This window comes from Marmota monax, unplaced genomic scaffold, assembly GCF_021218885.2.
Source record: "Marmota monax isolate L192 unplaced genomic scaffold, Marmota_monax_Labrador192_F-V1.1 WCK01_AAM20220418_F8-fsc00168, whole genome shotgun sequence".
Lineage (NCBI taxonomy): Eukaryota > Metazoa > Chordata > Mammalia > Rodentia > Sciuridae > Marmota > Marmota monax.
In genome coordinates this window covers 1,064,872-1,136,960 of record NW_026692492.1, presented here as the reverse complement: position 1 = coordinate 1,136,960, position 72,089 = coordinate 1,064,872, and the positions used below count along the sequence as shown (strand labels likewise).

The window sequence follows — 72,089 nt, the reverse complement described above, 5'->3', positions numbered from 1 at the left end:
ATTCTCAGGACCATGCACACAGTGTGACAGGGACAGCTTGTGACAGGACAGCTTCAGGTGCTGCTACGGGGCGAGGGGGGGGGGGCTTTTGCATGCACCCGGGGGGGGGGGGTGCCAGGAGCCCAGGCTGAATCCGAATGCAAAGCCCATCTGCAGGAAGAGGGGACCCAAGGACATCAGGGGTCTGTTGTAAGCTTCTCAACTTGGGATCCTTCAAATTCCTCTGGGTTCACTGTCAGGGACACGGGGTTCCCTGAGCTGATGCGGTCCCTGTGCTCGGGTTTTAGCACCCAAGAAAACAGGATTCCAGGTCAAAGACAAGGGGCTGGCGTGGTGACTCAGGGGTACAGCACTTGCCTGGCACGTGGGAGGCACCGGGTTCGATTCTCAGCACCGCATACAAATAAATGAATGAAATAAAGGTCCAGCAACATCTAAAAAAATTATAAAAAAAAATCTAAAAAATATATTCAAGGAGAATGCTCAAAGGAGAGGCAGCGTTATATATGCGTACACGTCCCTAAGCCCTCGCACTCTGTTTAGGGCTCATAATCAGTGAATGGAGATCTCACTGCTAAATCTGCTAAATGAGGACCACACCTGTCAATCATACACAACCTACGGGAGACATCTCTGAGTATCACACTTTTGGTGGATAAAGATGAAAAAATGATTAATGAAATATCCCTTTTTTTTTCCCCCCTTCTGATACACACTCAGAGTTTACCTGATGTGATGCAATGGTGGAAAAAAAATATTTCATGCAAGAAATACCTTCTAACTCTTCCACAGATGCACACAGGTGTGTAGATCAACCCGCACGTATGTCATGCCAACCTGAGCACACGCGTTGATGTCGCGTGTGCGGAGCTGACTTATTTAGGAAAGCAATGCTCAGTGACACGTCTTATTTGTGCCAAAAAATAAATAAATGAGCAGATAAATAAAGTCTGTTTTTTCTGAGTTAGCGGCTGCATTCCGAGTTCTGCCCTGTTTAAGGAGCAAAAATCTGGCATTAGCACACGCCCCGCAGTGGGAACATCAAGAAATGTGATATGCACCTTGGAACCCGGGGGACCAAGTGTTGACGGTGTTGAAATGTTAGACAAGGACCCGTTTCCTCGGGCCAGCATTGCAATACACAGAGGGCCCTGTCTGCACTTTGCAGAGCGGAACTTGGAGTCAGCCTGACTGTTCCTACCGGTGCCAATCATGGATCCCTGAATTCTGATCCCTCCTGTACACGTTCCAAAAACCCATCAAGGGGAGGCAACTCTCAACCAGCCTCATTTCTTTGCAGTCTCAAAATGACGGGCTCTGATTTCAGGCCCCAGAATGGAGCTCTGTGTTGCAAATGTGGGCCCCTCCCCCGCACCGGGACAGCAAGCACCAAACAGAGGCCAGAGAGCAGCAGGGTCCAGGGGTCCTGTAGCCACACACCCCCAAAAATGGTGCTCAGATATGGTGCCGAGTCACTATTTAAAAAAAAAAAAATGCATTTTAAATAAAGCAACCCAGAGAACATTCTGGGTCGTTGCTCCCCATTTTTAAAGAGCATTGGAACCATTTCATTAGCAAAACCCCAAAAAAGACACACTGGAGTCCTTGAATTGGAATCCTCCACCCAGGGAGATCCCAGAGATGCATTGTACAGTTTCACCTGCTGAAATTATAGAACCATCAGGAATAAATTAAAGAAAACCACAGATGGATCTATAAGCACATAGACAGACAGATCCCTACCTAGATGGATAGTAGATAGGTCTATAGAGATCAATCTTTAAATAGATAGTAGATAGATGTATAGATACATAGATAGGTAGATCCATACCTAGATAGTAGATAGATCAGTGGACAGATCGATCTATAAATAGATAGTAGTAGATCTATAGATAAATATATAGATAGATCCCTACCTAGATAAGTAGTAGATAGATCTATAAATAGATAATAGATCTATAGAGATCAATGTATAAATAGATAGCAGATAGATCTATAGACAAATATATAGGTATAGAACTATATAGAGATCTACAGGTAAGATATATAGATACCTAGAGCTGTAGATAGATGCATGGATTCATAGATAGATCCATACATAGAAATTTAGATCTATACACACATTGATCTATAGATCGATGGATCAATAGATAGATATTTTTTAAATGTTGCTGAGTCTCATTTTCTCCCCTTCATACACTATTTCTGGGAGGAAGAGTAGCCTAATATCTGCTCAGATGCAAGGAGGTCCAGTCTAGAAGCATTGGACCAATCAACACCCATGGACAGGTGTGCCTCTGCCCAGCCCAGGTGTGCGGCCCACACACCCCGACAGGTGAGCTCACCACAGAATGCCTCAACTCAGAAAAGACAGCCCCATCCATTGGTGGGTTGATTTTAGCAGAGCTGTTTGGTCCTTTAGAGAGTCATTTAATTTATTCAATGTGACCCTCTGCAAAAGGAAACCCTTCCTATCCATGGATCCAAGTATTTCTTCAAAACTGTCAGTTGCAAAAATTTAGAGGATTACTGTTAGCGTCTTCCCCGCAGCCAATTCAAGGCATGAACTAATTCTCCACTGGCCAAATCTGCCCCCACGAAAAAGAAAGGAAACAGATTCAAAAAAGAAAGGAAACAGATTCAAACTACACTGAAGGTTGTTTTTCCCACTTGGTATGATGATATATACATATTGTCCAAAGGAAAATGTGTTTCAGAAAGAAGACCCTCTGGCTTGTATACTAAAATGTCCTAATAAATAGACAGACAGACAGACAGATCTATATGCCTAATTGACACTTGAGTTTCATATACTGAAATGAACTCTCCTTGTGTTGGGCAAAAAGATTTTTTTTTTTTTCTATCTGGATAAGTTGCCTTCAGTGTAAGAGTCTTGTCATTAGAAAACAATAAATTCAGACAACAAGTTGGATGAGTGCATATTTATGTCCCCAACCATCCAAGAAGGGTTTCCAATGGAGAGGACCAATTAAAAGAGAAGGATGTGAAACTGAGGTCCTCTGCATGTTTGTTTTCCTGAGAACCTTTCTCCTCGGGGTCCAGGGATAAAAGCACAAGATTGTAAGGAGTTCTTAAAGGCACGGCTGTGTGCCAGTCCACAAGGCCCTCCCGTCATTGTGCACGGGTCATCAATGAGTTTTCTGCAGATTACTACAAAGAAAAAAGAAAAAAAAAAATGAGTAAAACCTAAACTGAGAAATAAAGAGGAAAAAAAAAAAAAACCCACATGCTGATCATCCTCTGCCCACATCTCAGATCAAAAACTAGGAGCTTGCAAACACACTCAAGTCGATTTGCTTTCACTTTTCTAAAAACACCAAGAAATCTGCCGCCTCTCCCTGAGGTAGCAATCCCAGAGTTACCACAAATCTCTGCCCTGCTGACAGGTCTGGGGAGGAAGGAGCAGGTGTCCTGGCTTCAGGGCCAACGGGGCATATGCAACAATATTCTATGAAAAATACAAAGGAGAGCCACGATTTCTCCACCCAAGAATCGTCTATCCAAGCACCTTCCAGATAGCATCTGAGCCCAGCCATTATGACCAAAATGCAATTACCTTTCAACCCATACTCAAAAAAAATCATTTCTAGCTTCCAAAAAAAAAAAAAAAAAAATCCAAGCTCTGATTTTAATCCAGTGATTTAAAACTGATGAAGTAATTTTCCACTTGCTACAATTGGCCCTGATTATATTCTTGCATGTTGGAGACGAGACTGTTACTTACACACACACACACACACACACACACACAGCCTGCATTTCTTTTGAGTGACAGAACACTGAGTAGATGCGTATTTGCAGAAGCCCCTGGGAAATTCTTAGGTCCTGAATTGCAGGAGCAAGAAAAAAAAAATCTTCTATTTTCTTTTTTTTTTAAATAAAGCATTCATGCAACCCTGTACGTGAGCACCCCCACAGCCCCACACGCCACCCCCGGTTCTATTCCATGCACCCGGGAAAAATCTACGCTCGGGATTTAGAGGATTACTGTTAGCGTCTTCCCCGCAGCCAATTCAAGGCATGAACTAATTCTCCACTGGCCAAATCTGCCCCCACGAAAATGCAGATCTGTTCGCCATCTGATGGTCGCAGCTGGCTGTGCCAATCTCCAGGAAAACGCGATCCCGTCTCGATTCAGACCATGCGGCTCGCTCCCTCTCTCTGCAAGGCCCAGGAGCTGGGCGGTGTGCGTGCGCGCAGTGTGGCCCAGGGGGGTCTGCACGACCCTCTCCCTTTCCCCCCGCAGGACGCCCACCCAAATGGCTCCTTGTGCTTCCTGAAGGTAACGAGGTCTCTCTAAACTTTTTTCTTTTCCTTTTTTTGTCTCTTGTCTCTTTGCAGTTCCCCCCGCCCCCCCCCCCAAAAAAAAGAAAGAAAAATCACAGTAATGGCTGATCGTGCGCGCCCTGCCCCGCGGTTGGACAACCCGGGGGCACCTCCTTCCCGGCCTCGGAACACGGTGAGCAGGGGGACCCTGTCCAAAGCCCAGGATGGACACCCTGACGACCCTTTCCGCACAACTGACCGAATGCACAAAAATAAGAAGAAGACTGTCACATCAAATCGTCCAAAGCAGAGTCCACACCACCACCTTGTGGAGTCTGGCGGCAAGAGCAGCACCTGCCAAGTTCTCGAGCCCCCTCCCCAGGCAGCCCTCGCCCCCCCCCCCACCCAGGTCTTAAGTTGGGTTCAGATGACAGATGGGGATCCTCTGTCCCCGCGCACCCCGGGCTCCGCGAGCGCTGGGTATCAGTCTCCCCTTGCGCGCCCGCCCGGCGCCGGCGCAGGCTGCAGAGCAGGGCGCACGGCGGGGGCCCGACCTGCCTCCGCCGCCGCCGGACCCCGAACGCGCAGCCTCCCCGGCCCCCTCCCCGGCCTTCCCGAGGACAGCAGCGCCGCGGCGGGTCCCAAAATAAATGAAAAAAGAGTCGCACACCCGCGGGGCCAGGCGTAGGAAGAGGCCGGAGGAAAAGACCGGCCTCCAAAAAAACAAAAAAAAATAGCGTTTGGGGAAGGGAAAGAGGGGAGTCAAGGACGTCCTCGGGCGCCCCTCGCCCTGCAAACGAGGCATCCGTCCCCAGGGTGGTCCCGGCCAGGCCTCGGGGCGGGGGGTTCGCAGGGAAGAAAGGGCGCAGTGTCTGGCGCCGGGATCGCGCGCCCGGGCCCAGGGCTGCGCGGGGCACTGGGCCCACGGGGCCGGGGAGGGGGCGTGCGCAAAGCCGGGGGTGGGGGGCCCGGGGACCCGAGCCTACCGGATCTCGCGGAGGCCACCGAGCTGGGACCGGCTGCGGGCGGGGAGGGAGCCGAGCCGGGCTGCGCTTCGGCGGCTGGAGTGGCCCCGGGAGCGGGGGGGGAGGCGACCGGTGTCCAACTGGAGAGGGGCGCAGCCTCCGGGTGGGGGGCGCCGCGCCGGCGGGGACCTGGGCCTCCCTTCCCACGGCGGGGCCCCCACCCCCGCATCATCTGCAGCCGAGCGACACCTCCCTCCCCCGCCTCCCGCCCCAGCCCCCGCCCGCGCTTCCGCAGGTCGGGCCCCGCGAGTGCGGGCGCAGGCTCAGCGCGCCGCGGCCTCGGCCTGGCGGGGGAAGCCTGCGGGACCCGCCTCTCCGGGTGGTCCCTCCTCGGCCCGCGCCCACCCCCGCCGCCGTGTCCACCAGGATCTTCGCCACCAGCAGCGGGGGCCCAGCTGCGCGGGAATTGGGGCTGGGGGGAGGCCTGGGGGGGGGGGGGGAGGCCGGGAGGCCAGGTGGGGGCGACATGAAGCACGGGACAGCGCGTTGCGACGGAGGGGGGGGGGGGTTGTTGGTTGTGTTGTCCGAGGCCAAGGAGGGGGTCCGCCTATGGAGACCCCCTCCCCGTCTCCGCCTTGGGGACTGGCGGATCGTGCGCCCTGCCAAGTGGTGGCGGAGCTGCTGGGTGCACACGGACGGTGGCCCCAGCTCCCTGGAGACCCCGGCGCCGACACCCTCCGCTTCCAACTTTTCTCCTCTTTCAGAGCATCTCCGCGAGGCTGCTGAGCGCGGTAGCTGCATTACCCCCACCCCCCCCCCCAAAAAAAAAAAAAAAAGAAAAAAGAAAAGAAAAGAAGAAAAAAGGGGAGGGGGATCCAGGCCAGATTCCAGGGCTCGCAAAGAAGCCACCTGCCCCCAATCCCCTCGACACCCTCCCATGACTTGCTTCTCCCCGCCACCCCCGGCGCGCGCGCACCCACACCCACTGCAAGGTTTGCCCCCCGGTTTTGCAAAAAAAAAAAAAACAAAACAAAACACAGCGCTGAGCCACCCTGGGCTCTCCAGCCGGGGTCTCCAGCGCGCCCCGGGATGGCTGCCCAGCCAGGTCCGGATCAATCACGTGCGTTACTCCGTGCACCACACCAGCCGGCATCTTAACCGAGGCCAGCAGAGGAGAGGAGAGAGGGAGGGGGGAGAGATGGCTTCATGCAAACCCAGCCAAGCCTGATTTTCCTGCTTCTGTCTAGTTAACCCCCCCCCATCCCCGAACCCCGCGCCAAAAGCACCCCAGGCGGTGGTAGCTGATAGTTTTCTTCAAGAAAGAGAAAGGCCCGATCCGTGGTGGCTCACAGTTTGCAAGAGAAGCCTCAGCCTTCTCCTCCAGTCCTGGCTTGCAGAGAACTGGCGCTGGGCTCTGGTCCTCGCTTCTGTACTGCAGACACACACACACACACACACACACACACGCACACGCGTGTGTTTATTTGTATGTCAGGCTTTTGCTACTTTGTAAACACATCACACAACACCCCCCCCCCCGCAACCAGAGCCCTTCCAAGAGCTGATGGCAGCAAAATGCATCCCAACAATCGTGGTCCAAAAAAAAAAAAAAAAAAAAAATACACATTTTCTTTTTTTTTTTCTGTCCAGTCCCCCATAAATGCCAATATTTCTATGGAGACGCTGCCTGCCTGCAGCCTTCCCATGAGAAGCTGTTCATACATGTCCACACACACCCACCCACACCTAAGGAATGGAGCGACAGAGGGGGACACACTCCTGTCCCAATTCTCCTCCCAATCCAGGAAAGGGAAGGGAACAAATAAAAATGCCCAGTTAAAGGACGCGGAGATGTCCGCAGAGAGCCTCCCCACACCACCACCACCACCACCACCACCACCTTCCTGTGGCAGGAGAAGAGACGCCAGTTGAAATGTTCCAATGCCAATCCCGACACAGAGAGAGAAAGGCTCATGACCACCGAGAGAGACATCTTAGAAGGGCGCCTACCTGGGGCTCAGGGAGCCGCATTGGCTGATAAGGGTTCTCCTTGCACATCCAGATTTTTCCAGGGAGCAAGGCGTCTGATTCAGGAGGCGGTAGGCAGCCAGGGCAGCTGCTCCACCTGCTCATCCAAAGGAATGCGAGGGCCACGGGCAGCACCCTGGGAGGAGATTCAGTCGCTTGGGTGGTCCATCGTCCTCCTCCGTGGCCAGGGAGAAGAAAGCATCCGAGTCCAGGCAGCAGGCGGGCGGAGAGCCGGGGCTGAATCCAGACTCTGTGCTGAGAGCCAGAGATGGGCAAGAGAAGCGGCTCTGCGAGAGAAAGAGAGACTGAGCTGAGAGGTCCCGCTGTCTGCAGCCCTCTCCTCCAGCCATTGGACCAGGCTGAATGAAATTTACAAACGCCCCAGCCAATAGATGCGCGCAGTTGCCTCCATCACTAGAGAGACACAGCCACCCTGCTACAACCTCACGCAAAGAGCAGCTTAATCCCAGTGCAAACCAGCTGTGACAGAGAGAGCCCCAGCCCCGGGGTGGCAGACAGGTGGGCACAGACCAGGCACACAGCAAGCCACCCAGCAAAGCGTCCAGCCAGCCCGGGGGGGCTACTGGGCAACCTCCAAATACCCTCTGCACTGGGCATCTTGAACTGTTTGAGGTCAGGGTCTCCGGCTGTCCTGGTGGTCACAGGGTCACTCACGGGTGCTTAACCACTGGGCCACATCCTCAGCCCCCTTTTTAAAATCTATTCATTCATTTATTTATTTTTTTAATTTTTGAGACAGGGTCTCACTAAGTTGCAAAGGGTCTTGCTAAATTGCGGAGGCTGGCCTCCAACTTGAGATCCTCCTGCCTCGGCCTCCCAAGCCTCGGGGAAGACAGGCAAGTCTGGCGTGCTGGTTAGTTTGAAACATGGCCCAGTTCACTTTCAAGGTCTAAAGAGTTCATCCTTTTCAGCCGATCTCCAGTTGGGAGAGAGAATAATGAATTTCAAGTCGGGACACGGGAAATTGACGATCAATGGACACTATGTGAAGTGGGTTTAGGAGCTGTTGAAGCAGACGTTATCCGATTTGGGGTAATGAACGTAGGTGCTTCAGCTGGATTGCTGGGGTCCAAGTTGCCGATAACCTTCAAGGTGTATTTAAACGATTTCCGGCTCTCTTCCTTCCTGCATCTGCAAGTAATGAAGGGGGTGACGTGAATCTCGCAGCCAGGTGGTGATAATTAGCTGAGTGTATACTTAACAGGATGTGGCAAGTCTTAATAAAGGTCAGATAGTCTTATTTTTTTTTTTTTTTTGACACTGCAGTAATTCATTTATAGAAGGAAAATATACAACTGCCTCTTCCCGGTTGCCTCTGCTGAGAACAGAGAATTGAAGCATCCAGTCTGCAGAAATGAATTGATATAATGGTATCATGTGGGGTGGGGGGGGGGGTCCCTGCAAATTCTTGCAAGAGGGACTCCTGGGTCGCAGGGCCCACCATATTGTAAGGTTCGTGTCCAGGGCTCTATCCTTGCTGGGTCAGTCTCCTTGGAAAGCTGGTCACCTTCTGTGGATCTTAGGGGAAAGATCTTTACAGAGATCCCATGTGGCTCCCCTGTGGTTTGGACCTGAAATGTCCTCAGGAGGCCCCTATGTTAACTGGTTGGTTTCCACCTCGGAGCTCTTTGGAGGTGGGGCCTGGTGGGAGGAGCTTAGGTCTTTGGGGGTGTGGCCTTTGGAGAGGACTGTAGGATCCTCTTTTTCTCTTCTGCTTCCTGGCCACAAGGGAGGTCTCCGTGGTTAGCAGCCCTGGTGGTTCTGCCCCATGACACACTTCCAGCCACGATGAGCTCCTTCCCCACAGCCTCAAAAGCAAGGGGGGCCAAGGGACTGAAACCTCAGCAATTGTGATTCATGGTCGACCTTTCTTCTTTATCAGTTGATGGTCTCAGGTAACTCATTACAGTGTCGGAAAGCTGGCTCATACAATATAAAAACCTTCTTCACCAAAAACAAGAATATAAATGTAGATACCTATCCAATAATGGAAAAACAAATAATGCACATAAATATTTATAAATATATGCCTATTACAAATGTATATGCATATATGAATACGTACAAATATCGCATATTGCTTTTCTGTATAACACAAACATATGCATATTTGACTATGTACATCTATTGCATATTGCTTTTTCTATTATTAGATATTTAAACTCATCTCTCTTCTCATATTGGATAGATAGTCAAGGTACACTGACGTGGTAATGTTACATCAATAAATAAATCCATTATAAATGTATTATTACGTAAGAAGTGCGGCTTTTCCTGCAAAGCAATGACATACACAGATAACGAATACAGACCCACAGATGTAGACACTGATGTCTAAATCCTGCAGTTGAGCAGCATAACCTCAACTCAAGCAGGACAATTTATATATAATAGGCAAGAAAGTCAGTGACTTTGCAAGAATGTATTAATTCACTGACTGACTTAGAAATTCCTTCAGTACTTTGTAAACTCTTGCACAGTCTTGAGAACTGAAAATATATCTGTGACCTAAACTTTTTTTTTATCCCCAATTGTTTTTGCATTCTGGTACCAAGGATTGCAGCCAGGGGTGTTTCACCATTGAGTCACATGCCCGGGAACCCCTTTTTATTTTTATTTTATTTTTTTTTATTTTGAGACAGGGTCTTGCTAAGTTGTGAAGGCTGGCCTCCAACTTGGGATCCTCCTGCCCCAGCCTCCTGAATGGAAACCGGGCCTCCAGAGCTGACCAATAGCATTCGTGCACAGCCACAGCAGATTAGCCTAAATCTGGACCCAGAGCAGAGACCCCGGGGCTGAATCAACCCCTAGCCTGGCGTGCTCAGGTGGGGGAAACCCGCTATGGGGTCCTCTCTTGAAACTCAAGAGCTCTGTTCCGGTGTCTTTCTTGGATAAATCCTCCTCTTGCAGGAACACCACCTGGTCAGTGGTGTTCCTTCTGCAAATTCACAAGAATCCAGTAAGAAGAAATGGACGCTGAGCCCCTCCCCCCCCAACACTTCCCGGCTGCAGAGACCCCACCTCCCAGCAGAATCAGAGCCCAGTTCCATCTCAAAACCTCAGTTTAGCTTGGGATGGGGGCGTGTGCCTCTCATTCCAGTGGCTAGAGCCTCAGGCAGGAGGATCTCAAGTTCAAGGCCAGCCTCAGCATCTCAGTGAGACCCTGTCTCTAAGTAAAATAGAAAGGGCTGGAGATGTGGCTCTGAGGTTAAGCACGACAGGGTTCAATCCCTGGTATCAAAAAGAAAAGGGGAAAGACTTAAGATTTGCAGAACAAAATGGCGGCAGGGCCTGGAGGAGGAGAGCAGCTCAGGACAGGGCACCAGGGAGCAGAGAGAGCTCTGCTCACCAGGGACAGGACAGAGACCCCAAAGGCACAGCCCAGGGACCCCCTCCTCCAGCCACACCCCACCTGCTGCAGTCACCACCAATTAATCCATTCAAGTGGATTAATCCACTTATTAGGTGGAGGCTCTCATAACCAGGTCTTTTCACCTCTGAACTTTCTTGCATTGTCTCCCACAGGAGGTTTGGGGGTCCATCTCACATCTAAACCGTAATCCCGGTTTTAAGAAAGCATACAGCAGGTGGATAATGAACCCGGCACCGTGAAAAGGTATCAGGATCTCAAGATGTTCAGGAGGTCATGGGTGATATATGGGTTCACTGTGCCCTTAAAGGTAGAAATGATTAAGGAGAATTTTCAGAGGAAGATTGCGTTTAGAAGGAAAGGGACGGAAGATAGATATTGTTCAACCTAAGATCTAGATGGGTGTTTGGAAACCGGGGGAGTTGAGCCTGGGAGAAGGGGTGAGTATTTTTACAAAGGTCGGATTATGTGGAGTATCGAAGGCTTGCTGGAGAGGTAGAATTTTTCCAGTTAGCCGTTGAGGAGCTAATAGCATATTTTATGTAGGTGGGAAAAGGAGGAAAAAATCAGATTTATATTTTAGGACGTTTGCTTTGGTGATGATATGGAGAGTGAGCTGGAGGGAGGGAGGGAATGAGAACAGAGAAAATAAATATTCCTGAGACATTGAAGGATGGATGCCCTAGAGAAATGAATTCCTGAAGGAGAGAGCGAGTGAGAGAGAGCGAGAGCGAGAGCGAGAGAGAGAGAGAGAGAAGAAGAGGAGGAGGGGGGAGAAAAAGAAAAAGAAGGAAGAACAGGAGGTGGTGGAAGAGGTGAAGGAGGAGGAAGAGATGGAGTAGGAAAGGTGAGGGAGGTGTTGGTGGAAGAGGTGAAGGAGGTGGTGGAGTAGAAAGAGGTGGAGAGGATAGTAGAGGAGAAGGAGGAGGTGCTGGAGGAGGAGGTGGAGAAGGTGGAAGAGAAGAGGGTGTTCATGGAGGAGATGGTGGAGGAGATGGCGGAGGAGGAGAAGGAGATGAAGGAGGTGGTGGTGTTAGTGCAGGAGGTGGAGGAGGTGGTGGATGTGGAGGAGGTGGAGGAGGAGATGCTGGAGGTGAAGGAGGTGTTGGTGGAAGAGGTGGAGAAGGTGGAGGAGGTGGTGGAGGTGGAGGAGGTAGAGGTTGAGGAGGAGAAGGTGGTGAATGTGGAGGTGGAGATGGTGGAGGTGGAGGAGGAGAAGGTTTTGGTGGAGAAGATGGAGGAGATGGAGGACATGGAGAAGGTAGAGGAGGTGGTGAAGGTGAAAGATGTGGAGGAGGTGGAGGTGAAAGGTGGTGGAGGTGGAGGAGGAGAGGATGGAAATGGAGGAGGAGTTGGTGGAATAGGTTGAGGAGGTGGTGAATGTGGAGGAGGAGATGGTGATGGTGGAGGAGGTGGAGGAGATGGAGGAGGTGGAGGAGGTGGTGGAGGTGAAAGATGTGGAGGTGGAGGAGAGGGTGGAGGTGGAGGAGGAGTTGGTGGAGGTGGAGAAGGAGATGGTGGGGGTGGAGGAGGAGGTGGTGGAGGAGATGGAGAAGGAGATAGTGGAGGAGCTTTAGGAGGTAATGGAAGAGATGCAGGTGGAGGAGGAGATGGTGGAGGTGGAGGAGGAGAAGGTGTTGGTGGAGGAGGTGGAGGAGGTGGAGAAGGTAGAGGAGGTGGTGAATGTGGAGGAGGAGATGGTGTTGGTGGAGGAGGTGGAGGAGGTGGAGGAGGTGGTGGAGGTGAAAGAGGTGGAGGAGGTGGAGGAGGAGTTGGTGGATGAGGTGGTGGAGGTAAAGGAGGAGATGGTGGAGGAGGAGATGGTGGAGGAGATGGAGAAGGAGATAGTGGGGGAGCTTTAGGAGGTAATGGAAGAGATGCAGGTGGAGGAGGAGATGGTGGAGGTGGAGGAGGAGAAGGTGTTGGTGGAGGAGGTGGTGGAGGTGAAAAAGGTGGAGGAGGTGGAGAAGGAGATGATGGAGGTTGAGAAGGAGATGGTGGAGGAGGAGGAGATGTTGGTGGAGGAGATTGAGAAGGAGATAGTGGAGGAGCTTGAGGAGGTAGTGGAAGAGGTGCAGGTGGAGGAGGAGATGATGGAGGAGGAGGAGGAGATGGTGGAGGAGGAGGAGGTGTTGGTGGAAGAGGTGGAGGAGGAGATCATGGAGGAGCTTGAGGAGGTAGTGGAAGAGATGCAGGTGGAGGAAGAGATGATGGAGGTGGAAGAGGAGAAGGTGTTGGTGGAGAAGGTGGAGGAGGTGGTGGAGGTGAAAGAGGTGAAGGAGGGGAGAAGGAGATGGTGGGGGTGGAGGAGGAGATGGTGGAGGAGGAGGTGTTGGTGGAGGAGATGGAGCAGGAGATGGTGGAGGAGCTTGAGGAGGTAGTGGAAGAGGTGCAGGTGGAGGAGGAGATGGTGGAGGAGGAGATGGAGGAGTAGGAGTTGGGAAGGGGAAGAAGAAGAACTAGGAAGGAGGGTCATAAAGAAGAGAAATAAAGAGAGAAACAAGAGAAGAGAGGGAGCCCGGCGTGGGCAAGGGGTCATTTCTGAGTACACTCATGGGGGCCCCTTGGGAGGGATAGTTGGATTCGTGGGTAAATCAGAGCTTGACGTGGTCGGTCGGTGGTTGGTGGCTGGTTGGGTATCAGAGACCTTTCCTGGGGCTTGTGACCTGAGAGGAGGGGACACATCATCCCATTTTTATCACTGCCTGAGTGACCCTTATGATGTAGGGTCAGGCGGAGACGAAGGTCACACAAAGACTCAAAGCACTAAGGCTCGGAGGAGGAGCTACTGATGAATGAGACGGTTTGTTGCAGGAGAAGATGAGAAACGTGATCAATCACCTGGGCTACACTCCTACCCTCCCGGGCGGTACCGTCTTACCACGTCCATCAACCAGGTTATGATTTGGACCCGGAACTGTCCCTCCAAGGCTCCTGTGTTGCAGTCTTGCTCCGCGTGCAGGGGTGAGGCTCATCGGAGGTGATGGGATCCTGAGGGGCCTCACCTCATCAGTGGACGGATCCATCGATGGCTGGATGGACGAGGGGGAGATGGGACCTTCGCTGGAACTGTGTGCCCTTGGAGCAGGACTTGTGGGAACAGTCCCGTCCTCTGTGTCCATGACGTGAGAAGTTGCCTCTGAACACCCTCCTACTATACTCTGCAGCAACAGGACCTAAGCTGTGGACTGTGAGCCCAGGTAAACCTTTTGTCTCTATAAGTTGATTATCTCAGGTATGCGTAACACAGCCACAGGAAGCAATAGATTGGGGAAGCCAGCTACAGAGATACGCAGCACGTGCTCCTACGGGATTGGCTCGTGCCCGAGTTAAAAAGGAAAAGAAATCTGATTGAGGACACAGGACTCATTCGTAGTGGTCTGTCCTTATTTTGCAATCGCTAGAAATGAGTAGAAATATAAAAATGCGTGATCTAGGGAGGCTTAAATGTAGACGTAGTCCTTGGGGGGAAAAAACAATCTCCGCCGCGTGCTGATGATAAATATCTTCGGGAGTCACCCTTACACGAGACCTGAAAGTTCTGAGCATGCAGTTTAGTAAATTTGAGAAGAAATCGGAACAGAAATAACCTTGAACGTATGATCTCTGCCTCATATTTACCCGTTTACCCATCTTCTCTGTCGACCCCATGCAGCCGACATGACCAGGGCGTATGACATTCTCAGTTTATCAGAAAATATTTAAATGGTTCTGTTCCCGCCTTGGATTTCGCAAGGAGATGAAGATATCGGATAATTAATAATAACACGGATCGAATAAGAGAAATAAACCGGAGTCTCCGCGTATTTGCTCTCTTAAGGTTGAGCAAATTTCATTCTATCTTATTTTATACCCCAAAGTGGCTAAATAAACCTTTTTTTTTTTTTTTCCCTTTCAATGATCCAAAGCAAACGTGGAACCGGTCGAGGTTGAATGATCATGAATTTCAAATGAGTGTCAATCACTTAAATGAGGTTTTTCGCAAACTCTTTTAACGGACGTCCTTTTTTTTATATGTGCAAATAGGGACTCAGAAGGGAGGTAGAAATGGTCTTCTCTGTTCCCACGAGTTTTGTAACGAGAGCATTTTGTAAAGCTATTTAAACCTTTAGGGAAATAGGTTAAAATGTATATTTTCCAATAGGGAGGCTGTGGAATCCCCTGATTCCTCTACGGTCATCCGAGAAATGGGTAAAATGGTCCCCGTCGGGGCAGGAATCCTATCTTGGAGATATCAATCGATGGGTGACAGACACAAACGTACTTATAGATTGATAAGTGATTAGGTAGAATCGATGGGTGGATTGGAATATTATACACCTGTGGCAGATGAACAGTCAGTGGAAAGATGGATAGATGGATGGACGAACGGACACAAGAGATACACAGAAATTGGTAGATGAATGATTGGCAGATACAGAAATCCATAGGCAGATGGACGATTCCCTATAGAGACGGGAATGATGGCTCTAAACCCATCGACGGAGATCTACGGGGAAAAATCTGTGATCTTCTCTCATCGTCTCCTCTTACGGGATATTTCAGGAAATGTATATTTAAAAAAAGAAAGTTTAGCAAAATAGGTTCAGCTTCAATAGATGTGCCTTGTGGGTTAAATCTCTCTTTTCCTAATGAGCCACATCAGCTCAGCTGGGAGGGACGGTTCCCCTCTGGTCAGAGGAACACCTCCTTATCCATAGTTTAGGTCAAATACCTGTGGCCAGCGTGCGTTCTGTACGGGACAGTAGAAAGTCCACATGATCTTCTTCTTTCCCTGCAACTGCACAAAAATGACTATGAAGTTTCTGGGGTTCCTTCCTCTAATCGCAGGGGTGTCATCTGAAAGCCTATTTAAAAAAAATAGTGATATACATATATAATGGAATATTACTCAGTCATGAAGAAGAATGAAATGATGGCATTTGCTAGAAAATGGGCGGAGCTGGGGAGTATCAGGCTAAGTGAAATAAGATAATCCCCAAACACCAAAGGCCAAATGTCTTCTCTGATAAGCAGATTCTAATTTACAATAAATGGGGTGGGGGCCAGGGAAGAATAGAGGTACTTTGGATTAGGCAGAGGGGACTGAAGGGAAGGGAGGGGGAATGGGGGTAGGAAGGATACTAAGATGAGTCCAAGTGCATTCTAGTGCCGTGTAGAACTCATTAGAACAAATTTTAAACTATTTTCTTAAAAAATGCAAAGTCACAGGCTGCCTCTCCGAAGGTATGCAGTCGGCGTTTAATAGTTATCTGGTGACGCCTTCCGAGTCTGTAAGTTTGGGGGGCATCCCCCGCAGGACAGTTTGGGGCAGCCTCTCCGGCATCTGGTGACGTCGCTGCCCAATGAAATTGGGAGAGGCTGCGCCCCCACGACGGGACTTTGATCCCGTGGTCATGTTGAGTGGCCCAAGGTGGAGCCCCTGTGCCAGTGTGCACTGTAGATAACCAGCCCTTGAAAACCTGGGGCATAAGGCCACTGAGGATGGCACTGAGACCCCGCTGTGCCGTGATGCGCTCCTCTCAACTTGCTTGGGTGGATCTGCAACGACCCTGTTTCCAAAGACGGCTGGATTCACAGATGCTGGGCGTCAGGACATGGCCATGTCTTTGGCGGGGAATCGTTGGACGTCTTGGGACTTTAGACAGCTTCTCCGATCCCCTGTTACCCTGTCCTTGACACCTCTTGGGTACCTCTTTATCCTGGAGCCGATCCGCCCTCGGGTTTTCTTAAACTTCAGTGGGTTCCAATTGGTTTATGAATCTTGCACAGGAAGCGCCCTGAACAATACGGAAGGGGTCCGAATTTCTCGAATGCCTCTTGCAGAATTTAAGCAGTGGTTAGGACTGAGACTTTGTCACCGGAAACTCATGCAAGAATAATAAATGGGAGAAATAGAGCGAATGACTTAGAGCCACGCGATTAGCTGATAAGTTGATCACGATGGAAATGCAGGTCTCACAGTTAGCCTTGAATTTTGCAGGAAAAAATAGAAAATGCGTACGGCTGGGGCTTTCTACTTAATTGGATACTTAATGGCAAAGGATGTTGAGCATCATCGATCTGACGCCCAGTCACCACTGAAGTAAAATCACTAACAGACCACGATCGCTTCGTTGAAGACACGACAGAATCATCGACTGTTGTTTCAAGACGGGGAGGGAATCTCGTACCCAGAAGATCATTTCACCCTGACGGTGTCAGTCAGCTTTGCGTGACTATAACGAATACCAGAGAAGATCAAGTTATAAAGTAAAAAGGTCGGTTTGGGGCTCACAGTTTCAGAGGTTCCAGTTGAGGCACTCTTGGTGCCTTTGTGTGTTATGGACTCCTACGTGGACCACATGAAGGACATTAGGTCAAAATCCAGCAAGGCAGCCGGGGTATAGGGGTGCATCCCTGTAATCTCCGCTACTTGGTGAACTGAGGCATGAGATAAGCAACTTAGCAAGACTCTTTATCAAAAAAAAATATTTTAAGAAGGACTAGAAATCAAGCTCAATATTAAAGTGCTTTTCTAACGTGTGCAAGGCCCAGGGTTCAGAATAAATGAATAAAATATAAAAACGAGGGACTCGGGTGCGGATCTTGCTTAATATCTCTAAAATGTCCACGTCGGGTGGCGGATTCTCGCGACGACACAATATTGATAGAAAGATGCTACCCATCAGCCGCCCTGAGAGATCTGTAGGCAGCCCCCGTCTCGACTATGCACACAATTTTTTTTTCTCTTTTATTCTAAAGCCGTTCTCAAGATAAAGCTTGTTAAAACAGAGAGTTTTTCAAAAGGCAAAAAATAGAATAATTGTCAAACTGACCTTTGCAAAATGATGATGGGAGGTGGCTCTTGCATACAGATTTTGAAACTAGGAAAGCCGACTTTTTATCTTTCTTCACCAACATGAAGCAAGAAATCGTGACAGAGTCCAATGTCCAGATGCGCTAAACAAACTGTCACGGTAACGGCGGGGGCTGGCTTGGTCTCTGAGCCTTCTGTGGGAGGGGGCTGCAGAAAACCCAATCTGGAAATTTGCACCTGCAAAAATATACAAAATATGCAAAATACGTTATATATTGTATATAAAGATCAGCTATAATAGGTTAGAAATCTTATTTTATTTTGTTTTTGCATGCCAGGGATTGAACTCAGGGGCACTCGACCCCTGAGCCCCGTCCCCAGCCCTATTTTGCATTTTATTTAGAGTCAGGGTCTCACTGAGTTGCTTAGGGCCTCGCTTTGGCAGAGGCTGGCTTTGAACTCACGATCCTCCTGCCTCAGCCTCCCCAGCTGCTGGGATGACAGGTGTGTGCCCCACTGCGTCCACGTTGCATATTCTTTTTTATATAATATTTTGTTTTATAATGTAAGTGTGCAAAGTTGTTATTTATGAACATGTATTGAATGTGGATTCTTCTCCAGAAGAGCTTTCAAATGAGAGGTTCCAGCCCTCGGTGGTGACTGATTGCAGCTCATGAAAATGTTTGAAGCAGAGAACCCAAATGCTATGGTTCAGGTCTTGAGTGTCCCCAACGGCCCAGGTATTAAAGGCTTAGTCCCAAGTCTGGGGTGCTATTGGGAGACAGTGGAGTCGTTAAGAAGTGGAGGCCATGGGTGGAGGTTAGCTCCCGGAGGGTGTGCCTTCCCAAGAGATAACGGCCTCCATTCCTTCCTGTTCGTCTTTACATCCCAGATACCATGAGATGAGCTATTTTTCCCCAAAGTCAACAGACCCAACCGGCCATGAGCTGAGCCTCCTGGAACCATCAGCCTCCATCAGCCTCCACCAACCTTTCCTTCTTCCAAACTGATCGACTGAGGTATTTTGTCAGAGCAACGTAAAGCTGACTCATGCACCCACTCGAGTCTCCTCCCAATCCTGAGTGAGGACTCCTGGGTGCTATTTGAAAACGCTTATGGCGGCCCAGGGCTTCAAAGCCCTGAGAAGAGCATATTTTACCTTTCAATTTTTAGGACCTCGGAAACGGCCCTCGGAAACTTTCCTTGGTGGTATCCCACTGGACATTTTGGGTTTCCTTGATAGGACCCTTCCTGAATGCCTTCCAGAATGGTCACAGCTCTCTTTTATCCACACTAGAAATGCCAGGAGGCTTCCTGCGAGACAAGTGCCCCAGGGCTCACCCCCAGGGACCCACTTCCTTCCAGCAGGTCCCACCTCACAGTCGAGAACTCATCCATGAGTGGATTAATCCACTTCTGAGATCCGAGGCCTCAGGATCCCATCACTTCCCCAAACCCAGGCAACCAACCCACCCAAGAAGCCAATCTTGATGTCACCTCCACTGAGCCCCAAGTGGCCCTCAAGAAAGGTCTCATTCCACCTCCATCTTGCTCACAAAGCACCGGAACGTTCCGACAGCTCTTCATCCATCTGCTTCCAATGGTGGAGCTGTGGGTGTGTGTGTGTGTGTGTGTGTGTGGGTGTGGGTGTGGGTGTGAGTGTGGGTGTGAGCGACTTGTGCACCAAACTACGGCGACGGCTCTTTCCCTAATAACTCGGATTTGAACGGTTGGTTTCAGATTCTCAGCAGGACGTGAAAGTGGATTGCACCATTCCCGCCCGCCATGTTGTTTTTCCCAGATCAATGGAACCAACCACCCTGGACTGAATCTTCAGAAACGGAGTCAGACCCGCCTTTCCTCCTCCTCTACTTTGTCCTTTTCTAGTATTTTCGTCACATGGATGAGACGGGGGCTGACCCCAATATGGGCGATCAGCCCAGGCAGGCTGGCCAGTACCCCCCAAATGAAGCCAACCCAAGTCTACACCAGGAATGGTGGGTATCCATCATCCTAAGTTGTCTCCTGTGGTGTAGACCTCGCTGGAATCGACCCAAAACGAGATTGAGTGACGTCCGTCCTGGTCTTCGGTCCTGGGGAATAATCGTGAAAATGGTGGGAATCAAAATGGAACCCTGGAAAGATCACACATGGGACCGGGCGGGTAGGAAGGAAGGGTTGGGTGATGATTTGGATCTCAATTTTCGCTCCAAAGATCTTGTGTTGGATGAAGGCTGGTCCCCAAAGCAGAGAGGTCCCGAGGTGGGGATTCGGGGAAGTGATTCGTTGGATCCTAAAGGTGTTGACCTCACAAGTGGATTAATCCATTGAGAGCTGAGTGGACCAATTGCTGGAAGTGAGCCATGGTAGGAGAAAACTGGTCCCTCAGGACATGTCCTTGAGGACCATGTATTGTGCCTGGTCCCTGCCTCCTTCCCTCCATCCGTCTGTCTGTCTCTGCTTCTGTCTCTCTGCCCCTTGAACAGCCCGCACCTGACGGCGTCCCCAGGACTGGAGGCAGCAGGTGCAATATTTCAGGAGAGTCTCTGTCGCAGGAATTGTTTATGGTGTGGACAGTGAACCTCCTCATGTTTGCAACCTGCCAGGCCCTGGCTGCTCCTCATGGGGACTTTAAATCAGGTACAGGCACAGTACGGCACTGCAGTGTCCCTGGGTCCCTTCCTCTGCCTGACACCTGCCTCTTACCTGGGGTGGCTCCTTCCTCACCCCCAGCCTCTCCTGGGACCCCCTCTTGTGCCCACCGGGCTCGGGAAGGGACACTCATCCTCTGTGGCTGTCCAGTCTCTTTTTAAGGACGCGGCCATCTCCTGGAAAGACATCAAGGTGCCTTCCCACGGGGGGGAAGCCAGGCTGACTCCCTGCCCCTTGCAAAGCTTCCACAAGCTCAGGATGTGCAGGGCGCAGGGGACCCGAGGGCCACTTGCTGCCCAGAATGCTGGCCGTGTCATTGCTACCAAAGGGCTGAGGCTGGGAGCGTGGACTCGGTGCTGATAGAAATTGTAAGTGGGCAAAGTGTGGCTCCTTTGGGACCGCAGCACCCAGACTGTGCCGCTAGGCTAGAGGGCAGAGATGGTTACAGAGAAAAAAAAAAACAAAAAAAAAAACGTTTGGCTCCTGCAGGCACCGTGTCCCCGGAGGATGGGCCCCTTCTGGTGGCAGTGGACGGTTCCCTTGCAGATTGGGTTGAGGAGCACTGAGGAGGGACAGAGTCATCCAAAGAATCAGTTCCCTATTTTGTCCTTTATTTAGAGACCGGGTCTCACTGAGTTGCTTACAGCCTCACTTTGGGGGGAGGCTGGCTTTGAACTCGTGATCCTCCTGCCTCAGCCTCCCCAGTCATGTGGAGTGAGGCAGTTGGTTCTGAAGCTCAGGGAGGAAAATGGAAGGGGGACTTGTCACATAGAGGGACAGAGATGCCCACCCACATGTCAATGTTTTCAACAAGAGGAAGAAAACGGCGATTGGTCTCTCCATAACAAGGACGAGACAAGCAAGACTTAGCGAGTCGGTGACGCAGGGCTTAGATTTCATCATTAGCCAAGCGATGGGCCACCTCTAAAGATCATGATTTTTCCGACCAAGGAGCAGAGAAAGCTAAAAACATAAGCCAAAGACCGAGGCTGAGTCTCACGTCTCGGAGCCAAGATAATGAGGAATGAGAAGTCGGGATGATAAACACTGAGATTAAGCTATTAGATGTGACTTGTTCATGGAGTAATGCCATCCGCAAGGGGGAGAAAAGGACTGTCACAGCCCAAAATGAATAGGCAGCCAGGCGCCGGGCGGCACACCTACAATCCCAGCAGCTCGGGAGGGAGGCTGAGGCAGGAGGATGGCAAGTTGGAGGCCAGCCTCAGCCACTTAGGAAGGCCCTGAGAAACTGAGCGAGACTCTGACTCAAAATTTAAAAAACTAAATAAATAGAAAGGGCTGGGGATGTGGCTCAGTCATTAGGCACCCCGTGGTTCAATCCCCAGGATGAAAGAAATAAATAGGAAAATAATAAAAACCAGCACAATTATACTTTTTATTTTTGTACCTTTTTATGTGCGAACAAATACATGTAGAAAACATCTGTGGTGAGAATAATCAACCAGGGAGGCCCAACCAAGAAAAAATACATTTAAGAGACTCCCTGGAGGCCGGACGGAATGAACCAAGGGACAAATTATCGAAGGTCTTTGGGATAAGATAAAATTGCATGCTAGGGTCTATGTGCACACTTAAGAATTTATTTAGATATTGTATTATACGTATCTATAGATCTATTTACCTACTGGATTTATTATATAAAATATATTTACACATCATATATTTATACAACATAAATATCATCCATTTTTATACATTTTATATATAAATAATATAAATAGAATATCATTTAAATTGATGTTATTAAATATCATAATATGACAAGTGGGAAATCGTGGTGAATTCGGTGAATTAAATATCACAATATAAATAGAATATCATCTAAAGATTCGTTATACTTAATATACAAAAAATATTTATTAGACACATTTACTAGATATAATACATATTATATGAAATAAAATATACATTACATATAACATATAGAAATATGAAAGATAAATGAATATATATTATCTGAATATATACTATGTATGATTCTAAAACTTTATATTTATATATTCACATATTATATTTATCAAGTAACTAGAGATATATTTTATTCCTATATAAAAAACACATAAATACATGTAAAAATCATATAATATGAATTATGTTATATTATATATTTACATATAATGTATTTATATTAATATAATATAAATTTTATTATATTATAGATTCATATTTATTATATAAATATTTATGAAATAAATATAAAATAAATAATAAATATAAATAAATTATAAAATAAATAAATATAAATAAATTATAAAATAAATATGATTCATATTTATTTCATAAACATTTATACAACATAAATATATGTTATATTATATAAAGATATAATATTTGTGAAATATAAGTATATGTTATATTACATAAATATGTAATATTTATGCAATATTATATATCATGTCATATTATATAAATATATAATATTTTAAAATATAAATATATTATATAAATATAGAATATTTCTAAAATATAAATACATCATGTCATATTATATAAGTATAGAATATTTCTAAAATATTTAAGAATTATATAATATATATTTATTATATAAATATGTAATATATAACACATATTTATATATATTTTAAATGTACATATTTATGTAAGTATTTATATATTTTTTTTCTAACTTGGCACTTTTGGTTATTTTCACCCCAACCCTGCGGCGGCTCAGTGAATCCCGTGTTTGGATTGTGAGGAGGTGAATCAGTTCCCACCAGCAAATGGCTTGTGTCCAGGGTGGGTCGCTCCTGAGCAGGGAGCGGGTTTTGGGGGGTCATGTGGATGACCATGACCTCACCTCCCTTTGGCCTCAGGGGGACGGCCCTTTGCCGGGCTCAGTACCGACTTGCAGCCCTGAGCTCCTTCGTGTCCAACAGGTTTCCCGGTCACGGACCTTAAGAGGAAGACGTGTCCCCATGTGCCTGGGGGTGACTTTGAGTTGTGCGCAGTTGGGTTTTTCCGTAGACCTGGGTGGGTTTTAGATTGATGGATGGATTGGTTTCTCTCTCTGGAAGCATTGACTCTTTCTGTCCATCATTGTCCAGCGTCTGAACCCCACCTGTCCCCGGGGAAAGGCAGAGAGAAGGGAACTATAGAAAAATCTGCAAACACCCCAAAAACCACAAGGCGGTGAACTTCACCTGAATGTTGGTCCATCTGCTGGGACATGAGTTCGAGGTCCCGGGCGCAGACTTTGGGACTTTCAATGCCGATTCGTGGGCAAGAATTGATTATTATTATAAGAGACATTGTCACATACCTAATGAAAAAACAGAGACAGGGGATTGCTCGATTGGTTTGTGGCTAAATCAGAGAACTCACCAGTTTGGAGTTCTGTTTTCTCTCTTGTTTTCTATTTTTATTTATTTTTTTTCCCTGCAGGTGGGTGGGTGATCCTAATGGGTCCGCGACTCCGTGACACCCTATTTGTGTCGTTAGATCTTGAAATGGAGCCAGCAATCGGGTCTCAATTTGCTGCAAGAATCAAGACCCGCTTCAACGGGTTCCATTTTTTTTTTTTCCTTTTAAACAACTTGCAAAAATCCCTGGTCTGGCATCAGGATAGAATAAGTTTTGATTTGTTGATAATAGAAGAAAAAAAAAAAGAAGAATCCTTCATGGTGTTTCCTGGGAAACTCAAGATACAAAAGACTCCGGGAAGAAGTCGATTTAAAAATGTTTATTTTTGCACATCGCCACCTGAGCTCTTCCCCCCCCCCCCGGGGACTCATGCATGCAATTCTCCCCCCTGCAGATCAGAGGAGAAGAAATGACCCATGGAGTCCTTCATTGAAATGAGTTCCATTCTGCAGGCGCAGTGGACACCGGATGAGGCTGGCCTCCAACTGACAATCCTCCTGTCTCAGCCTCCTGAGCTGAGGACAGGGGAGTCCCAAATATTTACCATGTTGCAAAAAAAGCATTTGCAAGACTCTCTCTTTAGAGGTCTGAAGTCCTGGGGGGCAGATTTTCATGGAGGAGACTGCGTAGGATCCTGTCAATCATCACCAGAGCAGGGATGGGGAAGGTCCTTCTGCAATCCCCGGTTTGGGGGGTCCCCCCACGTCCTTGCATGATCAGCTTTACCTGCACCGACTCCCTTTGCTATCCGACGTTCCCCACATCTTCCCCCAAACCATTCCCCCCAATGTGTATTTGCACCCCGGGAAGGAGGGCCGATATACATGGATGTTTTTGAAAATCGCCCCACGGATTGCAAAGATCATCTTATTTCAGTGGAAATGATCAAACCCACGTGGTTTCCTCTTTAATCGCTTCACGCAGAACCTCTAAGGGGGCTTCCGTCACTGGTTTTCAGCTTTTAATTGAATTTTCATGGTTCCTTTTATTAGGAGACGGAGTTACACGGGAAGCTGCTGATTTTAATGCAATTATCATTACATCCTGAGACGAAATGATGCTGTCGAGGAAGAGCAGCAACGGGGTCACCTTTGTAGCCTGTAAAAGCACCTTTTTTAAAATTTTTCTTTTTTTTTCCCCCTCTATGTCTTTCTTGAATCTCACCGAGCACAGCAAACGTGAGCCGGGGTCGTCCTCCAGGTCAGGAGTCAATTTGTGATTTTAAGTTGCCAACAGCGATTCCGGGAGTGGGATTGCAGGATCTTTTTAAGAACACAAAAGTCAGAAATAGACTTTATTTTACATATTCATCTGTTTAAATCGCTCGAGATTTCTTTTTTTTTCCTCCCAGTACTGGGGACTGAATGTAGGGGGGCTCTACCCCTGAGCCCCATCCCCAGCCATTCTTAATTTCTTTGTGTGTGTGTGTGTGTGTCTGTGTTGGTAAGTTGCTGAGGCTGGCCTCCATGTGATCCTCCTGCCTCAGCCTCCAAAGGGAGGCTGTTGAGAACAGATCTATCTTACTTTGTTTTGCTGACTATGTAACGTTGTTTTGCTGAACCAGAGAAGAGCATCTTTTTTATTTCCCCCTCCCCAATATTTAGTTGAGATTCCATGTCACCCCAGTCAGAATGGCACTTATGAAGAATACAAGTGACAATAAAGGCTGGTGAGGTTGTGGGGACAAGGCTCACTCCTATGTTGCTGCTGGGACTGCAAATTGGTGCAACCACTATGGAAAGCAGGATGGAGACTCCTCAGAAAAGTTGGAAGGGAACCACCATGTGACCCAGCTATCCCACTCCTGGGTCTATACCGAAAGGACTTAAATCAGCACACTACAGTGACACAGCCACATCAGTGTTTATAGCAGCTCAATTCACAACAGCCAAGCTATGGAACCAACCTAGATGTCCTTCAACAGAGGAACGGATAAAGAGACTGTGGTATATCTACACAATGGAATATTACTCAGCCATAAAGAAGAATGAAATGATGGCATTTGCAGGTAAATGGATGGAATTGGACCATATCATGCCAAATGAAGTCAGCCAATCCCCCCAAAACCAAAGGCCAAATGTTCTCTCTGATATGCAGATGCTAATTCATAATTTGGGGGGGGGCACTAGGGAAGAATCAAGGTGCTTTGGATTAGGCAGAGGGGATTGAAGGAGGGTAGGGGTGTGGGGTAGGGAGGACAGGAGAATAAATGGGACATTATGACCCTGTGTGCATATATGACCACAGGACCAGGGGGTGATTTCACACCATGTACAACCAGAAAAATGAGAAATTACATCCCATTTTTCCGTGACATATCAAGGTGCACAAATGCTGTCACACAGAACTCGTTAGAACAAATTTTTAAAAATCAAAAATAAACAGATGTTCGTTAGCTCTGCACCCGTTTATGAGGGGGACGTCCAGGATCCAGAGTCTGCAGCTGAGCTCACCGCACCCCGCTTCTCAACAGGCACGGCCCAAAGCTGCGATCCGACCCGCGAAAAGTGCACACGGTGGGTAAAAATAGGGGGATCATTCTCACGGGGCACGTGATTTGGTTACAAGGCCAAAGTGACCTGGGAAATCAGAGGATTTTGCAGGTTCCAGAAGGTGTCCCCTTCAATGACGGATTTCAAGTCAAACCTGCTTTCTAAGAATGGTAGGAAGGCAAGCAGGTGACCAGGGCATCCCATACAAGGTCCCCCAGTCCTGCCCCTGGAAGGCACTTCAGTGCACCACCCGCCCCGCGGAGCTCGGGACGGGACATTCCCTCTCCTGAATTTCCAGGTGACAGAGCGGCCGGCCAACCTCTGGCTTCATACCTGAGGTTCCTGCCCAGATCCTCCGAGGTCACCACAGATGACAGTGGCCGGCTGCTGTGCACAGGCTCTCGCTGAGTTGCTGAAGTCCTCACTCAGTCGCTGAGGCTGGCCTCCAACTTCCGATCCTCCTTCCTCAGCCTCCCCAGGGGCTGAGATCACACCCCTGCACCTGGCTGTATTTTTTTATTCCTTTTCCTTCTTAGACCCAATATGGACTTGTCTTTAAAAGGGAGAAGAGTTCTTTTAAGACCGAGGACTTTGAGTTTCTGACCTTCCCTGGGTCGTGTGACAGGATGGGATATGACATCTTTCTCTCCCCGAGATCTCCCTGATTCTACGCTCTGGACACTCACCCCCAATCCTCGGCCGGGTATTGATCTCGGAAGTGAGTACATTGATTTCTCTCTCTGTCCCTGTCATAGAACAATGCCAAAGGCTTTGAATAAATGAGCCAGGTGGCCTTTGGGTGAACTAATGGAGGTCGCCCGGCGGTGACCATATTGAGACATCACGGAGACGGACAGGAGCAGTCATTAGCACTGCCTGCTGGCCCCCAAGAGTGGACACCCGATGGACATTGGGTGAGCTCCTTGCATCTAAAGGAATCCAACTAGAAAGGGGTGCACTGGCCGCCCCCCCGGGGTAGGTGGCCCCCAGCGGTGACTTTGAGCCCTGGTTCTCTCTGGCTGACTCGCTCACGCTTGCAACCCGTTCTGCTTGGAAATCTTTTAAAAAATTAATAATGGTCCCTCTGTTTGCAGGGATCCATTATTGATACGGAACGTTGGGTGAACATTCGGTATTGATTTCCGTGGACCCGATGACAGCGGCTTTTTCTCCTGCAAAGTTTCTAGGTCTGTGGAATCCACCAACTGCAGGAAAAAAAAAATATTTTAAAAAATAAAATAGATATATATGCATATTTATAGGTATGTAGAGCTTCTATTAAATATGCACAGGGATTTTTTTTTTCTTATCATCATTCCCTAAATAATGAAAATATAGCAGCTATTTATGCAGCGTTTGCAGCGTTAGGTGAGCTGATGGATCACAGAATAATTGCCTATTTGGGAAAAATATCACTAGATCTTTGGGGAGGGCACCTCATATCTAAACCATAACTCGGGGGTGTCTTGAGCATGGTCCCGCGATTTCTCAGGCCTATAAATAGCCTCTCACCTCAGAGACAGAGGAAGCCATGTCAGGCTCTTCGCTTGATTAATCCAGGCCCACCCAGGAAGATGTCCCCTGTGGCTAAATCAGGGTCTACTGACGTGGGACACTAATTTCAGGGAGGGAAATTGTGCGTCTTTTCATTTTCTCAGTTAGACGTGGGATCTGGCCAAGAGGAAGGAGCCGGATAGGGAAGGAACCACTGGTCAGTGGGTATTGAAGACTGGCTGGACGAGATGCTGATAAAATTCACACCAATAAAATATATTGATCGTTTCTGCACAAAACAGTGGACACATGGATTTAGGTGGGTCCCAATCAGGACGGGCTCCCATTTATTTATAGTCACTGTCTGGATTTGCCTGGATTCCTTTCTTTTTCATTTTTTTTTTTTGGGGGGGAGGGGGAGGGAGACAGGAGATGCACTTAAATTAACCTAAAATCATATGAAAATCATTCTAAAAATCATATATATACAAATGCAAACAGATATTTGTGCTTTTTTTGTGTAAATTCCTACATAAGTATAGATAAAGGAATTTTTGATCTACAAATGCATAAGGTTTTTATATGGAAATACATAAATATACAAGTATTAATATAAATGCACATATATAGATTGCATATATATGCATGTATCTGTATTTATAAAAACGTGTAATATCTGCATATTTGCATATAGAAATACACAATAATAAATTTATATATAAATATATGCATATGTGTATTCATGTATTTATATATAGATGTATTTTGATTAAATGTATCTCAATTAATGCATAAATACATATGTGTGTATATAGGTAATATCTACATAGAAATATATAAATGCATGTAGGTGCTGTATATTTATTCGTATTTACGTAGGATTCATATTTCAACCGATGTCTTTTCCCAACATATACAGACTCAAAAACACCCAGGATCACAGCCATTGGTTTTAATATCATAAATCAGGTAACAAAATTCTCATTTTCATGCCTCAGTGTCACTAACATTTACATGAGATACAAGGAAATATTGATCTAGCACCTCAACCTGAAATGGTTGTCTTGGAGGTGAAAAGGGATGATGGACAGATGCCAATTACTTAGATCCATTACATACTAAATTCTGATTATTTTAAAACCTTGCTATATTCTTGTTTTAAAGTGGTGGTGGTCTTCAGGAATATTCTGTGGGATATATATACGTACACTATTTATTTTTGTTGGGGGTACGGGTACCTTAACCACTGAGCCGCATCCCCACACATTTCTTTTCTTTTTGATTTTGAGACAAAGTCTCTCAAAGTTGCTCAGGGCCTTGCTCTATGGCGGAGGCTGGCCTCCAACTTGCTATCCTCCTGCCTTAGCCTCCCGAGCTGCTGAGTTTGCGGGCAGGTGTGACCCTGCTGGCCCCACGTTCGCGTTTCTCGGGGCGATTTTGCATCAGAGGTTCTATCTGCCACATTTTTTAAGAAATGACGGAGACAGTTAAAATTACAAAAAAAAAAAAATTGGTAAAATACCTATGGGTCTCTGTGGCTATTGGCGCCCCACGTTCACAGTTAGCGGGGACAGAAGGTGAGCGGCTTTATCTGGAGCAGATCAACATTTTGATTCTAAAGTGTTCAGCCAGACCCGACGGCAATCGCCTAAAGCCGTGGATGTTGCGGCTCCTGGTGGCATGGGGTGAGTTATGAAGCTGTCCCCGGGTCCGTCCCCTCCCCAGCCCTGCACTGGGGTCCCAGGGGACGCCGTTTCCAAACCTTGGACCCCAGCCTCCTGTGCCCCCGTGACCGTCTCATGGGGACGGCTGCGTGTTGATGCTGAATACGGGCATGAAAATAAATGCCACCAGGTCACCTCATGTCAACGCAGCCTGGCTGTCACCGCGCGAGAGATTCTGGTTTGTGACCTAAATGTGGGAATGTGGAATGGGAGTGGACCTAGGTTTCCTCTTCAGCTCCGACAGTCTCCTGGGCCCCCGGCCACTGTTTCTGGGCTCAGGGCCACTCCCGTTAGTCCTTTCCTGAGGCGCCCATCTCTTTTGGCCGGAAACAGAGCCCCAGAGGGACACACCTGTCCGTCAGGCTCAGGCTGAATTTCTGGAGCAGTAACAAGGTGGGAGGATACGTGGGAGAACTTACACTTTGGATTGCTCAGGTTTCCGTTGCTGTAACAAAATGCTTGAGGTCATTGGCTTCCAAGGAGGGTTGGGCAAGGGAGCAGCCTTAGTAAGGAAAAGCAAAGTGGGACCCCCAGAGCTCAGCGCCCCTCTGACTTTGAGAAGGTGCAATGGGAACACGGGGCCAGGGGCTCAGGGTCCTGTGGCCAAGGGCGGCCAGCAGAAGAGTCCTGCATCTCCCGGGGATGGTCCTGTCTTTGCAGTCCCCCGAGGCTCGGTCTTTGGGCTAGATGAGCCAAAGGGGAGCGGGACCACCTGTGCAGAGAGACACGCGTTGAGACTGGGAGGTGAACTTCCTGCAGATGTGTCCATAAGAAGCATTTGTTGTTAATGGTCAGTGTAGTAGACATTGTTGCATAGTATTCCAGGGTCAGGGGTCACAAGGGGCTGTCCCCAGTCACTCAGCACAGGGCTGAGACCCACTGGGTGGGGGTCCTCCTGGTTATGTTTTGCTTTTTGTTATCATTGAGATACTTTGGGTTATAGAGAGGTGTAGACTGATAGTGGATTAATCCACTTGGATGGACTCACTGGGTGGTGACTGCAGCAGGTGGGGTGTGGCTGGAGGAGGGGGTCCCTGGGCTGTGCCTTTGGGGTCTCTGTCCTGTCCCTGGTGAGCAGAGCTCTCTCTGCCCCCTGGTGCCCTGTCCTGAGCTGCTCTCCTCCTCCAGGCCCTGCCGCCATCTTGTTCTGCTCCCCTTGGGCCAGAGCCATGGAGTCGGCCACCAGGGACTGGACCTCGGACACCAGGAGCCTCAAGTCAACTTCTCCTCCTCTGAAATTGTTCTTGTCAGTTGTTTTGATCATAATGACAAGGAAAAAAAACTAATTAAAACACTTTTTTGTTCCCCCTTTTCCCAAGATGAGAAATCCATGTCGAATGGAAACTTTGTCTCCTGCCCATTGTAACATTGTGTCCACCAGAAGGAATGAGTCCAAAAGGAAGAGGAGAATCGATTTCTACTCTGGGACAAGTGGGGACGTGCCTATCTCCTGGGGACGTTGATGCTGGTTACTGAACTTCCCGTGGGCTGGCCAATAGGGTCCACTGTGACCTGAGGCTCAGTTTCCAGGTTTCCATCCTAAACTCATTTCTCATCACTAACCTCGAGAAATGAGGTTAAATATACTATTATGTATATTTAAATCATCATTACATGTAATAATTTAAATATACATAACAATATAATTATATATAGTGATTTAAATAAAGTATCTATACTAATTTAAGTATAAATATAGGCTAATAATATATATACTAAATTTTAAAATAATATAAATCTATGTGTTTATATGATATATAAATATATATATATAATTTATATAATATATATATATATAATTTATATAATATATAAATATTCATGTAGACGTATTTTTAAAATTTCTTCTTTGGAAATAATATGATTGTGCCGGGCTCCAGAGTGCATTCCTTAGATTCAGCAGCTCAGGAGGCTGAGGAAGGAGGATTGAAGTTCAAGGCCAGCCTCAGCCACTTTGCAAGACCCTGAGTAACTTAGCAAGACCCTGTCTCAAAATGAAAAATTAACGTGCTCCAGATGTGGCTCAGTGGTTAAGCCCCCTGGGGTCCATCCCTGCTCTGATAATGATGATGATGATGATAATAATAATAATAATAATAATAATAATAATAATAATAAGTGAATTGTAATCATGTCCCAATTCCATGACCAAAGCCAGTTCCGTGTTTTGAAGGATGGTTCCAACTTCCTGCATGATAAGCCGCGAAGTCAGGCCAATTGAATTCTGCAAAAAAAAAAAAAAAAAATCTCTGCAAATAATTTGGAATCTCAAGATGGTCGGGAAGAGGCTTTGCTGGAATCCCGAGGTGAAGCCTTCAAGTCCAGGTCCCTCTGTGACGGGAAGGCCATCTGTCCGTCATTGCAGTGTCCGCCCTGGGGTCCCTGTCTTTGCAAGGGGAGCCCCCTTCAGTAAGTGTCGAGTGTCTTCAGACGCGTTCTGCACAAGTGCAGCCCCACGGCTCCGGGCAGCTCAGGATTTGCCGGCAACTTGGAGGATACTTTAAGAGTCTCCTAATCCTGGACAGAGTTTTCGGAATCAGCACAGACACTTAGGGTCCTGCAAACCTCTGGGGACCCGTGGCGGATTTTAATGCAACCTGCAAAAGATCTGGTTCTCACCTCAAGGATGCATGAGGGTTTTTAAGGTGTTTTCAAGATGGTCTGCTCCCTTTGAGTGACACCTGACATTTTCTTACTTGCACAATCAACTCATGATGAGTCTTTTCCACCGTCTCGTGAGAGGCACAGAAAGCCACGCTGACGTTCAAACGCTTCCTCGAGACCCAAGAGGATGAGGAAAGGGGCCTGCTTGCAGAATTCAAGGCGGCTTCTGTGCAATGTTAAGCTAAAGGCTCGATGGTTTTGAAGAATAAGGCTCAAAGTGACCTTGTAATTAAGGAAATGCAACATCCTATTTAAAAAAAAAAAAAATGCTATGGAATAGTTGGGTTGATTGGCACCTGCCTAATCGCAGACACATCAATCGGGGGACATTGGCCAATGGTTCAAAATTTCAATAAGAGCCAGGCGTGATGGTGCAAGTCTGTACTCTCAGCAGTTTGGAGGCTGAGGCAGGAGGATCGAAAGTCGAAGGCCAGCCTGGGTAACTTAGTGAGGCCCTGTCTCAAAAATACTAAAAAAAGGAGGAGGCTTAGGGCTTACCTACCCCTGGTTTCCAACCCCAGTACAAGAAAAAAAAAAATTGCACTAAGTTTGCACAAGAATCTGCAGTGTTTTACAGCTCAGTAGAGCGAGGCTGGGGCACAGTGTTGCACTGCATATTCCAACCTACGTCCGTCCGAGCAAGGATTTGGAATGTTTGTAGTGCAAAGAGAGGCTCCCTCTGGGGCAGGATGGACAAGAGCAGCCCCGTCCTTGCACGGAATTCACACTCACCAAACGCCACACAGCAAGCAGCTGTGTCCCTCAACAATCAAACTCAAAAGGCACTTGATTGACAGCTGCCCCTCCCCCCTCACCATGAGCCTTGCTGCAACAAGAGGCAGGTTCTCAGGCCACCTGGGTGGCCAAGGGGGACCCGGCGGCGGGCGGGCGGGTGACTTGGGGCTCTGAGTCCTTTCTCCAGGAGGCCCAAGCTTCCAAGTAAAGGGGTCAGAGCCACCTGTCCCGGGGCCGGGCATGGTCAGGCAGGGACTGTCCAACCCCAGAGCGGCCCTCAGCCCACAGAAGGCACCGCGCCCTGTGCACAGCTCAGTGTGTTGCCAGGAAGCGAGTCGCTCCCTATTAATTCCATCCCTTCCCCTGGTTATTTTTCACGCGGTGGAAACGAGGCTAAAAATAACCCGCAGAATTACATAAGTCCCTTTTGCAAAAATGCAAGGGCTCCCCTCCCCTTGAGGGAGGGATCCCACCCCCAGCACCACCCTCCTCCAGGAGCAAGGGACATCAAGGTCATGGGACGGTGTCTGTGGGTCAGGTTCCTGGCCGCGAGGCTCCCCCCAGGCGGCTCCTGGCTCCCTGCAAGCCCAGCCCTGGCTGAGGTGGGCACAGGAGGGGGCCCATATCTAGGGCTGCAAACCGTCGGAGGTCTGAGATTTTTCCTGCATTTTGGACAACCCCAATTCTGCAGGAAAGAGACAAGATTTAGAAACGGCCAAGAGTAAAAGAGACAGAGGGAAAGTGGTAATTGCTTTTCTGGGTCAAGACAGTTTGTGGACAAACAAAAGACAATGAACAAAGAGCCACCAGCTGATAGGGAGGCTGGGTCTTGGATGGAAGAGAATCTTTTTTTTTTCTCTTTTTTTGGGGGGTACCAGGGATTGAACTCAGGGGTGCCTGACCCCTGAGCCCCGTCCCCAGCCCTATTTTGTGTTTTATTTAGAGACAGGGTCTCACTGAGTTGCTTGCGGCCTCCCTTTGGTAGAGGCTGGCTTTGAACTCATGATCCTCCTGCCTCAGCCTCCAGAGCAGCTGGGATGACAGGTGTGTGCCACGGTGCCCCGTGGGAATGTCTTTTAAACCCTGAATAAAATGCTCAAATGGATGCAGGATTTCCACCCGTGGATAGCTGCTTTACGATGACGAGGTTTGCTCCACGTTATTTATCACTGAAATTGTGTGACTCGCTGGAATCTATTCAGCAGGAGGGGACTCAGATGGAAAAAGGGCGGGTCCAACGGCTCAAATCTGTCTTTTCTAATAGTTTTAGTCCGTTTTTCACTGTTGTGATACAAAGAATTAACAAGAACAATTTTAAGGAGGAAGAGTTGATTTGGGGACTCCTGGTGTCCGAGGTCCAGTCCCTGGTGGCCGACTCCGTGGCTCTGGCCCAAGGGGAGCAGAACAAGATGGCGGCAGGGCCTGGAGGAGGAGAGCAGCTCAGGACAGGGCACCAGGGAGCAGAGAGAGCTCTGCTCACCAGGGACAGGACAGAGACCCCAAAGGCACAGCCCAGGGACCCCCTCCTCCAGCCACACCCCACCTGCTGCAGTCACCACCCAGTGAGTCCATCCAAGTGGATTAATCCACTATCAGTCTACACCTCTCATAACCCAATCATTTCACTGTGAAGCGCAGGCGGCGTGAGACCCTCAATGATTTCTCTTTGTCACGGAGACACTTCAATATTCCATTTTGATTGATGGATCTAAACTTGTCCTTTCAGTGCGTAGATGATCATCAAATTTTCTCCCAGTGAATTTGCAAAGCCACGGCTTCCGACATGAGTTCCTCCCTGAATTCAATCTTCTGCTCAGTTGCTAGTGAACTTCTAGAGTTTCACAAGCGAACAATTTCCTATGCCCAATGCCATACGAAATCGAACGTCGTTGTCAGGGGTGCACTGGGAGGTTGCCTATGTTGGATATTTTCAAGGATTTGAAGGCACTTTCCATTCTTCCGTTTCCCCCCAGTTCCCGTCTACTCTCTTCACAGGAGACGGAGCATCTGGGCTGCCTTTTATTCTGTCACAACAATGCTATTTTTTTGTTGTTGTTGTTATTTTTGTTTTTGTACTTTTTTTTTCTTTTTCTCTTAGGAATATTGACAGATCGTCTCTGGGAAATCGTTTGTTTTGGTCGGAAATGATTTTACTTGTGTTCATTTCCTTCCTGGATTGTCAAAAGGCTTTCATTTAAAGTGGGTTCCGCTGCCTGGAGTCTGCTCTTGTTTCGTGACACAGATATTTTGCTTTTCTGCCAACATTTCTTTTAGAGGAAACAGTGTTTTCCTGTAATCCTGCAACTCCTCGATAGAAGGCATGTTTTTTTGTCTCCTTGAAGGGAAAATAGGTCTCTTCACACAGCCGAGAAGATCCCCAGGTTATAAAACCCCTTCAGCTTTACCCACATACTCTTTCTATTTTTTTTAAGGATTTTTTTTTAAAGGAGAATAATCGCAAAAAGTTGGCAGATAGCAAAGAAGATAAAATTTTAATCAAATCTTTGGGCGCTTAGAGAGCGGAATAAGATACAAATCATTTAAAGCTTTATTTCGATAAATTTAGAAGTAAATGCCCTCTTTAGAGATCAATCACATTAATTTTTTTTTTTTTTTATGTTTGACAAACTAGAAGCGTGTTTGACACAAAAGGCGTCACCACTTAGCCCAAAGGTCTTTTGAGAACTAATTCCAGTGACTCAGGAGGCTGAGGCAGGAGGATCGCAAGTTCGAAGGCAGCCTCTGCAGCTGAGCCAGACCCTTTCTCAGGGTGCAAAATAATTAGGTTATTGACAAAACATCCATGAATTCACGGAAAGGCAAGAAGTCTCACCGTGGACATTTTTGCAGGCACGAGAAGCAGATGCAGATTTGACCGAGCTCTGGAGATAGAGGCTCATTCGATGTGATGACCCATCCGTGTCGTTCTAACACTCTGTGAAAGTGGCACTGTCATGCGGCTTAGCCGTCTACACCTGCAATTATCTTACCGCAGAAGAAACAGGCACAGTTAGGCACACATGGAATCATGGTCCATTTCTTGTGGTACAGAAGGGTGTTAGAGGGGTTCAGATACACGTGTTCATCTGTACCCCGTGAATATTAATTAAGAAAGTCCAGAAAAAAGCTGTTCATAAGTTTTAAATGGCGTTGGATGCCTAGTAGGGTGAAAAGATCTTGCAGTATCCCGTTCTGTCCTGCCTAGAACGCGAATCATGCCTTTGGCCAATGTTTCCGCCCTGTATATGCTACCTCCCTGGTATCGTTGGTATCCCATCAACTGTTATGGGGTGGATTAGGACGTTCCCAATTTCCTTTTGACTTCTGCCTTCGCTGGATACATGGTCATCGTCCTTACTGACCTTCCCCAAGAGCACGGAAGACAGACACTTAAATCTTCTGAGTTTTCTGCAAGTTCTTTCTGTCTCCAATATTGGAGCATCCACAGAGGCAAAGAGCAAGGGTCTCCCTCAGGTTCACGCCAGGGTCTACCCATAATCTCAAGTCCACACACCTCAGCAGGCGAAGAGGATACTTTAATGCTTCTTTTTTTTTTGTTGGAGGGATCAAGGGGGAATGTTTGAGCTCAGCAGTCCTCAAAATATCTGGTCTCGCCAGGCGCGGAGGGGCACATCTGTCATCCCAGCTGCTCGGGAGGCTGAGGCAGGAGGATCGCGAGTTCAAAGCCAGCCTCAGCCAAAGCGAGACCATAAGCAACTCAGGGAGACCCTGTCTCTAAATAAAATGCAAAATAGGGCTGGGGACAGGGCTCAGGGGTCGAGAGCACTGAGTTCAATCCCAGGTATGAACAAAAATTTGGTCTCTTACAGAAGATGAGCAGGACTGTGGTTTATAACAATGTATTATGCATTATATATATTTTATTTTATTTTTTTTTACTTTATTAAAATACTGAGTTTTATTTCACATGTATATTTTTGTCTCCCCACCATTTCCATGTCTGACCACCACTACTACTATGTCCTATCATAACATTCCATACATACTTAGAAACCAAGCAAAGGGTGGAGTTCCATCTTTAAAAACTAAACAGGCATTTTGGACAACACATTCTTGGCAATAGAACCTTGACAACATTTATCAAACACGGTAGGGAAAGTTCTCACGTTGCATTATAAAAAGGACAGCCAGATATCAACTGTTACAGAAATGAAATAAGACGGAAATTTTTAACAAACTGTTTAAACTATTTTCTTAAAGAGACTTCCTCCACTGCCAGAGATCTTGAACAGCCTCCTGGTCAGTCATCCGGAAGCAATTCTTCACATAATTGACGAACTTGGCTTCCACTTTGGGAAGAGAACCACCTTTTTCTATACTTGCTTGCATTTTTGCTTTAATGTCTTCTACAGAACTAGGTCCTTTTGATGTTTTAGGAGTTTTTTCCTGTTTTTTGAAGGATTCTTGACCTTTTGATCTTGGTGTTGTTGGTTTTGAGTCTTTTCCATTCTGGTTCGATTTTTGTGCATTTTTGGCTGGAGTATCTCGTATAGATTTCTTCACTGGAGCTTTTTCTTCAGTTTCCTCATCATCAAAATCATCATCACCATCATCTTCATCATCATCAACATCTTCATCAGCAGCAAGTTTTACTTTTTTCTGGGGAACCTTGCTACCACCTCCAGGGGCAGATCGCTTTCCAGATACACTTAAGAGTTTCACATCCTCCTCCTCTTCATCTTCTGACTCAGCATCTTCCTCCACAGCTACTAAGTGCTGGCCACTAATATGCACAGGCCCTGAACTGCACTTCAACCTTAAGACCACAGGTGGTGTGATTTCAAAGCCCCCAAGGGAAACCGTTGGCTGTACTGACATTTTCAATGTTGCCAGTGTTACTTTAATTGGACTGCCTTCATAATTCATTGCCTCTGCTTCAACAATGTGCAATTCATCCTTTGCACCAGCCCCTAAACTGACCGTTCTTAATGATAACTGGTGCTCATTTTCATCATTATCCACCTTAAAGTGATAATCTTTGTCAGCTTTTAGCTCACAACCGAAAAGGTAGTTCTGGGGCCTCAGGGGGCTCATGTCCATATCCATCGAATCTTCCATGGGGTGGTAGCACGCACTTAGGTGGGAGAGAAGGCGGACGGAAAACAGGTGGCTGCTCTAAAGAGACGCGCAGGACGGAATCACGCCAGGCTATATATATTTTAAAAAAGAGAGAAAAGGGAGATTTGTAGGCTCCAAATCCAATTACATTATAAAAGGTTCAGGTGATGAAAATACTAATTGATTTTATTATATACCTGTGTCTGATCCTGATCCCGTATCCCATAGATACACACAATTATGTGCTGAATAAAGGTGAATTTCAAAAATGGCAGAGAAACTTGAGAACATTTCGAATGCCACTTACATTTAGAAATAAAAACCGTGTCATAGCATTTAGTTAATAGTACATCAAATAGCATTTGTCATATTGAATTTATCTATAAGGTAACACAATATTAAAAGTAATTGCATGTTAATATCATTTCATTCAAGTAAGCATATCCTGTGAGTATGTGTTTATTATTATATCAGATTTATGGAGAATATGACCCATCAGCTCTTGGCATGTTAGTATAAAGCATTTCATTCAAATAACCTTGGAATACTCATATTTATTTATTACAACATGAAATTTACATATGACAGATCAATCCTGTGTACGGTAATATAAAGCATTTCATTAAAACAACCGAATCATAGAACTGTTTTTATGAAAAGCAACTATTTGAAACATTTTTTTTTATTAAAATAGCTAATATACATACGTTTCTATGAAATGACGGGCACAACGGCACTTTGCACTCTGACAGCTCTTTCTGGTGTCGGAGGGTCCCGTCCTGCGGTGATGCCAATCTCTGCCGAGATCCTAATTAGAGGCACCTGGGGTCCCTTATCTGATTCTGCCTCCCATTCGGGATCTTCTCTTCTGTCCTGCGGCTTCTGGGACATTTTGCATTCGCTCCAGGAGGGGAGGAGGGGGGCGAGCGGGCCTCGGGGTCTGGGGACAATGAGGAGAAGCTTTGTAACCCTGGGTCCTTGGCTGACTGCAATCATGGTGCGGAGGAAGGTTGACCAGTTGCCTGCAAATCCTGGAACCTCCTCATAGCACAGTCTGTTAGGAATCCGCCAATGGATTAATCCACCAGTGGATTAATCCACCACTCAGCCATGTCCCCAGCCCCTTTTTATTGTTTATTTTGACACAGGATCTCCCTAAGTTGCTCAGGGCCTGGCTCAGTGGTTGAGGCTGGCCTTCAACTTGTCATCCTCCTGCCTCAGCCTCCCGAGTCTCTGGGATTACAGGTGTGCGCCATCACACCCGGTAAAATGTCCTTTTATGATCACAAAGACACACAAAGGAATGGACAAAGGACTAACTAAATGCCTGTTATTAAAATGGCCCCAGGTTCTGTCCACTGATTCCCAATCCCTGGGATCCCTGTGCTCAGGGCTCTGCCTGCGACCCCCCGGCAGAGGGAGGGCTGTGGACCCCCTGGTTGCAGTGGCCAGGGCTGGGGATGGGAGCCCCAGGGGGCAAAGCCCTCTTGAGGTGGGGTCTGGGTAGGAGGAGGGCCCAGGTAGGAGCGGTTTCTTGCACCTGCGTGTCTCTCGGGTGTGGAGGCTCAAAAAGAAGGAGTCGGTAGAATGTGGGTCAGTGATTCCCTGAGGCTCCCGAGGAGGTGGGGAGCAGGGAGGGAGGGAGGTGAGCCGGGGGGTCCCTGGAAATCAGGAGGGAGGTTCCTCAGAAAAGTTGGAATGGACCCACCATGTGACCCAGCTATCCCACTCCTCTGTCTATACCCAAAGGACTTAAAATCAGCACACGACAGGGACACAGCCACATGAATGTTTATAGCAGCTCAGTTCACAATAGCTAAGCTATGGAACCAACCTCTGTGCCCTTCAGTGGATGAATGGATAAAGAAAATGTGGTATGTCTACACACAGTGGAATATTACTCAGCCATGAAGAAGAATGCAATGATGGCATTGGCTGGTAAATGAATGGAGCTGGATGATATCATACTAAGTGAAATGAGTCAATCTCAAAAAAACCAAAGGCCAAATATTCTCTCTGATGTGCAGATGATAATCACAACAGTTAAAACAGGTGCAGGTGGGTCAGGGAAACCCGTCTCAGATAAAGAAGGTGAGAGAACACCTGGGTGGTTTCTCCAAAGACAGGCTTTGCTCACACAAGGTGCCCCAGCTCCGTGTTTCTCCAGGTAGGTTTTATGCAACGTGCTCTTGAAAGTAACGTTTTTAGAATTTTTTTTTAGTTGTACATGGACACAATATCTTTATTTTATGTGTTTATTTCTATGTGGTGCTGAGGACCCAACCCAGTGCCTCATGTGTGTGACGCAAGCACTCCAGCCCTGAGCCACAATCCCAGCTCACTCCAGCCCTGAGCCACAATCCCAGCTCACTCCAGCCCTGAGCCACAATCCCAGCTCACTCCAGCCCTGAGCCACAATCCCAGCTCACTCCAGCCCTGAGCCACAATCCCAGCTCCGATACTAACTTTATTGGGCTGCTTAGTGCTTAATAAATACCATTTGGTCTTTCTATTTTTGCATCTCCAACAATAGAACCGAGGGGTCCTTGATCCCTGAGCCCCGTCCCCAGCCCTATTTTGCATTTTATTTAGAGACAGGGTCTCCCTGAGTTGCTTAGGGCCTCACTTTGGCTGAGGCTGGCCTCCAACTTATGATCCTCTTGCCTCAGCCTCCTGTATTGCTGAGATTACCAGCGTGCACCACTGCAAAACTCGTCATCATGGTTGCAGAAAACACACCTTAACATGATAAATATTGTATATTGTAAAGATTTGAATTCCCCTCAAGGTAACTGAATGCAAATCCATTCAAAATATCAAAGTTGTTCATTGAAATGTCTCAAAATTCATTTGCAGGAATTTGCTTTGTAGAGGAGAAAAAAAAAATGATGAATGTGAACTGACTTTTCAAGGTACGTATGTGCACACGACACTGTCCATATGCATATGTTCATCTAAAGGGGAATAATTTTTAAAAAATACAAATATAAGTAAATAACAAAAAAATCAACAGAGTAGACGGAAGGGCACAGGGAGACAGAGAGGAGAGGAGAAAACGAGGAAGAATTGGGAACTGAATCCAAGTAAATTATACTCCATGCCTTTATGATTCTGTCAAAATGAGTCCTAAAATAAAAAATACAGGTGGGCACAGTGGCACGTGCCTGTGATCCCAGCGACTGAGGAGGCTGAGGCAGGAGGATTGCAGGTTAGAGGCCAGCCTCAGAAAATTAGTGAGGCCTTAAGCACGGAGGGGAACTGGGCTTAGCTATTCTAAGCTCGGAAAACAGGTCAAGGTGCCACATCTACAGCGCGATCCGATTTTCCTTTAAAAGCACACATGTCCACAAGAGCGTGTTCGTGCGCTAAATGAAATTTTGGCAGCTGATATACGAAAACGGTAGAAATTATTCCATCTGAGTCACTTCAAAGAGCTTCCGTGTTAATTGCTGAGTGCTGATGGCTGTGTCTTGGGTTTCCTTTCTGAGCCACAGCTCAGAAATACTCGAATACTCACAGCTTAAAAATACTCGAAAAAGCAAAGAGAACGTGGTTCAGGCATCTCCTGGTTCTGCAGAGGAGTCAGATCAGGTAGGAATCGTGGAAGGAAGGACGTGTGATCCGGCCCGTGGGTCTCCTCCTGGGGTAATCCAGCGTCCAGGGCGTCCCAGGGAAGGAGCCGGGTGAGGAATGAGGGGACCACAGGAGGAGGTGCAGAGAAATTCACCCCGACTAGTAGATGACAACACTGTTTTAATCTGATTTTTCACTGCTATCAAGTGGATTAATCCACTATTAGGTTACACCAGGGAGCAGAGAGAGCTCTGCTCACCAGGGACAGGATAGAGACCCCACAGGCACAGCCCAGGGACCCCCTCCTCCAGCCACACCCCACCTGCTGCAGTCACCACCCAGTGAGTCCATTCAAGTGGATTAATCCACTTTTAGTCTACACCTCTCCATAACCCAATTATGTCCACCTCTGAACCTTTGCATTTGAGCCAGACCCTTGTGTGTGACCCTGTGACCGTCCTGACCTGCGGACGCCCGGGTAATGAATCTGTGTGGCTTTAGGCCAATCCACTCTAGGGGCTCTGTCACCAGGAAAATGGGGAGACAAATAGAGTTTAATTCTCTGATGAATTGCTTCTGTCCCCTTCTGGGAAAACGCCCGATTCTATAAAGGAGCCAAAGTTTAGAAAATCAGCCTCGATACGTCCTGGTTGTTTCGCCCTTTTTTAGATAAATGGGACCGGACATGTGCTGGCTAGGGCTGCTCATCAGGAATTCCCCGGAGTCAGCAGGTAGGGGCACTTGCTGTCCTTGACGGTGCCTTGAATCAAACCAGATTCTTAATTGAGAACAAAATATCTTAATTCCAAAAGGGCCTCAGGGGCTGGGGGCTCTCTGGGGTGGGCTGTGCTGTGCGCTGCAGGAGGTGGAGCAGCCTCTCTGGGCCCCACACACCAGGAGCCAGGAGCAGCCCCACCCAGGGTGTGAGAGCCCCCTGGACAGACAGGATGGGTAGATGGCAGAGAGATAGATGGACAGGATGGATAGATAGATGGAAGATAGATAGATGATAGACAGAATAGGTAGATGACAGATAGATAGATGGATACATAGACAGGATCAGTAGATGATAGATAGATAGATAGATAGATAGACAGATGGATGGATAGATAGATGATGGATCTTTAGAAGAGATCATGGTGGAGTGGTAGTTAAGAAATAAACCATAGATGTTTGAGACAGACAGATGATTGATACATAGGTGGATTGATCATTGATCATTGATCATCGGATTGATCAGTTTTCCATCCAATGACCCCATCACCATCTTGAGTGCCATCTCTGTTCTTTATAACTGTCTCCTATTACCTACTTATAAAAATATGAAAATATGGGACTCATAGCTTTATTAATTTTTTAACAAAAAAAGGGGTGACCGTCTGTGTTTCTGCCGATGCATGCTGACAGGGACCACTGTTGTGTGGTCCAATATGAACCATGATAGCAACAGGCTTGGTTGGATTTACTTCTACTTTTGACTCATTCACTGCTTCTTACAGGATTGGTCTTGAATCTGTGCTGTGTCCTGACTTTTATAAATGACTTTTATGTGGAAAATCCGCTGTACTTTTCTTCCATCTTGAATCAAATTTCTGCTTCTAATTTGTTCAATGTCAAAACGAACTTAGCCTCTTATTCGAGGCCAACACAGCTTTGGTTTGCAATTAAGAGTGAGGGTACCATGAGCCTCGACATCCAGCACAATTTTGTGACCATCCTTGGTGACGTCCTTTTGAGTATTCAGCATGGAATCTGGGTCCTTAGCTGAAGGATGGAGATGCAAGTGTCCCATCCGTCACGGATACAACATTGCAAGGTGCATCGGCAACCAAGCTATTCCTCATTGTCACAGATTCTTGGTTGCAATGTCAATGAGGAAAATTAAAACCACGTGCATGATGCACACATGCTCCACGGGGACAGGAAGATGCAGCCTGAGAGGTCGGAGCTCCTTACACTACGAGGTAAGCACCCCATCGCACGCTCACCAAGAAATACACCCCAAAGAAATTCATGACTCCCCAGGTCTTTAAATTCATGCAACTGGAAATATGATTTGGGGACTAATAGTATCGTAATTGGCAAGGAACTTGGAGGACACAATAAATGTCAGCAGCCAACCCAGGATTATTATGCAACGTGCATTTGCAAAAAAAAAAAATCACGTACCCAATGGTATGAGTATTTGGGAAGAAATGGGACGCTATTCTCTGAAATGTTGCAGCCATTTCCGATCCTGAAATATGCACCTTCTTCCCTAATTTCAGCTTTATTTTTAAGAATTGCAAAAAGTTGGAAATCTCCAAAGATTTTCATCGTCGCTTTGCAATTTCTGATTTTTATCTGATCAAAAATTCCTGATTGTCTTAGGTTTACTCTGTGTTTCTTTATAAAGCAGCAGGGAGAAAATTGTATTCTTCACTGTTTTCTATCTAGAGAGTCTGAACTAGGGGAACAATGGGCGTGCTTTTAGACATTTAATTAGCGTTTCTTTCGAGGATAGTTGTTAAGCGAGGAGACCAACTTATGATTCGACGGGGAGCCATTTCTTTTTGCAAAGTGAGGGAGAATAGACCCAGTGGACAGAGGGCGCTGATTTGATGTCCACAGTTAGCAAAGGTTCACGTTTGGCTCCAGGAAACAAGAGTCATTTTTTCTCTTTGTTGAAGCAAAAATACATGGAGCTTTGCAGACTTTTCCAAATCGACTAAGGGCACCTCCCTGATATGCAATGCATGGCAGGAATGTCACTCGGATCCCTCGACCTGGTCGAGGTCCGTGAAGCTGTTGACTTGGAATTGGAGGCTGGAGGCCAGGTCTCTGGGGCTGGTGCTCAGGGGATAAGGAAGCATCAGGGGGAATTGGTAGCAGGTGGGAGCCCCCAAATCAGGTCCCAGGGCACAGATGGTGCTCTTCTTCCAATGTGTGCATCTCCCCAAATTCAAATGGTGAAATCTTTTATAAAAAGAGACCCCAGAGCCAGGTGCGGTGGGGCTCACCTGTAATCCCAGCTCCTGGGGAGGCTGAGCCAGGAGGATTGCCAACCAGACAATGATAACAAAGAGCCAGAGAGCCCCCTGCCCTTCCACCATGGAGGACCCAGGAGAAGGCACCCTCTGTGAGCACCAGCTGACCCACATCTGCCCCGTCTGGACCCTGGGCTGCAGCCACAGAGCTAAGAGCTGTCGAGGTCTGGATTCTGTGCGCCCCAGGGCTGGGGTGTTTTGTTACAGCAGCTCAGGGAGACTAATACCGTGATCACCAGCCGTCTCACCGTGCAGTGATCCAGGCTGTGTACTGCATCATGGGACCCTGGGAAAATCCACACACGTGGACGAAGGCTTGTGCATTGTCATTGCATTTGACCTTGGTTTGAGGTCCCCTGCAGAATCCAATGGACGTCCACATGGAGCTGCATCACACCTGGTCCAAGAGTCAGAGATGCCGGAGGAGGAGGAGGAGGAGGATGCAGAAATTAAAACCTCAGGGCACGGAGCCCAGAGAGGGTGTGCAGCAGTGCCCCGACCTGTGCCTGGACCGTGGCTTCCCTTCTGCCCTCTTCAGCCCCCAGAAGTCCTTCCCCTGGGGTCCCCCCTCCAGAGGAGCCCAGAGGAAAGGGCGAGGACTCCTCGAAGCAGTTGGAATCCAGCACAGAGGAGCCGGCGGGTTCCAAAGCCGCGTACCCTCCGCCTCACTGTGTGGCTCCTTCCTGATTTTCCTGAGATCATTTTGCATTTGATGGTGGGATCTCAACCCTGGCGACGGGAGATTCAGAACTAATCACAGAGCTTCCTTGGTCTCCGATGACGCCGTTTCCACACACAGACTGTGTGCACTCACCGTAATACACACATTATCCCATATCACCATACATGATCATGTAATAGATATGACATAAAAATAAATCATATAGAAATATTGTGTATGAAATACTGCGTGATCTTTTATGAATTATATGTCAATAACAATGCACATATCATTTAACTTAATTAATATTAGGTATTATTTCATGTACAGTAGTTATGTTTATAATGATATATTTCAAAATACATTATTACAGATCAGAATATATATATGATTTATGATCTTTTGTTACAAAGGATTAATATACCTCATAATATGATAATATATGATATGCCATTATATATTTAAAAATTATTATATATTATTATATGTTGTCTAAGATTCGAATTATATGATGTTCGATTTCATTAACAATAGCATGCATCACTGCACGTACATTGTAATGTACTTTATAATATAATAATACACTTCATGATACAATAATATACTTTATAATAATATACTTTAAATATGGTAATATGCTTTATGATATAATAATATACTTTAAATATGGTAATATGCTTTATGATATAATAATATACTTTAAATATGGTAATATGCTTTATGATATAATAATATACTTTAAATATGGTAATATGCTTTATGATATAATAATATACTTTAAATATAGTACTATGCTTTATGATATAATAATATACTTTAAATATGGTAATATGCTTTATGATATAATAATATACTTTAAATATGGTAATATGCTTTATGATATAATAATATACTTTAAATATGGTAATATGCTTTATGATACAATAATATACTTTAAATATGGTAATATGCCTTATGATATAATAATATACTTTAAATATAGTAATATGCCTTATGATATAATAATATACTTTAAATATAGTAATATGCCTTATGATATAATAATATACTTTAAATATAATAATATGCCTTATAATATAATAATATACTTTAAATATAATAATATGCTTTATAATATAATAATATACTTTATAATATAATGATTCTATTATAGTGGTTTTATTATCACGATATCACATACATCATCATATTATATAGTATATACATCATTATATCATTATATTATAAAGCATATTATTATTAAATGATATCATTGAATTAAATTATATGTCATCATATATACGTACAATTATATGTAATAACATAATCATCTTATTACATATGCATATTGGTGATAATTTATAATACTCTTATTACAAATGCATATTGGTGATGATCTATAATATTCTTATTACAAATGCATATTTCTGATGATTTATAATGTTCTATCACACTGTATACTTGTGATAATTTATGATATTCCTATTACCAATGTGTTTTTATAATAATAAAATATGCAATATCACATGATACACGTGTGCCTATGGAATACCCAAATAAGCATCCCATGGTGAGATCCCACTTTTCTGACCTCCGACTCCCGTCTGAGCCTCTACCCTCATTACAACTCCTGTCGTCCCTGAACTGGTGACAAGTCCCCGTCTGCAGGACCTCACGTGTGCAGACTGGCACCAGAAAGAGCTATGGAGACAGAACGTCACCCTCTCTCTGCAGAAGCCTTGGAGTCAAAATGCTGTGGTCATCAACTTGCCCTCCGAGGTCTCCCCTGGACACCTCTGGGGGACGGTCCCTCTGCCCCTCCCTCTGGGACCTGCCCACCTGGTTCCAAAGACCAGATCCTAAGACACGCGCTTCCCCGGGTCTGAGAAGTGTCTGGTCCTGGGAACGGACCTGATTCTCCCATCAGGTCAGTGGACAGCGTCCTTGTCCCTCCCCTTCGTGGACAGAGAAGCCGCCTTGGTGAGCCGGTGGCCAGGGGCTGGTCATCACTCTGGGTGTTGAGTGGCGAGCATCATTAGAGTCCTGAATTAAGGATAAGACTAATGACTTAATTTCGACCTTGTCAGCCTGACCCATTTGAGGAGACGTGGATGTGGTGTCCAGCGGGGAAAGATTTCCGCATCACTTATCGATAGGACCGTCACCAGGGAAGGAGGGGGCTATCTGTCAGCGTGATTGTTCCTGAAATCCCAGATGGTGCTCTTCTGTGACTTCAGGGCACCATCTATGATTCCCTTTTAAATTTCCCTGTTTATTTTTCCTTCTTTTCTTTTTTTTTAAGGGTGCAATGATGTGGTGCATTGTGCATTCGGTCAAGGATCTTGCAAGTACAATGACCTTGTGAGGCTGTACTCTGTTCCCTCTGCATTACAAAAAGCTTGGGTCCCTTGCTGTGTGCAACACAACGTTTCTCTTCCATAAAACATGCTTTAAAATGTTAACTTGTAGCCAGCCACAGTGGCAAATGCCTATAATCCCCGGGGCTCGGGAGGCCGAGGGAGGAGGCTGGCAAGTTGGAGGCCAGCCTCAGCAACTTAGCCAAGCCCTACGCAACTCAGGGAGACCCTGTCCTTATTTATTTATTTTTTAAAAATATTTATTTCTTAGTTGTAGTTGGACTCAACACCTTTATTTTACTTATTTTATTTTTATGTGGTGCTGAGGGTCGAACCCAGGACCTCACCTTTGCTAGGTGAGCCCTCTACGGCTGAGCCCCAAGCCCAGTCTGAGACCCTGTCTTTAAATAGAATATTTTTTAAAAAAGGGCTGAGGATGTGGCTCGGTGGTTAAGCACCCCTGGGTTCAATCCCTGGTTAAAAAAGAAAAAAAAAAGTTAACTTGTGTCTATAAACGTATTTTTTCCTCATTAGATTTCTTCTCAATGTCTATTTCTAAATATTATGTCCATATAAATGGGCTTAAACTCATTTTAAAGAAGAAAGCAAATCATTTTGGAGAAATGAAGACACATTATGGTAATTCACTGTGTACACCCATTGATAAAAGTCTCAGGATAAAATTCAGTTTTAACGCCTTTTCCCCAGCTTCATCTCGAAAGTAGGAGAGAGGACACCTTCGGAATTTTTCTAGAGTCTGATTTTTTTTTTTTTTTCTTCAAAGCCGAATGTCGTGATGTCTTTATCAACCCTCTGGTTGAATGGGGAAAAAAATGTTTTATGCTCAATTAGTGTTATTCCATTAGTCAAAAATTTTATTATGTTTGTGCATCTCTCACCATCATCAACAGAAAATTGATCAGAAGGCTTTGTACCACGCATGGATCGGAACAATTAAAAATAGGAATTAAGACGTTGCTAGGGAATTTTCAGAGTGATTTACTTACCGTCTGGTCTTAATTATAACTATGATAATAAACTGATGAGTGACTTCAGGAACATACTGAGAATATATTGAATATATTGAGAAACATACTTTGGATACCGACCACTCATCTATCTCTATCTCTCTCTCTCTCTCTCTCTCTCTCTCTCTCTCTCTCTCTCTCTCTTTGGCTGGGTGGGTACCAAGGATTGAACCCAGAGCTCCACTTCTGAGCCACATCCCCAGCTTTTTTTATACCCTTTATTTTGAGACACGGGCTCCTGAGTTGCTCAGGGCCTCACTAAGTTTTTGAGGCTGGCCTCCAACTTACCAGCCTCCTGCCTCAGCCTCCCGAGTCACTGGGAGTACAGTTGTGCACCACCTTGCCCGCTGATTTGTGGTACTTGGTGACAGTTTGTCACCAGATAGTACCACTGGTCCCTGTCTCTGAGATTCATTGAATATTTTAAAATATGTTTTTCGTTGTAGATGGACCCAAGACCTTTATTTTGTTTATTTTTATGTGGTGCCGAGGATCAAACCCAGGGCCTCGCACATGCTAGGCATGAGCTGTGCCACTGAGCTACAGCCCCGGCCCGTGAACATTTAATATCCTTACACACTGAGCCTCACCCCCAGTCCTTTTTACTATTATTTTTATAGGGTCTCGCTAAATTTTGTTGCTTACGTGTTTACGGCAGAGCGTCTTCAATCTCTATGACGCCATGAAGAAACTTAGCAGTATTATAAATAAGGCTCTCCCATGCCAAGTCCTTTGATATCAAAGTTATAGAATTTATTATTATTATTATTATTATTATTATTATTATTATTATTATTTGCTTGAAGTCCCAACAATAAAAATCTCTCATTGGAGTTAAAGCTGAACTGAGTGGATTGCACTGTTTTGCATGCATAAAATGTCAGTTTTGATTCTAAATCAAAGTCAAGGAGTCAACACGTTAGTGGACATGAAATTATTAGCATGCGGGAGCACAGCCTTGTTTCGGATGCAAAGCAAGACGTGAAGCTGGAAAATCAAATGATTTACTGTCACGCGCTCTCTGGGAAAGGAGTGGAACGGAGACACTTGTGAACATGATTGAGCAAAGTTGAAGTGACTTCCAAGAAAGAGCTATGGTGCCCTCCGCTCTCTCAGAAAACCTGCATCTGTGAGGACTGCAGGAGTAACGTTGGATGGAAAAACACCAACGATATTTGCCTTCAATATAATAGAATTCTTCAGCTGCGTGCGGTGGCCCACGCCTGTCATCCCAGTGGTTTGGGAGGCTGAGGCAGGAGGATCGTGAGATCAAAGCCAGCCTCTGCAAGTTAGGGATGCTCAAGCAAGTTAGCGAGAACCTGTCTCAAAAGAAGAAGGACTGAGGATGTGGCACCTGTGGGCTCTATCAACAGAGATCTTTGTTTAATAAAAATACAACCAAATGTTCGAAACTCTCAACTCTTAGCTGTTGTTTAGCACAGGAGGCCAATTAGCAGTAAGAGGCCATCTTTGCAAGGGGCTGGCTATCGATGTGCCAATCAGCTTCTTCAAGAGAGTTTTTAGCTTTGGGCAAAAGCCATATGGCAGATACAAATGGCAGAGAAATCATTGATATGTATTTAGGGCTTTGCAAAAGGCGGTTTACTTGAAAGATCCTTGTAATTATTTTTGGGATTTCTCAGGGATTTATTTTTCTACCTCTCTTCTAAACAGAGAAGAGAGAATTGCTTCTTTCATGAGATCCACCTCTGCCAAATAACTCCTGAATAACACATGCATGATTCTCTGACATGAAATGCATTGAAGTTCACTATTTTTAAATGATTTGAATAATTTGCAAAGTCTGTTGCATGAATTGACCGTGCACAACTATAATATAGAACTGGGGGTTTGATACCTCTTTGTGGGGAGCATGGAATTGCCATGTGGTTTGAAATAAGATCGAATCTCCCATCCATCAATTCTAATTGAAGGGGAGAAGCTGTTTTTCCTCTAAATGCCAACATTTTCCAACTCTCTGGCAGATGAAGGTGAAAGAGATCCTCTCATTCTGTCAGTTTTCTCAGACTGGAATAGTACGCAAATATGTACCAAGACAAGTCCCACGTAGGAGAAGCTCTTGCACACAATCAGCAGCAAATGGGTGGTGCTTGCACTTTTTAATACACAGAGAACCCACTTTTGTACATTTGCAATGTCCGGTAGGTCTCTCAGATCCAAAAGGAGTTCATTCCGAGACCCAAGATGGATGGATGACCGGATCTTTGGGATACTGCCAAAAATCCCACCCAGCTTCAAGGCAGGATGAACCATGGACTCCCTTCTTGGTTGCCCCCATTTTCATTTCTAGCAAAGCCAGAGGACCGGCCACTGAGCTGTAAGGCAGAGAGACCGTGGACCTTGGTCAGCAGCCTGCCGAGGGTCAAGGGTTCCAACCCGACGCTGCTTATTCTGTGTACCATCGGTCCCAGGGAAGAAAGGCAGACATCAATGCAGCTTTCTCCCTTCACCAGCGACAAAAGGAACGTCACCTCCATGTGACCTCCTGGTAGCAAGAGAAAATTCTAAACATTTCCTTTGGCACTTAGTTTTATTTTAAAAAAGCATCCACCGCCTGTGTCCTCTGAGATCTCCCAACACTGTACTCGCATCGCGGATCTGTCCTTTGTATGTTTTCTTCACGGCCTCGGCCGATAATCTAGACACATTCTTTGAAAATTGTAAACTCAGGGACCTTCCTGATCCTTTGACTTGTTTTGATTGGAGGTGAAAACTTTATTTTGGAGAACATCTGCTCTGCTTGAGTGATTTTTTTTTTTTTTACCATGGAGCATTGCAAGCCATGGGAGAGATGGATGGTGGGTAAACAGGATAAATGAATGGATGAATAAGTGGATGGACCAAGAGATGACGGATCAATCAATGGATCAGTTGTTCATTAGACAGAATTGATGGATGGGAGATAGATAAATGCATGGATAGATATAGAGGTCGATAAATAAGTCATATAAATAGATGGACAGATGAAAGATAGAAGATAGAGAAAGAGATAGATAGATGGATAGAAGAGGTGATTGGAAGATGATGGATAGATAAATAGATAATATAAATAGATGGAGAATAGAGATAGAGATAAATAGATAGGATGGATTCATGGGAGGGACAGATGGATGGATGGATGGATGGATGGATGGATGGTAGATGGATGGACAGATGGATGGACAGACAGATGGATGGATGGACGTATGGATGGATGGATGGACGGATGGATGGATAGACAGATGGATGGATGGACAGATGGATGGATGGACAGATGGATGGATGGATGGATGGATGGATGGACAGATGGATGGATTGATGGAAGGACAGATGGATGGATGGATGGATGGACAGACGGATGGATGGATGGATGGACAGATGGATGGATTGATGGAAGGACAGATGGATGGATGGATGGATGGATGGATGGACAGATGGATGGATTGATGGAAGGACAGATGGATGGATGGATGGATGGACAGACGGATGGATGGATGGATGGACAGATGGATGGATGGATGGAAGGACAGATGGATGGATGGATGGATGGATGGATGGATGGATGGATGGACAGACGGATGGATGGATAGACAGGTGGATGGATGGATGCATAGATGGATGGATGGATGGATGGACAGACGGATGGATGGATGGATGGATGGATGGATGGATGGATGGACAGACAGATGGATGGATGGATGGATGGATGGATGGATAGACGGATGGATGGATAGACAGACAGATGGATGGATGCATGGATGGATGGATGGATAGATGGATGGATGTGTGGATGGATGGACAGACAGATGGATGGATGGATGGGTGGATGGATGGACAGATGGATGGATGGATGGATGGATGGATGGACGGATGGATGGATGGATGGATGGATGGGTGGATGGATGGATAGACAGATGGATGGATGGATGGATGGATGGATGGATGGATGGATGGACAGACAGATGGATGCATGCATGGATGGATAGATAGATTGATTGGATAGCTAGATGATAGTATAAATGGATGAATGGATGGTTGGTAGGTAGTATAAATGGATCGACAGGTTGACAGATTTTAGATAACTCAGATGATGGATGGAGAGACAGCATAAATGAATGGTTGAGAGACAGACGGATATCGCCCACCTAATAAATGCTGAAGAATATTATATTTTAAGAATTTTATTTGACAGTTTTAGGACTTGGGTTCTCCATTGCTGAAGACCATCCACCCCCGTCCCTACCCCGACTCCAACTTCCCTGGGTGTCTCACTCTCGGTAACTTGCTTTGTACTTTTCTTACCTAAAATAGAGTCCATTTCTCACAAAACCCAACAGAACAAAACCGCTTAGCTACACATTATCTCTCGGCAAGTCTCCTAAGCAATAAAGTCCACGAGCACTAAAAGGCAATCATTTTCTAAAATATTTTTATTGGTACCTAATAATTACCCAGAAGAATGGTATTTTCGTACATACACCTGGAAAAAGAGCTGATCCCAGGAGGTGGACATCTTGCTGCTGCAAGTTTACGGGTGGGAAGACCAAGGTCAGGGTAGGATGGATGCAAGGTCATTGGAGAAGGGCTATGTACCCCAAAGTACAGCTGCTCCCATTAGGGATCCAGCACTTCTGATGGGTACTTTACCAAGATGGCACGATGGAATTGTGTCAATGGTTTATTGGAAAAGGAGAGTAGAAAAAGTTGATTGAACTAGTTTACCAGGAAGAAGACAGTGAAATGTAGCATGAAGATTTATTGGCACAGGATATAGATAGGTAGGAAAATATTTTACGGGTGATAGAATTAACACATGGATGGATGGAAGAATAGACGGATGGATGGATGGATGATGAATGGATGGATGGATAGACAGACGGATGGATGGATGGATGGATGGATAAGAGTACAAATGGATGGAGTATGAATAGATGAATGGATGGAGAAGAGGATGGATGGATAGATAAGATTATGAATGGATGGATGGATGGATGGATGGATAAGAGGATGAGTGGATAAGAAGATGGATGGATACATAGGAGAATGGATGCACGGATAAGAGAATGGATGGATGGATGGATAAGAGGATGAATGGATGGATGGATGGATGGATAAGAGAATGGATGGATGGATGGATAAGAGGATGAATGGATGGATGGATGGATAAGAGGATGGATGGATAAGAAGATGGATGGATAGATAGGAGAATGGATGTATGGATAAGAGAATGGATGGATGGATGGATGGATGGATAAGAGGATGAATGAATGGATGAATAAACGGATGAATAAGAGTATGGATGGATGGATGGATGATATATGGGTGGATTAGAGGATGGACAGTTGGGTGGATTGTTGAATGAGTGGTTGGATGGATGGACACTTGGATACATGGATAGGTTGATGCTCTGGGAAATGCAGCCTTCCCTTAAGTAAAAGGAGGTACCTGAATGTCAAAACCCTCCAAGTGGATTGGGTGTACTTGCCCCTGCCTCCGGCCCCTTTGGAGCGTCACAGACGTATGGCATTTGTAGACATTCCCCCAAGTCGCGGAGTGATGTATCTCACAGCGTTTAATTCTGGAAATGCCAAGTTTATTTGTTTCCAAATGTCACTTTTTCAGTGACCCCGTTGGAAAATAAATCTGAAAACACAAACAAGCCGATATTTATCACAATCCTCATTTTTCTAAGTGAATTGATAAACGAGGTCTAGCTTAGGTGAACACCTGAGAGATGTTTCTAAAAAAGAAGACGCCGGATATTTGTGTACAGTACATGGCGTTGGCATTCAGAGGCATTTTGAAGATTCAAGGTCGTTCTCTTTTTTGAACAATCGATGCAATCCATTTCAGGAATCGTTGCAGCTCGATTCAGTGAATACTGTTTTTTTTAATATTGAAAGATCACGATTTCAGACTCTTCCGGAATGATTTGGAGGAATAAAAGAAAATGCAAAAAACAAAAACAAAAAAACTCACACAGCTGTTGGAATTTGGAGCTAAGAGTATGGATGGCATTTTTGGCCGTCATATCCCAACCAGAAGATATTCCTATGTCCACATTGTGGAGGAAGTGGTTTCTTAGGACAGGACGGGGCAGTGAGCAATCCGATAAATGAGATATATATAGACAGAGAGAAAGAAAAATAGCTATTAAGAGAGAGCTCTGCTCACCAGGGACAGGATAGAGACCCCAAAGGCACAGCCCAGGGACCCCCTCCTCCAGCCACACCCCACCTGCTGCAGTCACCACCCAGTGAGTCCATCCAAGTGGATTAATCCACTGATTGTGTTAAGGCTCTCATAACCCAATTATTTCACCTCTAATAAACGTCCCTGATCTATCTCACACCTGAGCTTTTGGGGGGACACCTCATGGCTAAACCATAGCGGTCAGAATCGAAGACGTGGCGGTCTAGGAACCTGGGTGTGCCATGCCGTTCCAGGTACATTGATGAGGTTTTGTTCAAACTGAGCTGGACTTCCGTTTGGTGCTGGGTCTGAGTACCCACCATATTCTGCTATTTTATAAACCAAGAAGGTGGACAGAGAACTTTCCCTTCGATCAGTCCTATGAGGCACTGGGTTCGAATCTTGGCACCACATCAATCAATCGATCAATCAATTAATCGGTTTTGCTCCCAAAGGAGAGCCAAGAAAGTAATGCAGGGTCTGACTTTTATTCGAAGCCCATATTAAGTTCCTAAATCTCTCTGGTCTCCTGGTTGCCAATGTCCACAAGGTTGAGCATTTTATTTCTGTCCAGCCACCTGGGCTCAGCGTCATGGAGAGGCTGGAATGCCACTATTTTGAAGCAGGTGGAGGTGCATCGGAGCTCGTAGGGAAGGGTCTGGAGGGGGAGAAACGGCCGATGGTCTACACGGTTGTCGACGGGTGAGTTGGCAACCGCTGTGGGGTGTGAGGCACAAGACGGGGTCACCAAGGACTTGCTGAGTAGCCCCATGGGACATGGCCCTGGAGAGTGGGGAGACTCGTGGGTTTGCTTTCATTGGAGCCAAAAATCATGTTCATCTTGGAGGCAAAGGACCGTCAGTAAACCTAAGGCAGGTGTCTGTATACCAAGTGTATACAGAAGGAAAATCATATGTGTCCAAAGTTTAAAGACACTTGGGGTTTCTTTCCTAAGTCAGGGACCGCACCATGTCATCAAGAATAGGACCTAAACTTTAAACTGCAAATATTAAGATGAAGGCCTTGCGTTTCTTTTTCTTTTTTTTAATATTTATTTATCTGTTCTAATCTGTTGTCCAGGACAGCAGAATGCATTTCGATTCATGGTACACAAGTGGAGCTCAATTTGTCATGTTTCTGGTTGTACACAAAGAGTCACACCCTCTGTGTCTGTCCTCATACATGTACGTAGGGTGATGATGTCCACGTCATTCCACCATCTTTCCTACTCCTCGTCCATTTCCCTTCCCAACCCACCCCTTTGTCTTAACCAAGGTTCTTCCATTCCTCCCATGCTTCCTCCCCCCCCCCATAATCAATCAACATTCCCTTATTAGACAGAACATTCAGCCTTTGATTTGGGGGGGCATTGGCTGATTTCATTTAGCAAGATATTCTTCAATTCCATCCATTTACCTGCAAATGCCGTCATTCCATTCTTCTTCATGGCTGAGTAATATTCCATTGTATAGATATATCTACCACATTTTCTTTATCAATTCATCTGTTGAAGGACACCTAGGTCGATTCCACAGCTTGGCTATTGTGAGTTGAGCTGCTGTCAACATGGATGTGGCTGTGCCCCTGTAGTTTGCTGATTTTAAGTCCTTTGGGTATAGACCAAGGAGTGGGATACCTGGGTCAAATGGAGGTTCCGTTCCAATTTTTCTTGGGTATCTCTGTGCTCTTCTCCATGTTGGCTGCACCAATTTGCAGTCCCCCAGCAACACAAGAGTCTGTAAAACGAAGGCTTTGTTTGGCTGTAGTTTTCCTTCAACCCCAGCTACTTAAACTCCTAGAACAACGGCTTCAAATTAAAAAGCAAAAAGTACCCACCTATGTCACTGTTACTTATGAGATACCCCTTGTTCTCAGTCCAGAGAATCAAGTGTTGAATGTTTTCCTCTGAAATGCAAAAAAAAATTCACCCAAATAGGGAAAGGGGGTGGGAGGAAAGGAAAAAGAAGAGAGTGGATTGAAATCTGACCCGATTTTGCCGAGGGCCTATAGGATGATTGCCCTGTGAGTCTCGTTGCCAAGTGTGTGCACTGCACAAAACTCTTTTTTAAAAAAAAAAATCTGTAAATCAATAGCATCAGTGGAGTGAATGGTCGGAAACCCAGGGAGGGAGGGAGGAGGAGACAGAAAGGGTTGAACCGGAGCCAATTACAACCCGTGCTTGGATAATTGGGTCCAATTGAACCTGAGTGTTTTACATATAACAAAACGAGCTGATTAAAAAATGCAAAAAGTAGTAGAAATCAGTGATCAAGGACGGTGACGGTAGCTGCGTCTCTGCACAGCTCTCAGGGAGGAGGACCAGCCACTGTGTGCAATAATAGAACGTCGTTTTGACGAGGTGATCTAAACAGGCGCCGAGTGTTTACCCTGCACATTACATCAGCACCCTGTGGCCTTTGCAAATGTCCCCGACGATGAGGGCTGGGGACATGGGGGTGTGAGTCCCTTATCCCGGGGGCTGCAGCCCACTGAACCGCGTTCAATTCTTCTGAAATCGCTAACGACTCTTGGTGAGTTTCCAGATAAATAAACTCCCGGGTTCCCCTCTAACGACTTGGCAGCTGCACCCTGGAGATGGAGCGTCTATGAAGTCTGTGCAGAATGAAAAGGTAAAAGAAAAGAGAAAAAAAGAAAATAAAGACCCCTTTGGTTTGGTTTCAACGCACCGTGGACTTGGATTCTCGGTTCAGGGTTAGAAAAGGGTGGAGAGGTTCTGTGCCCAAGTCACCGTCCTGCGGGGACATCTCGGGGGGCCGTGTGGGAAGTGACGGGCAGGATTCCTGTGCTCCGCGGCTGGGTTGGGTTGGGCTGGTTTGACCAAAAAAAAAATTAAAAAAAAAATCCCACACTAAGGAAACACCACCGAGTGGCCTTGCAGATACTTTTATAATGAGACGGTCACGGGATAGACCTTGGGGTGAACTGGAACTCTGCACCTCTTGCAGCGTGAAGGACCTTTCTCAGTTTGTAGCATTAATTGCATATTATTATTATTATTATTATTATTACTATTTTCAGCTTTGAGGTTTGCAATCACCAGTTTATGTAACGGCACCTGCATGTGGCGCATAATTCTCTTTAAAAATGCTACTTAGTATCCTCCCAGGACAATGTATCAAATTTGTCTACTTAAGTTTTTTTTTTTTTTTTTTTTGCAGAAATTTGTAGCAGGTTTTTTTTTTTTTTTTAGTAGCAAAATGAAACACCAAGGACCCAAGTCTTCTCCATGCATACTCTGTCCCCACCCATGCACCGTGTCCCCCACTGTGGACATCCTGCCCCAGACGTGGACCTTGGTGACAATCAGCAGAACTCCTGGCCCCGGGGATCGTCCCCCACCAAGTCCAGGGTCGGCATGATGACTCTCAACAGCTCACCTTGGGGGTCATCAGCCTCGTGCATTCGATGGGTTTGGACAAATGGACGTCAGTGACCACGACGCCATCGTACACCGTTGGGTCCCACTTTGCCTTGGACACCGCTGGGATCCTTTTTTTGCAAAACAAATGACACTTTACGCTAAATGCCACTTGACTGGATTCGTCTGTGCTGCACCCACGCATCCTGACCTCCCCTTCGGAGCGCCCCGCACACACTGTGACTCAGAGCTGTCCCTCGCCCCGGCTGGCGTTTGGCTCGGGTGGGCATTTGGGGCTTTGGCGGTGCTAATGGGTGGGCGGTGCTGATTGCAGACTCCTCAAGTGGCTGCTGCTTGCAGGGTTTCATGGAGAACCTGCGGAAACGGGGAGGACGTACCTGCGTCTCCTGCAAGTTCATACCCGGGAGCCCTCACCCCGCACCGCAGAGCGGACCCCTATTTGGAGACAAGACCTGTAAAGAGGAGGTTCAAGTAGAGTGAGGTTCCCAGGGCGACCTGACCCCAGGACCTTGGGACGTGCCTGTGTGTGGAGACGGGTCTTTGCAGAGGGGATGGAGGCGCAGTGAGGTCCCCAGGGTGGCCCTGACCCAGCAGATCTGGGGTCCTTGTAAGAAGAGGAGACAGACGCCCACAGAGGGACGCCCCTGGGTGGACACAGGGAGAAGACGGCGTCTGCAAGCCCTGGAGGAGGCAGCCCCAGGGGTACTTAACCACTGAGCCACACCCCCACCCCTTTTACTTTCTTATTTTGAGACCGAGTCTTGCTAAGTTGCTTAGGACCTCACCCATTGCTGAGGCTGACCTCCAACTTGTGGTCCTCCTGCCTCGGCCTCCCAAGCGCCTGGGGTCGCAGGCATGCGCCTGGTGGCACCCAGCGGGGATGTTGATTGAGTTATTTAACATGTGCTAATTGCCTCTTAAATCTTGGTTTCCTGCTTCACCTTCTGAAGTGGTGAGTTCGCTGTTTTTGCAGGATTCCTGTGCTAAGATCGTCTTGCAGGGGTTTTTCCCACAACTCACCACGGATTAAAAAATTCATATCGTTGCTTTGATGTTTGATAATAGCAGCAACGCACTGAATCCGCTGTGGGAAAGGAAGTCAGTGATTTTAGTGGCTGTTGGGCAGCTGTCGAACCCGCTCCCCGATGGCCGGCCGCAAGGCTAATGCAATCGTTCTAGTGCACGACCCGTCCACCTGTGTTTCCCCGTCATAAAGGAGACCTGGCCAGTGCCCTGCGGTGGACACCCATTTGCATCACCCTGAAGAACAAGGGTCATGGGAAACTGCACAATGACCAGACACCGTGTAGCTGTGACTCATCTGCATCCAGTAGTCGCTATGAAGTGGCGGGCGTCTGGGATTGGAAGCCGAGTTCGAATCCTGTCTGATGCATTCCGTACGGGATTCAGCGCGACGACTGTCCATCTGTCATCGACTCTCCGGGTGACAGTCTCAGTCAGCCAGGGTCCCAAAGACCTCCGAATGCATGCATTCAGAGTCACCGTCCACGGGCTGACATCTACGGAAATACGGAGGCCCAATAAGGAGGCCGAAGCCTTTACCCAGCAATGGACCAGATAAGCTAAAAAAAAAAAAATTAAAAAAAAATAAATAAAAGGACTTTGTGGATCCCTATAGCTGTGATTCATTGCGAGGACGCATAAATCTGTGCTTTTCCAAGTTTCAACTCTATGTTCTCCGCTTGATTTACCAAACCTGCTAATAAATCCACTTCACCTTCTCATTTAGAGACCATTATTCTCCGTGTCGGCTCCGGCTAAGTGTCAGGATTTATCATCGGGGGCTGTGTGTGTGTGTGGGGGGGAAATACTTGTGCAAAGCCCGGGCATGGCACCCATAAATCTTGTGGAAGGAAAACAAGCCTCTTATTTACAAATCGTCACCTGTCCCTGACGTACACGGGGGAGATTTAGCGACCGTGACCCCCAGTGTGTGCGACGGTGACCGGCTTCATCCATCACTCCCTCATCGGAGCCTCCCTCCGCACGTTGAAATTTCCCAGTGTTACTTAAGGGGGAAAAAAAGAAATCACGACCTAAAGAGGAAGATGGTTTCCAACAGACGTGCAAAGGGATTTCCGCTCGAGGGAGCAGATGCAGCCTCCTCCTCAGAGTCCAGCCAATTCCTTGATTTTATTTATTTTATTTTATTTCATTATTTTTTTACGGGGTATGTGCACAAGGGCTGCTGGAAATGGGGCTGTCCAGTGGCAGCTCAGATTTGCTCCCGGAGATTTGGCTTTGGTGCAGAATGAGTCCCCTTTGCTAGACACTGAGTCCCAGCCTCCCCACCCACAGAGCCCCAGACCAAAGAATTCCAATATGGAAGCCAGTGGTTTTTTTTTGCATTGAAGAATCTCTTGCCCCCAAGGGCTGAAGAAGGGCCACCCGAGAGTCCCCATTATTTCTAACAAGATGACCCGAGCCTGCTCCCGTTGACGTCACCTGCATGAAAAGATAGGCACCGTCCCCCATAAAATATCACTCGGGGAGGCTGAGGCAGGAGGATGGCAAGTTTGAGGCCAGCCTCGGCAACTTACCGACTTGCCCTGAGCAACGTGGATTCTAAGTGGATATATATTGACTCATGATTATTTTTTCATATGGAGGATCCTCGGCCACCACCGTCTCAGCGTCTGCAGGCACCGGAGGACGCCTTCTGTTTGCTCCAAGACAGAAGTCACAGGGGACCCTGAGGTGCGTAAAGACGTCAAGTCGATGCAGTGTATTGGCATTTCTGTTTGGGGCTTGAGTGACGACGCTAAGTGCAGCCTTGGAACCTCCTCTGGGTATCCGTGAGCGTCTTGAGATGAAGAGGAGCCTGTAACCAGACACCCCAACGTCCCTCGTCCATCAGGACTTGGAACCGTCCCCAAGAAACGCTTTAAGAGTCACGGGATGGTCCCAAAGGACCTCAGAGCGCTCTGGGGACAGAGCAGAACGTTTTCCATTAGTTGTGCGTGAGGACGGAGGTCGCTGTGGATGATGCTCATCTTAATGGGGCTTAAAATATTCAACATGTGGGGATTGCTGCACGCTGGGGCCCTGCAGATGGATCCGGGGCCGTTAGCGCCTGTCTTTGGTGGTTAATTTAGATGCAATGGAAATTTTCCGCGTGCCTTGCTACTGGGAGATGCACGGTCTCTCCACGGAGCGCCCTCCAGCTCCCTCTGATGGTGAAATGCACAGATTCTAGGGGACTCTAAGAGTCCCACGTAGCAGGCACTTAGGACTCGGGGACACCCCCTTTGAAGGAACTTTTGGCCCCACCTGACCCTGACACAGGGTCTTTCCAAATTGCCCAGGGCGACTTGGTAAGCTGCCGAGGCTGGCCTCAAACTTGCGGTCCTCCGGCCTCAGCCTCCCCGAGTGACATTTCCTCCTTTTAAGTGCCATTTAGTCATTTTGGGTCCTGTTTCCTAAGTAGGCGTTTTAACTGACTCATTCATTGGATGCACAGACGAGTGTGTTCACAAACACAGACACGGAAGTACCCGAGTGTGTGCATGGCTGCCTGCGTGGACGCAGATACTCCTACACGCTCCCCCCCCCCCCACCCCGTGCAGCTGCGAATATACGTTCATTCCTGGATTCTTGATATCAATCATGACCATTTGGGTTAAAATAAGTCGCAAATTGTCCCCGTACAGACTTGACATCCCGTGGGTGGTATTCCTTTCTTCTTGGAAATAACAATCTTTTTTTTTTTTTTTTTGCGCTCAACGTGTGCGTTGTTTTTAAAACAATTCATTCTCTTTTGTGCCTCCATAACAATTCTTCTCCATCCCAGGGGAACCGGCGGTCCAACCGGTGCTGAGTTCCACGTTAGCGAAAGCTTTGTTTATTCACATTTGGGCTCTTAATCTGTCTAGATTTTAATGGAGGTTTTTTTTTTTTTTTATTAGGCATAAGATATGTCTCTGGTTTTTACTCCTTGCAGAGAAGCATTTTACAAATTCTTTTATGTATCTGGCTATTATGTATCCGAGTAATTTATCACAATACCAGAGCAAATGTGCTTCGTGAACATGAGGAATAATTTTCATCTTGTCTTTGCTTTATTCCTTCTTCTTTTAATTATTTTGCCTCAATGACACCTTTAATCTCGGTAGTTTCAAAATATAAAAATCTATTTTTTTTTTTGGTACCAGGGATTGAACTCAGGGGCACTCGACCCCTGAGCCCCGTCCCCAGCCCTATTTTGCATTTTATTTAGAGACAGGGTCTCCCTGAGTGGCTTAGGGCCTCCCTTTGGTTGAGGCTGGCTTTGAACTCACGATCCTCCTGCCTCAGCCTCCCGATCCCCTGGGTGTGCACAGGTGAGCACCCCTGCGCCCAGGTAAGATCAGTGATGTTTAAACGATGCCCTGAGGACCCGCAGAAGGGCACCCTCTGAAAGGCAGGGTGGCTGGGTGGTTATTTCCTGAACTGCTCGTTTTCTGTCACTTACCGACGGAGGTTCTGAAGGCTCATCATCGCATCCCGCCGACTTTCTCATTTCAGTCAGGTGCGAAGGCGACCCCCGAGGTCCCTGGGTAGGTCAACAAGTCCCTTTCTAAAATCCAGGGGCGTGCTTGTCACCTTCCGTGCCCTTTCCGGGTGCCTCCTGGCGTGTCCTGGTGCACGAAGGTGACACCAAACACAGTGCATTTGTCTCGGTGAATCCCCGAGGTGCATTGTCCCTAGAGAATGATTTTCTTGTGACGCTGGCCGGTTCTCCTTAAAAGGAAACATCCGACTCGAAGCCTCGCACCAGGGGATGCAAAGATGGTGGAGGAAGGAAACATAAAGTTGCCGCTTTTTGGCTGTTTGAGGTCTTTGCTAAAAAGCACCTAATAAGCGTCTTGTGGGATACGGACAGGAGCAGAAGGACATCCAAGCCGGTGACGGACACGAGAGTCACGCTACATCATCATCCTGGATCGAGCCCATTTGAGTGATTTTGGAAACCACGCCCGAGGATCCACCCCAATCACCATCATCCTGTGAGGTAGATCTTGCAGGATCTGATCCCGAAGCCCCATTACACCATCCTGGTTGGTCACTACCTTCTGTCCTGGTTTTTAAATTGGTGAATACTCCCATTCAGCGCGGTGTCCCTAATTAAATCCCTGAAATAAACTGTGAAAAATGGTCGCACATTTTTACCCCAAGGGGACCCCACTGGGAGATGGGAAATGCATGGATTTTCATCACGGCGCTCACCTCTACGCCACCGGAAACCGGCTGCTGGAGGTTACAAAGAACAAATCCCACCAACGCTGGTCCCAAAGGTCTCTCCGTGGGGGTTATCATCCGTTACGGTCTCCTGTCACTTGGCTGGGATCTCCTCCGGCGCCGTCCCATTATCTTTCCTATAAAGTTATTTAGGGTGCTGATTAGGACCGGCGATCCCCAACAGACTTTTCTTTTTTAAACACTCAACACAATTTTTTTTTTTTAAAATCAAAATACATTTCATTTGTTCATTTTCGTCCTACGAGATGGTGGAGTGTATTTTCAGTGATCATAGGTGACACGGACTATGACAGATTCTAATCAGGACCTGGTCTTGTGGCTGTGCACCATGTGCAGTTTCCCAGGTTGTTGACTGCTATATAAACACAGGAAAGTGACGTCCCATTCATCCCACGGTCTTTCCCATTCTCATCCCCCCTTCCCTACATTCCCCTCTGTCTAAACCGGTGAACTTCTACTTTCCCCCACTCCGCCTTCCTGTTGTGAGTCAGCATCTGCTCATCAGAGAGATCATTCAGCCTTTGGCAATTTGGGGATCGGCTTATTTCACTCAGCACAATAATCTCTAGTTCCATCCATTTACCAGCAAATGCCATCATTTCAGTCTTCTTCATGGCTGAGTAATATTCCATTGTGTAGATGTACCACAGTTTCTTTATCCATTCCTCTATTGAAGGGCACCTGGGTTGGTCCCACCGTTTAGCTATTGTGAATCGAGCTGCTATAAACGTGGATGTGGCTGTGTCCCTGTCGTAGGGGCTGATTTCGGGTATAGACCGAGGAGTGGGATAGCTGGGTCACTTGGTGATCCCCTTCCAATTTTTCTGAGGCATCTCCATCCTGTTCTGCCGAGGGGCTGCACCAATTTGCAGTCCCAGCAGCAACGTAGGAGGGAGCCTTGTCCCCAGGTGCCCGTCAATGTGCATTGTTGCTGTGTTCTTGATGATGGCCATCTCTGGTGGAAATTGAACCCGTGCAGCAACAGATGAGGTAGGAGTGAGTCCCGAGTTCCTAAGAAAACCCTGGCCACGCGCCTCCCATTCCCTCCCGTCCTTCTGAGTGCTAACAAGTCTCGGGTGCCGCCTGCTTTTTTCTCTGAACCCTGCCTGAAGGAGGGGGGGGGGGTGTCCGTAAAATGGTGCCCAGGTCTGCACCAGCGTCCCCGGGGAGCCAAAGGACGCCCCGGATCATGCGGGTTTTATAAGCATCTCCAACAGAAGGTGGTTCTGTCCTCGTGGAACGCAGCCCAGTGGGTTCCCCCTTCAAAACTCTCAACAGTGAGAACAGCGCTTAAAGGTGATGGTTGGGTGGAAGGGACCCAGCAGAAATCAACCGGAGAAAAAGCCAGAGGAAGGGTTCCACATGCAAATGTCACTCGTCCCCGGGACTGAGTTAGGACAATTGCCGTGGGTAGAACCAGCCTCCCCCCAGGGGACTGTTTTTTGACTCCTTACTACAAGGATCGGACAGACGGCTCAGTCTATTTGCACTTGGGCTTGCTTTATTTAAATTAAGAATACTCCGTACACATTGTAGCGGTTGAATTTTAAATGATTGTCTAGATGCCTACTGAATACCCCCTCCCTTTTATTTCTTTCTTTTTATTCATTTATTTTTTTGGTACTGGGGATTGACCTCAGGGACCCTCCACCCCTGAGCCCCGTCCCCAGCCCTATTTGGCATTTTATTTAGAGACAGGGTCTCCCTGAGTTGCTCAGGGCCTCCCTTTGGTTGAGGCTGGCTTTGAACTCGCCATCCTCCTGCCTCAGCCTCCCGAGCCACTCAGATGATAGGCGTGCCCCGCCCCCCCATCCAAATTTTGCTTCTTGTCCTGAAAGGACAGAAAATAAAAAGATAAAAACGTAAGACATTCACTCTCTGACTCCTTTACAAAGACGTTAAGCAGAACCCTCCTTTGGCATCTTGGCTTTATGAATATCTATATCTAAATTAAAAATGGATCCCCCAGGACTTCCCAAAGATCCCTGAAGGCGAGGTAAATAATAAAATTCAGTTTGAGCCTCGGATTCGTGGGGTCAAGGCTGCTGGATGATCTTCAGAGTCATCTCCCAGTGTCTGCGGGTGTCGTCTGGGGTACGCCCAAGGCGTCTTGGAACGGGAAGCGTCTGGCTTGTGTTTGTCCCGGCTGAGAAGCGTCGTGTTTGCTGATGACTAGTAAAATGTCGGATTCATGCAAGAACTTTGCATGTTCTGGAAGGAACTCTTGGAAGCCATTCGGCCATGCTGCCTCGTGCAGAAACCCGGCTAGGCTCCTAGGTCTAGATACCTACTGAATACCCCACCCTTTTATTTCAGGCTGAGACGGCAACGGGACCTTCCCTAGACGCTCAGGGGACCGCGACGCGGTGCAGAACTGCATGCCCCATCCAGGGGTTTGCACGGAAATCGGCTTCACGCGGCTGGAGGGACCGGCCTCACCGACCTTCCCGCGGGTCCCTCTTCCAGCGTGTGCCCTCTCGTCCACGCTTTGACCTTCAGGGAGTGCCTGCCAAGGTCAAGGGGTTTCAAGAAGCAGCAAGTTTGTGGGTGAAGAGCTCCCGAGGAGCTGCCCGGCAGTGTGCCAGCCGGGAGCCCAGGTGCAGGTGGGTGAGCCTGCGACTTGCTGTCCCTCGCTTTTGTGGGTCTGGTCCTTTTGCTGAGTGGACGGAAGAGGATGCTGATTGTCACCATGGCGACCGCCAGGGGTTACCGTGGAGCCGGCTGCGGGGTACCCAGGGGGGAGCCTGCAGGATGCTGAAGCTCTGGGAGGAGAATCCGGGGGCGGGGAGGGGGGAGCACAGCAGAAATTGTACCACAGCCGGACCTGGGGTCAGAGGGACCAGAGGGGACGCTCCTTTGGTCCCCAGGTGTGTGCATTTCTATCGTCTCAGCTGCAAAGACGAGCTTACGAAAACTCTGATCAGTGTCCCTGACTCCCTCCAGGGCTCCAGGGGGCTCCCAGCTCCACGTCTCTGCCCACCTGCCACGGGCACCTCCGACGGCCGTTGCCCACCAAGAGGCCACCACGTCCCCTCACCTGCCTGCATGTCTTCCCCCCGTTCCTGCCTGCAGCATCCGAGCCCCTCGGCCTAGGGAACCTGCAGAGAGTCTCGCCTCCCAGAAAGGATCTCATCCTCCAAGACATGGCTCCTTCGTCAAAGGAGGAGATCTCACTTGTCCACCACGGAGCTGATGAAAGACCCAAGAATCGTCCTCTCCTCAGAATCCCCGTCCTGCCTCAAACCCCGATGTCTTCTCCGTCCGCTCCTGGGGTGAATGGAAGGGTAGCATATACGGTGTGGATACGCTGCACAGATGGGGAAACCGCTTCCCCAGGGGGCGCAGCAAGATGGGCTGAGATTTAGCCTTCTTTGTTCTAGAATGTTCCCTCCACCTTCCTTCTTTTTTTTTAAATTTGTTCTAATTAGTTATGCAGAACAGTGAACTGCATTTCTGTGGTAACTGTTGCTTTCTTTTCTGTAACGGCCTTCATCTTGGAAGACTTACACATAGACGTTGTTGCACGTGTCGACATCCAAGATGATGTCTCGACCACGCCTAAGGCCCTCGACCCCTGAGCCCCGTCCCCAGCCCTATTTTGCATTTTATTGAGAGACAGGGTCTCCCTGAGTTGCTCAGGGCCTCACTTTGTTGAGGCTGGCTTTGAACTCGCCATCCTCCTGCCTCAGCCTCCACAGCATCTGGTACGCCAGGCACGTGCCACCGTACCCAGCTTTCTTTCAATTTTTTTTTTAAATTACTTCTGCTCAAGTATATCACACACGTAGCACTTTTTCCTAGAGATTCCCTTTGCATTGTCTCATCCAAAGAAATATCTAATTATAGCAGACATGATGCCTGGCAGAAACATTTAAAAATATATTTGGGGAACTTCCCATTTTCCAAGACTTGGCTGTAATTAAAAAACAAACAAACAAAAAACAAAACAAAACAAACTTCAGTTGTAGACTTTCTGTTCTTTGGAGGCTGGATGAAAGTCTGAAAACGATTCTCTCCAACACCAAAGGAGCATTAACCGGTCACTTTACATTTAAGAGAGGAGCCCCCCCCCCCCCCGCCCAGAGGTTATCGATTGATCTGCCAACTGCTCTTGCCATGGATCCTGCAGGTGTGCATTGACTCTTGCACCTGCCTTGATCAAATAAGGGGGAAAAAAATAAGAAAGAAAAGAAAAGCAAAATCTGTAAATCAGAGACCTCATCTCCTATGCTACTGTTGCAGCACCCTGCAAAATGTGGAAAAGCCCCTGCTTCCCCGGGGATTCGAAGCCCTCCTGCTCCTGGGCTGCAGGGGTTGGACCTGAGGCTGGTTGAGACAGCTCCTCTCCTCCATGGCTCCCCGAGGACTCTCTAAGGGAAATACCTCCCCTTCCCTGTGCGGTTTCCCACAGGCAACCTCAGACGGTGCCTAATAGTTGCACGGGCACAGATGGTGCCTAATAGTTGCACGGGCACAGACAGTGCCTAATAGTTGCACAGGCACAGACAGTGCCTAATAGTTGCACGGTGCCTGCCTGTTGGCGGGTGACTGGCAACCCGTGGGGCAAACACTCCTCATTGCAAAGCAACCCTTCTGCCCCCCCCTCCGCCCCTGTCCCCCACCCCTGTCCCCCTGGCTGCAGAGAGCACGTTTGGCCAAGTGACTTGCTGCTGCCGCCTCGCTCTGCAGGGACCCTGAATGTATCCGTTAGCGGCTTTGCCAAGCTCCCCATTAAGCAGGAGGATCCTCTCCCTCGAGGTCCTTCGCCTCCTGGCTTTTCCGGGCAAAGGAATGCCTCCCCCCCACCACCCGGACTCCTTTGAAGGACACTTCAATGAGCTCATTCAAGGGACGCTTTCCCACAGCCCAGGAACGCCACCCACCACCCGGGCCAGCGGGCGGGAGGGAGGGCTGGGATTTTTTTTTTTTTTTTCTGAAGCTTCTGTGCAAGAGCAGGCCCCTGGGCTGTGCCTGGCTCCTGGCGACATTCCTGAGCCATGTGTCATGCACTTGGAAAAGCGTCCCCAGAGATCTCATGGGGATGGCATCCCCCCGAAACACGGGGTCCCGGAACCCAGTCCCGAGACAGCCAGGCTCTGTCAAAATCAAAGCAGACAAAAAATGAAAAACTTACAACAGCAACAAGAAGACGATCCTTTCAGGGGATGCACCGTGTTCTGATGATTTCCCCAAATGATTTGATTTTTGGAAGGAAAGTTGGTAGCCGTTTCTTGACACCCTGATTTCTTCTGCAATCTTATTTTCCAAAATATTCATTGCAACTGTTTTTCTCTTCTCATGAAGACCACCCACAAGGAAAATTAATAATGCACAGGATTTTGGAAAAAAGAAAATATCATCTCTGGTTTCATAAATTACTGGAGGATTCACTATTTAAAAGTTAGGAAAAAAAAAAAACCATGTTGGGGGAATAAAAAAGCTTATTTTTTTTAAATGTTTTTCCAGCAAATGCAAGCTACCGGGCAGAAGATAGAGGGCCCCTGGGGGATTTGCACGATTGGCATTGAAAATATAATCAGCTAAAAAAAAAAAAAATCACAGGGTTCCTGGTCTGTCTTTCCTCTGCTCAGACGATGTTCATCCAGGTATATTACTGCAGTGTATTCGACTACTTGATGTGGCTGTAACAAAATGCCAGAGGCCAGGTGCTTGATAAAGAAAAGAGGTTTGGTTCTTAAAAAAAAAAAAAATGGCATATTACACTATCACTGTGGGATTGGAATCACCCAAACTTGATTTTAAATCGTGAGGCCGACGAGAACAAATTCTAACTAACAAAGTTCCTGAAAAGCATATCTCCCTGAGATGCTATCAACCCATCACCATATTTAGAATAAAACCTCTATTGAGTATAAATCCTTAACAATCAATGGAAATAATCATATATAGGGGGAAAAGGGCATAAATAAAGACTTATATCGACATTACCCCTCCAAATTCTTCCCATACTTTTGTAGAGTCAATCAATTATCGATATTTTATACGAGTGACCTAGTAAATGACCAATTGGCATTGCTTGAAAATCTTACTGTCAGATATGAAGAGTAGATTATATTCAGAAATATGATCGTCCGTTATCTTAAAAAATTCACAAAGTGATGGGAAACATTTCAGTCATCGGATTTGCCAGCAATAACTAGATTAGCTATTATTATCTGATATTTGTATATTGTTAAAGACAAAACCCCAGCCCATTAATTTCCCCAAATATTTATTTATTTTTCTAGAAATAAAGAATAGTTCTTAAAAAAAAAATGAGAAACGTCTCCTATCCTTGGGTATAAAAAAGAGGGAAAAATTGAAAAAATCAAATCCCAATTCTATCACCAACAGAAAAATGAACGGATTAGAATTAAAAGCATGAGACTGAGAAGCTAAGAAGAAAGGTCGAATCCCCAGAGAGAAAAAATAAAATAAGCAAATCTTGAGAACTTGGGAGCTACGTGAAAATAGGAGCCTCGTACGATTCTCTCACAAAATATATTTCCGTTCTTTGAAGAGAAAATAAAACATCATTATCGTTGCGCAATATCAGTCGATTAATTAAGAATCCGGGGACCAAATAAATTAACAACGGTTTAGAAAACTGATGGTTGGTCCTGTCTATTTTTAGGGCGCTGGAACACTTTATTTTTATCTAACGTGGCTAAGCCTCTTACAATTCTCTTGGGTAATCTAAAGACAGATTATTTTTTTTCAATTACTAATAGAATCATCCTTGTCAGAGTAGAATCAGGGTTTTTAACTCTTCTTCTTGAGGGCTATTAATGTATTTCTATGTTGGCAACAGGAACGATTTTTTTTTTTTCAACTGGTCCAATTCAGTTAAATCTTAAATATTTTGAGATTATCTGTCGATGAAGACAAGGGGACAAGTTCTCACACAAAGAGAGCAAAAGGCCTCCAACAGCAGCACCTATGTAAAAAGGCAGCAAAAATGATAAGAATGTAGTGTATTCGTCCAGTTGATGTGACTATAACAAAATGCCAGAGGCTAGATGCTTGATAAAGAAAAGAGGTTTCTTAGCTTACAGTCCTGGAGGCTGAAAATCCAAGATTGGGTGGTCACATTCATCTGGTCTCTCTCTCTAGTTATTTCGGTGCCACTGAGCCCTGTCCCCAGCTCTATTTTGTATTTTATTTAGAGTCAGGGTCTCTCACTGAGTTGCTTCGGGCCTCACTTTGGCCGAGGCTGGCTTTGAATTCATGATCCTCCTGCCTCAGCCTCCCCAACACCACATCTGGGATTACAGGTGTGCAGCACTGGGCCCGGCTCATTTGGCCTCTTCTGAGGGCCTCTTCGCTGCTTGCCTTGATAACGAGTGGCATGTTTGCAAGGCGGGAAGTTGGGGTCTCCCCGAGGGCGCCTTCTCCTGGGTCCTCCAAGGTGGAAGGGCAGGGGGCTCTCTGGGTCTCTGATAAGGACCCGGGTCCCTTCACGGGCTGCAACCTCATTGATCCATTGCCTGATAAGCACCTTACAGCATTATGAGACATTCTCAGTGCAACGGAGCTGCTATTGCAAAGCCCCACAGACTGGGTGGCTGGATCAGCAGAGATCTATCTCCCCCCTCCTGGAGGCCAGAGGTGCGAGGTCCAGGTGTGGGCAAGGCTGGCTCCTCCCGAGGCCTCTCTCCTGGGCTTGCAGACGCCGTCTTCTCCCTGTGTCTCCCAGGGCCATCCCTCTGTGTGCGTCTGTGTCCTCATCTCCTCCTCTACAAGGACCCCCCTGGGGCCTCCCTGCACCCCCATCCCCTCTGCAAAGACCCATCTCCACCCACAGGCACGTCCCAAGGTCCTGGGGCCAGGGCTTTGACCTCTATGATTCTTTTTTTTTTTTTTCAGAACGCAGTTGAGGCCGCAACCGATGCCCAGCAACAGTCCTTGGGAATACTCATGTCACTGAAATGGTTGGACGTAGGATTCCCAAGTCCCAGGGTGAGACTTCTCCACGTGGCCATCAGCCCCGGGAGCCACATAGTTGAAGCGAATAGTTCCTTTTGCATTAAAAAAAAAAAAAAATGTTTTGCAGCCGAGGAAAAGTCGCATGCCCCACCGTAAGGATCCCAAAGTCAGGAGGCTGGTGATCCGGAACAGGGTTCATAGGATTCAGCTTGGGGACACCCGTCTACCCTGTCCCTCCTTTTGATGCAAAATGAGTCTGGGGGGACAGGGGCAGAGACGGTCCGAAAAGTGCATTTAGAATCTGTTCAGAGAGACCCAAAGGAGGTTCCCCCTGGGCACGGCTTTGTGCATTAACCGGCCACGCGACGAGGTCTCTTAATTTCTGAGATTTTCTTCTTTTTATTTCCCACCCACAGCCAGAGACTCCGTCTCAGCCCGGCGTCTTGCAGTGAACCCCGACCTGCCCAGATACGTTTTCAAGATTTTTTCCCCCTGACTTCTGTACCGGGAGCTCGCTCAGGGTTGCTCCTAGGACCAGGAAGGTGCCGGACGGGTCTGCACACAATCTCCACGAACCCGTGACGAGTATTTCACTTGGTTTCTCTGGGACAATGTCATTTCTGTGTGGCAGAAAAGGAGACAGAGGGCCCAAGCGGAGAGTTGGGCGTCCGTCTAAATGGATTTAATTGGTGCCGTCTAAACGCGGCCCCGACAGGTAACCATGATATCGCCCTCACGGCCCTTAGAGTCCCTCCTAAGGGGAGGGACGTGCTGGGTGTTTTGGGGTCTGCTGTCCGTTATTCATTCAACACACGCAACCCCCTTCCCGGTGACCTCGATTAGGAGATTTGGGACCCATTTTTGCAAAACCCTTGCCGTTCTCACAAGAGGTCGCCGGGTGATCTGTGTCACCCATGGAGCTCCACTTGCAAAGTCACTCTTTGCAAAAACCCGTCACGTCTCGTATTTAAGCCGAGTCCTTTAGGTTCATCTTTGT

The 72,089-nt window shown here is 47.0% G+C and overlaps 2 protein-coding genes across 5 annotated transcripts in view; both read right to left on the bottom strand.

Annotated features, from left to right (window-relative positions):
* The window catches only part of Nlgn4x (neuroligin 4 X-linked), a 189,421-nt gene extending 181,814 nt beyond the window's left edge, over positions 1 to 7,607 (bottom strand). The window contains exon 1 of one of the 4 annotated variants that reach the window (XM_058579030.1): positions 7,263 to 7,607. The gene's annotated coding sequence lies outside the window, so the exon portion shown is untranslated. Of the gene's footprint in view, positions 1 to 5,273; positions 5,426 to 6,602; positions 6,677 to 7,262 lie in introns of those variants that run through there. The other 3 variants (XM_046443326.2, XM_058579032.1, XM_058579031.1) reach the window with 3 other exon arrangements.
* Positions 7,608 to 36,525: 28,918 nt separating this feature from the next.
* LOC124092035 (nucleophosmin-like) lies at positions 36,526 to 37,772 on the bottom strand. Its single transcript, XM_046443322.2, has one exon. It carries the CDS (start codon positions 37,689 to 37,691, stop codon positions 36,828 to 36,830), a length of 864 nt encoding a protein of 287 aa, XP_046299278.1. The 5' UTR covers positions 37,692 to 37,772; the 3' UTR covers positions 36,526 to 36,827.
* Between the last annotated feature and the right edge of the window lie 34,317 nt (positions 37,773 to 72,089).

What these genes read in the sequence shown, in the direction of transcription:
- LOC124092035 (XM_046443322.2), bottom strand. Translation starts at nt 37,691, where the DNA reads ATGGAAGATTCGATGGATATGGACATGAGCCCCCTGAGGCCCCAGAAC.